Here is a 72,089-nt window from a genome sequence, read left to right as displayed (position 1 = left end):
AGAAAGAATGTGTTGGCCCTACATCTTGGCTAATTCCCAGTAAACAAAATAATGAGACAACTAACAAGCTGCTGCTGATCGAGGTGAAAACAAAAACTTCCTGAATAATATTTTCTGAAAAAATACATTTAGTTACTGGCAATGAAAGAGCCATCAGCCATAAGGACATCCAGAAAACAAAAACACTGGGTCCCAGTGGTTTCAGCTTTGGGCCTAAGAAGTGGTTTTAATTTAGAACACTGGGTGGGGCACCCTTTGATGTCATGTTATTGGTGAAACACTCCTTTCAGACTCTTAGGGTTATGGTGCCTTATTGAGAGTGGGGCCATGTTGTGGAGGTGTACACCCTTTTCAATGTGGTTGCTTGTCAGTCTGGGATATTGCTAAAAGCGCCATAAAACTAAAACCACCCACTCCTGTTTCAGCCGCTGTACCCCTCCTCACGTGCTACCTCTCCACACGTGCTACCTCTCCACGCTAGCGTATTTACTTTCACTTTACACCATGTCTTCAGGGGATTTTTTTGTGTAGTTTGAGGTTAAAGGTACTCTCTAGAAGTCATGAAGTAGACTGTGTATAGATGCCAGATGCATGCTAGCTTTGATAGATTTAGATGAGAGGGTGTCTTCAGGGTGGTTTGTGTAGCTACATGTTAAAGGTTTTCTCTGGAAGTCATCAAGTAGATTGTGTATAGAGGCCAGACACATGCAAGGTGGGATAGATTCAGATTACAGGGTGTCTTCAAGGTGGTAAGTGTAGCTTCAGGTTAATTTTATTCTCTATTGTCTGAAAATGGTCAAATTAACAAACAGATTAAGATCATTGTTTTGGTGGAACTGTGGTCCAAATAGCTTCAGGTTTAGATATTGCACATGAAATGGTCCAGTCAACAAGAACCGGTAAGTGCTAGGTTGGAGTTGTGTACTACTGGGTGTCTGTAGAGTGTCTTTAGGGTGGTTTATACAGCTACGTGTTAGTCGCTATCTCTAGGAATTGTCAGGTGGTTGTCAGATAAACATTGTTGTGTGTTACTGTCAAGAAATGTGGTTGAATGTGGCTGTTTCTACACAGAATGAGAAGATTCGTGTCGCAGTGTGTATTCAGTATCATAGCTTCAGGTGAAGAATTAGCTGAAGAAATCGTGAAGTAGCTTAAATAATTATCTGAAAATGTTCATGTGGTCAAATATGTCTGTTTGAAGGCCCCCCCTCAAGGGTTGCAATATGGTGATAACGCAAAAAGGCGACATTGCAATATAGAGACGTGATATGGCGATACAGTGACACTGTGATGTGGCGATAGTGCTCCATTTCTGTCTGTGAAATGTGGAGAAGCAGATAAGTTGATTCAGTTTTACAATCTAGTATGTGAGATAAGCCCTTTTGTAAATCCTTCCATTCTACTGAAATGGGCAAGGCATGTGAACTCTGTAGACTATAAGATTTCATCAGAATAGCTTTGAAATAACTTGGCGTCTGATCCATCTGCCGGATGCGATGTGAAGGGTTTGGGTTTTTTGTAAGATTGGTGGTTGTTTATCAAGAAATGGAAATATAATCATAAAGGAAATATAGTAAAACACTATCTTCTTGTATCTACAAATAAGAGTGAGTGAGCAAGTTTAGTTTTACGCCGCACTTAGCAATAATCCAGCTATATGGCGGTGGTCTGTGAATAATAGAGTCTGGATCAGACAATCCAGTGATCAACAACATGAGCATCGATCTGGGCAATTGGGAACTGATGACGTGTCAATCAACTCGGCAAGTCTGACCACCCCATCCCGTTAGTCGCCTCTTACGACATGCATAGTCGCCTTTAATGGCAAGCATGGGTTGCTGAAGGCTTATTCTACCCTGGGACCTTCACAAGTCTACAAATAAGAAAATAATAACTCCATACACAAAATTATTTTCAGTAGGTATAGTAAATCAGTCTCAGAATTTTTGACAATTATTGTTGGCAATTTGGAAGGATATACGCTTTAAGGGTGTGTATAGATACGTTTGTACCTTCCTGAGTTGAGTTAAAGTAGTGTATCAAATTCTGTACTTTGCGGTTTAACTATTATTATCATGACCATCAGCGAAGCCAAATCGTCGCGTGAGTACCAGTGTGTCCTAAGTCCCCCAAACCTTGTTTCGAGATAAACGACCCTAAAGATTTGTATGTCTGTGGTTTGACTATTATTATACCTAATTGTTTGAAACTTTGTATAGAGATGCAGTATCTTATGTAGAACCAGAAAAATTATCACATATCACTGACATTGTTGACAAAAGCCTTAAAATACCAAAATATTGATTGGAGATAGAACAATTATCTAAATTCAACGGAACTTATATTTAGTTCCAAAGTGTTCTATGTGCCTCTAAAGGCATTGAAGGCCAGGGAAAACACACAGGAAATTATGCAAACCAGTTAATGAGATGTTTATGTGTGTTTAAATGACACTATGAACGACACAAAGACCAAAACGAATTAATGACCATTATTTGAAAACATGACCATTTCAAAAGGCACAACCAAAATTTGCTTCTAATAATCTGATAAGCAAATTTCTTAAAGAGAAACTAACATGCAACAACTTTTACTTTGGATCACATAATTCGAGGCGTTATTCATCTTGTCATTCACATAATAGCCCTCAATAAAACGTGTGCATAGTGGATTTGACATATATCTAGTCAAGAGCTGTCAATAACAAATGTATAAATGTGAACTAACTTTATCTTAACATTATCTTGGAACAATAAACTTAATCAGATTAGCTTTATGACCAAGGAAAACATCATTTTTACTCTTTTTGTAAGTGTATTGGAACTTATCTAAAACAAAAAATTGAATCTTTGACTGTAACATCAGTAACATCTCATAATCTGAACAAACATTCTCTGCCGTAGTGTCAGCATTTCACTGTGATTATGAGATTAAGATGCTCATGAACACTCTGTAGGTGTCATGAACTTTAACATTGACCTTATGTCTGAGCACCATCATCGGAATCATTTTGCACATCTTCTGCAGCAGTTACCAGAGCTAAAACGTGATAGACGTCAAATACTTCAGACAAGATTTAGCCTGTATCCAACAATCAACGAATTCTTCCACGATAAAGTATGCAAAGTCAGCTTCAGTAAATGTGTCGTCCAGGCTTAGATAAAAAGGCAAACACTGTAGAGAAGAGAAGTAGGCAATGTTTAATAATGTAATGCAATCATCTAGAGTGAACTTTACTCCAAATGCCTCCAGGTTATAGTATTTCTTGTTAAACTGAATATTGTCATCAAGCTCCTGGGCGTGTCCTGTGTGTAATTCACATTGAGGTGTTTCAGGTTTATGTATGATTTTATAATGATGAAATCCGCATCACATAAATGGGTACAGTGTTCAGTATTTAACATTTCCAGATTTGGTAGACTCACAAGAAAGCCAGGAGTTGAAATCTACATGTGATTTATGTTCAGCCATCGTAATGCTTAGCAGACCTGTTAGAAATATGTAATCTGTAACTGATAGTGGGCAGTCAACTTTAGTGAATTGAATTTGTAAAAACCTGATGTAAAGTGACCTTGAAAAGAGAAGTTGCATCTCAGTATATGTCAGCTTGAGACCATGAAATTCAGTATCTTTCCAAATCCGTGAGCAGTTCTGGATTAGTTCATTAAGGTATTTGCACACTCTACACACATTCAAAAGTAAATCTTGTATTTGTATAAAACTTCAAATTTGAATGATGATCTCTTCTGATAGTTTTATGAGCATTACTTCAGAACTGCAAAAGATATGAATGTATATTTTTTTTAAATCCGAAAACGATGTTCTATGTCCTTGGTACACAGTAACATAAACACTTCATTTATTTAGAACCAGAGTCTTCCATTTCCATTTCAAAAGTTAACAGGATATTTATGAAAGTCCTATATTGATAATAATAATTATGAAAAGTTAAAAAGCATCCTTAATGTTAACTATCACTTATGCAGAATTTTCGTTACTTAGTATTTAATGTTTTAAGAAAATAGTGTCAAAATGTTACGGAAACATTTCATTGTGTCTAGATAAGGTCTTAGGTCCAGAGTGTCCTATCTCCATGTCACGTGATAAAATGGAGCCTTCCAATTAGTTAATGACATAGAACACTCTGGAACTGAATAGCCGTTTTATTTCTGGAGATAGAACCTATGCTATTTGTTGTGAAAATACTTTCTACGGCACATGCGGCCATGAAGATTTATTTGGAGATAGAATACACCCCAATAATTATCCTAGACACCCTAACTTAATTTTCACCAAAAGTGGAGATAGAACACTCTGGTTCTCAGGCGACGAAATGTAGGTCAGCTGTATATGGCAGGTTGGCCATGGAAGCTTAATCTTGAAGCCTGAAAGTGAGAATATACATAATAGAATTCTGTTTATCAACGGGACTAGACCCAGTCATACAACTTCAGGTCAAGAGGACTGATAATCCCCTTCAAGATACAATCTGACCATTTCGGCACTGTCATGTTGAGCAATAGAATTTTACTGTAAAGGTACGTCTTCAAGGTAGGGGGTGTTAAATATTTTGGTGATGAAACATCTAGTTAATAGAACATATGATTAATGTACAAGGGTTTCAATATATCTCTGCCGATATTTATAGATTATGAAAGTCTTGGTCTTGTAGTTGTTTGAACATAATGCCTCTTGAAAACGATTTGGGAAGAAACAGTTGAAAACATGTGGGCATGGTAATGTTAACAAAAGGATTAATGAAGCACCATCCACGTTTTATTTAAATGTGTACGGAAACACTACACGTTGAAACAACATAATTCTGCTTGTTAAAATGGTAACAGAAATATTTTACTCTGACAAAAACAGCCACGAAAATGAATTTGAAAGTTTGGAAACAATTTACGAACAATTTGAGGGGAATACACAAAATGTAAATGTTAATGCTCGAAAATATTGTCACCAGGACTATGCCACCAATCTAATTGTCATGCCGTTTTCAAAATATTTAAATTGTTGTGATTGTATGAACCACTACTGATGACTGCATCTGTACTTGCTTTTCCGTTTTCCAAAAGTCTGCGTCTTGTCGTGTCAAGTTAATGTTAAGTGGTAATGTTATCTTTTACATCAGTTCAGAATACACATATCCTGTTTGAACGAAAAGTATAAAAACTGCACCCCAGTTTCAGATGGGGCTTAAATAACACTCATGTGTATTCAGTTACAAACCCCCACCCCCACCCCCACCTCCACATAGATATAATCATCTCTATCTGTAGTTGTGCCTTTTGTTATTTGGCATTTTTATTTTTTCGGTTTTTCCATGGAACATTTTGGTGTTAGTCTAATAGTGGGGTAGGCTATGTTTCCAGAGCAGACCTCAAAAACCGTTCAATACTGTTTTGCAAAACTTGGCAGATATATCAATCAGAACCTAAAATGGTGTCTTTTGCTGTGTACAGGTTTCTGTGATTTCTTATTTTCTTAGTTTCCATGGAAACGTTTCAGACTTTGTCTCAAAAGTGAGGGGTGTGTTTCGTTTCTAGAGCAGAACTCAAAAACTTCTTATGTCTTTCAGCAACACTTGGTAGATATGTAGGGCAGATCCCAAAGTCGTGCCTTTGGGTGTATGCATTTTTTGTGATTTATTACTTTTTGGGTTTCCATGAAGAAGAAAGCGTCATAAATTATGTATTTTTTATAAGATGGTACATGGCTTAACACCAGAGTACTTAACAAGATAAGCTCCACGAATGTGGGCCACAAAACTTTTGCCTTCGCAGTGCCAGAGATACTCAAGATAGTCAAAACAAAAAGCACTAGACTTGTATAATGCTATAAATGTCTCCTTTTATCAGTCATGCAAGGCTCAAATAATCTGAAGGAATCTGTAAATCGCAAGAATCATTGTCTAAATTTATTTTATATCTTACTAATCACACTTGCATTTCCAGAGCTATAAATACTTTAATTTGGCATAGGCCTTAGACTTTTCACAAACCATCATGTCGAAACTGAAACTAGGACGTAGCATTTTAAATTTACACCAGTTCAAAAGACATATAAACACTTCATATTTTTGTCATATTCAGGCGACGCAACTGACAGATGGACAGACGCACGCACGGTAGGAGATCTTCATCCCACTTCAGGTGATAGTGCAGATTTACCCAGGTGTGACATCCTTTCCCAGGTAACACATTCTCTCTCGATGAATGAGAGGGACCATCACCCCAACCCAACCGAATGAGAGGTTTTCCCTACGCCAGGTTACCATGTAGATTTTACCATGTAACACACCCTCCCCCAAACGATAGGGACCCCTCTCCAACTGACACACCCTTCCCCAACATGACAGGCACCCCTCCTCCTGCTGACACACCCTCCCCCAGATGACAGGGACCCCTTTCCCAGCTGACGCATAATTCTTCCCAATGACAGGGACCCCAGCAGATGACAGTGCCCCCTGCCCAAGATGAGACACCCTCCCCTCAGATGACTCCCTCCCCAGGTTACCATGTAGATATAACCAGATGACTCATTCTGCCTCCAGATGACAAGGACCCCTTCCCCATTTACCAGCCCCTCCCACAGATGAGATTGGTCCCTCCCCTATGTGACACACCCTCCCTGCAGATGACAAGGACTCCCTCCTCAGCTGACACATTCTCCCCATAGATCAAAGGGACCCCCTACCCCAGGTGACCGCCACCCAGATAACAAGAACCCTCTCCCCAGCTGACGCATTCTTCCCCAAGATGACAGGGACTCCCATCCCCAGGTGAAATATCCTTCTTCTGAGATAACAGGGACATCCTGCCCCTGGTCACCATGTGGATTCACCCAGGTGATACATTCTCGTAGATGACAGTGACCCCACTCTCAGTTAAACATGTAGATTCACCCAGATGTCACATTCTCTCAGGTGACACATCCTCACCCAGATTACAGATCCTCCCCCAGGTGACCATGTAGATCGACCTAGGTGACACATCCTCCCCCAGATTACAGATCCTTCCCAGGTGACCATGTAGATTGACCTAGGTGACACATCCTCCCCTAAAAGACAGATCCTGCCCCAGGTGACCATCATGTCGAAAATTACTTTTTAGTAATTCTCAAGTATTTTCAAGTAGTAGGCATCCATTTTTGAACAGGCAACATGGAGGTCATGTGACTTCTACACTCATCTCCAGACAGTGGCTATGGCTGTAATAGCATATGAATATATAGGCATGACTTCACTTTTGCTAACACTGTTGTAGAGTTCGGACTCCTCGATGAATTATCATATACAAACCAGTTTGGTTGATTGAGTAACGTATGCCTATTGTGTTTCAAGTAATTCTTATGCGTTTTTTGTACTCCCAGATTTGTAATTAATTGAGTAAATGTGATTTTTAATGAGTAAAATATGCAAATACGCACCTTATCTGGAGCTATGATATAGTTTTCATTAACACTCCATAGACATAGCATTTATCTGCCAAATGTAGTTGATCAGTTTCCTTTGTTCTGCTTGAAAATGCAACAGGGGGGTTATTTGTATCTGGACAGTAGACAAGGGGGAGGTAATTTAGAACATTTGGTTGAAGAGTATGCTCCCTTTGGTGTGCCTTTTTCTTATACAGCATTGTGAATTGTCTGTGCCTAGCTGGATACAAGGCCAGGGAAACTGAGTGACAGCATATATGATTATTGCAGGGAAACCATTATTTTAAAAAGAGTCTTAGGGTTGGGCTGCCATTGCCGACTGTTAGGGTTAGTGCATGATCTTATGGACGGGGCATCCATTCTAGAGTCATGTCCAGTCTAGAGTTCATGATGGTATGGGTGGGTCACCCCTTTTAGAGTGTTAGGCGTAGAGCATGATGGTATGGGTGGGTCACCTCTTTTAGAGTGTTAGGCATAGAGCATGATGGTATGGGGGGTCACCCCTTTTAGAATGTTAGGCGTAGAGCTTCATGGTATGGGTGGGGCAGCCATTTCTGAGTCTTAGGGTAAGGGTGCCATAATATGGTGGAAGCCCCCTTTCAGAGTCTTTGGGCCAGGACGCGATAGTATGGGTGAGGCACCCTTTCACGCTCATAGGGTTAGGATCTCATGGTATGGGTGTGGCACCCCTTTAATGCCTTTTGCTTAGGGTTCCTTGCCATGGGAAGGACACTACTTTCCAAGCCTTAGGGTTTACCTAGCATGGTTAGAGCACCATGGTATGGGTGGGACACCCCTTTTAGGGTTAGGGTACCATGCTATTTGTGGGCACTCTTATAGGTCATAGGGTGAGGGTGCCATGCTGTGGAAGGGGCACTCCTTTAAAGGTCTTATAGTTAGGTCCCATGCTATGGCAGGAACACCCCTTTAAAGGTGCTAAGGTTATGGTGTCATGTTGTCAGTGGGGCAGCCCTTTAATGTCAGTGGGTCATATGGGCGCCATGTTATTGATGGAACACCCCTTTCAGAGTCTTTGGATCTGGGTGCTTTGATATGGCTGGGGCATCCTTTTAATGCCCCAGGGAAAGGGTGCCCTGTTGGTGGGGAATTCCTTTCTTTCCTAGGTGTCATGGTATCGATGGACGACCTCTTTATAGGTCTTAACGGTTAAGGCACCATTGTGTAGAAGGGACACCACTTTCAGTATCTTGGGGTTAGTGTGCCTTGCTATGGGAAGGACACCCCTTTGAGAATCTTAGGGTTAGGGCACCATGGTATGGGTGGGGCACTCCCTTGATTGCCTGGGGTTAGAGTGACTTGCTATTGGAGTAACATACTTGTCACATTCTTTGTGGGTTTAGGAGCCAGTTTATGGGTGGAGGTCGACACCCCTTTCAGTATTGAAGCAGGGTTTCATTCCCTACATGGGTTGTGTGTGAAGCTCAGCTCATATTTAGTGTTCTGCCATGATATTGCTGGGATGTTGCTAAAAGCGGGATAAACTCCCTCTCCTGTACCTGTCGCTGAACACGGCCGCACATGCTGTCCCTTTACAAAATCCCCCGAGTGTGACATCTGTCAGCAGGCATATTGTCCCAGTGTTCGGAAATGTAGAAAGAAACTTCTGTATTGGCAGTCATAGCCACAATAAATTCATGTTAATAGTTTTCTCATCAAAGAACACCGATTTCATTTGAAATACCATAAGATGAGGCATTGTCTTGATTAGTGGCTTTGATGACAACACGCACAGTGACTGAGTATTATAGTCCATGGCATGAAATTTTGTGAAAAAAACTGACGTTATCTCATCAGAGTAATTTATTTTATAAGGATCTAAATCATCAGTGCCATTACTCCAGTTTTGTGTATAATTGTAAATTGAGTTGCAGGTGCAACCTGTTGTTTAGTGCCACAAGTTTATTTCCTACCTGAGGTTGCACGGTGTGTAAGACAGTCCAAGTACATGTACATGTGTATATTCAAGTAGAAATGATCATGAACGTTTTGGATTTTCCATGAGTTATCCAGACAATTTACAGCAAATGAATGTATCTGTGTATCCTGGGTCTCATTGTACATTCAAGTTGTACTGACGCTACACTTTGGAGTAAATTATTGCTGTTAGCAGATATGTTAGCAGATATGTAAGGATCAACAACTGAGATTTATTGTGATTTTATTATCCACCGGAACAACGAAGTGGTGGGTTAAGCGACAAGGTATTTATTTGTATCCAACAGTAGACAAGGGGGAGGTAATTTAAAACATTTGGTGGTAGAGTATCCTCCCTTTGGTGTGCTTTTGTCTGATTCAGGATTGTGAATCACCTGTGTTTAGCTAAATACAAGGCCAGGGAAACTGAGTGACAGCCTGTATAATTATTGCAGGGAAAGCGTTATGTAGAAAAAAGACATAAAATAGTTTTATGACAAGCAGGGGGATATAGTCGATGTCTCATCTGTCTGTCCATCTGCTTGTCATTCCGTCAGCATTTTGTTTTTCCGGAGTGTTCAATATTTATAGACCAAAATTTTATAGATATAATAAACTTAATCTATTGTTCTGCCGTTTGCTATTTACAGCTGTTTGGCATTTTATTTTATTTCTTTTTGTTTTTCTATGAAGTGTTTTGGTGTTTGGGGTGGGCCTTGAGCTCAAAAAACTTAGAACATTTTTCTGCAAAACTTCGTAGATATATCAGAGAGAACCTAAAGTGGTGCCTTTCGCTATTTATAGGTTTTTGTGACTTATTATTTTGTCGATTTCCATGGAAACATTTTGGACATAGTCTGAAAAGTGAGAGGTGTGTTTCGTTTCTGGAGCAGAACTCAAACACACCTTCATATATGTCAGTAAAACTTGGTAGATATATATATGGCAGACCCTAAAGTGGTGCCTTTTGGTATTTACAGGTTTTTGTGATTTGTTATTTTCTCAGGTTCCATGAACATGTTGCGGACTTCGTTTCTGGAGCACAGCTCGAAAAGATCTTGGCAGATATATGAGACAGATCTTGAAATAGTAACTTTTGCTGATTACAGATATGCCATTATATATTTTTCATGAATTCCATGGAAACAATTCAGACTTGGTCTAAAAACACAATAAGTAACTGTCAGATGATTTGTCTTTTCAAATATGTAGGGGCCAGGGGGATATATCAGTTTTTGATATTCATTTTCTGGTGTTCTACACCAGGTGTGCGTGTACTGTACACTGTTGGTCTGTATTGGTCAGTGTTGGATATGAACCACCCTTCTACAGTACACTGTCAGTCTTAATGGGATCTAAAGTACACTGGTCAGTGCAGGACACCAATCACCCCTGTACTGTACACTGTCAGTCTAAATTGTTTGTAGAGTACACTGGTCAGTGCTGGACACCAGCCACCCCTCTACTGTACACTGTCAGTCTGTAAATAAGGTAGAGTACACTGGCCAATGCTGTACACCAGCTGTGTCAGTACTGTACTGTCGGTCTGTATTGGTCAGTGTTAGATTCTACAGTACACTGTCAGTCTTAATTGTTTGTAGTGTACATTCGTCAGTGTATGATACCAACCACCTCTGTGCACTGTCAGTCTTCAACTGAGGTAGTGTACTCTGGTCAGTGTTGAATACCAGCGACCCATGTACTGTACTCTCTGAGCCTTAATGGTATGTATAGTACGCTGGTCAGTGCTTAACACTAGCAACCCCTGTAATGTACACTGTTAGTCTTGAACTAAAATAGAGTACACTGGTGAATGTAGTACACCAGCCACACCTGAACTGTACACTGGTCTGTAACTAGATTACATTGGTCAGTGTTGGATACGAACCACCCTTCTACAGTACACTGTCAGTGATAAACACATGTAGAGTACACTGGTCTGTGAGTGCTGGACACCATCCTCCCCTGTACTGGACACTGTCAGTCTTAAAGCCGTCAGTCTTAAAGGGATGTAGAGTACAGTGAGGTCAATGTTGGACACAAGTCATCCCTGTACTGGACTCTGTTGGTCTTAAAGTGTATTTCCGACTGGTTAGTTTTGGACACCAGCCATCACTGTACTTTACACTGTCAGGCTTAATGGTTTGTAGTGTCCATTGGTCAGTGTTTGATACCAACCTCTGTACTGTACACTGTCAGTCTTCAGCTGAGGTAGAGTACTCAGATCAGTGTTGGATACCAACCATCCGTTTACTGTTCACTGTCACCTTTACAGGGATGTAGAGGACACAGGTCATTGTTGTACACCAGCTATCCCTGTACTGTACTCTGTCGTCTTACAGGGGTGTACTGTGGATTGGTCAGTGTTGGACAGCTGCCAACCCTGTGGCTGTATGCATATCTCAGGCATAAATTCAACTTGGGGTGTAAATGTGAACTGCACCGTAATGCGCATCCATATTGTTAGAAAAGTTACACCTTACTTTACGTCCCAGAATTACACCACCTACCTAGGTAAAGTAAGCCAGGCGTAGTTTATTGACACCGCAGACTGCAGTTGAACAGAAACAGGATATTCAGAAACAGAATGAAAATTTTGGAATTGTTTGACCGTCTGTTTGTCTGTCTGTCCGTCCATCTGCTCATCGGTAATCATTTTGTTTCCCAGAGCATAACTCAGAAATATTTTTAGACCAAACTTGATAGATATAATAATGTTAACCTATAGTTGTGCCTTTTGCTATTTACAGAGTTTTGGCATTTTCATTTTGTTTTGTTTTTTTTTCTATGGAACGTTTTGGTGTTAGTCTAATGGTGGGGTGGGCTTCAATATTTCCGTGCCAAACTTGGTAGATATATCAATCAGAACCTCAAGTGGTGCCTTTTGCTATCAACCGGTGTTTGTGATTTTTTGTTTTCTTGGTTTCCATGGAAATGCTTTGGACATAGTCTGAATATATGTCAGTATAACTTGGTAGATATATGTGGCAGACAGCAAAGTGGTGCCTTTTGGGATTTACAGGTTTTTCTATTTATTATTTTCTTGGGCTCCATGGAAACGTTTTGGACTTAGTTTCAAAATGGAGGGAGGGCTTTGTTTGCAGAGCACAACTCAAAAACCATTTCATATCATTCAACAGATCTTGGCAGATATATGACACAGATCTGGAAGTGGTGCCTTTTGCTGTTTACAGATATAGGGCATTTATATTTTCCATGATTTCCATGGAAACGATTCAAACTTAGTCTAAAAAGACCTCAAGTAACTATCAGATGATTTGTCCTTTCAAATATGTGGGAACTGGGGCGATATGTCATCTTCTGATGACTCTTGTTATGTATAGGGATGATAACTGATATTGCCCAGCTGCATGGATATATACTAGTCTCGAACACCTTGTTAAAGCACTCATTCAAAAATGGCGTAATGATGGACTGTGAACACTTCAACAATTCTGCAACAATTTTGTCCCAACTAGCTGATTTTCCATTTTGAAGTGTGTCAACGTTGCACAGATTTCCTGATCTGTAATGAGTGAATCTAATGCAAGTGCTTCTCGATCTAAATCTTTTTCAGTTGTTACACTTATTGCATCATCTTGCATGTCAGTGCTTGTACAAAAATTATTAAAGAACGAATCATTTCTAAAAACCCCTTTGAAACGAGCAAGCTATGATTTTTAGTAGTTGTATTGCCAATGATTGGTCTATTCTTGAAGCTTAATATTTGTTTCCAAAATGCTGTTGGTGAACTGCTTGATTTGCAAAGTCTTTCTAAATTACGTTTACACAAGTCCTCTACACAGAGTTTTGTATGTATTTCTTTCCTTACAATAGAGCCTCCTGTTTAAATCATTACGATGTTTTCTATAATTCCTAAGTGATTTTCGTGTAATCCTTCATGCGTTTTTACACTCGAAATTTAGCAGTATCATCTTCTGGGGTTTCAATATACGTTTCTTCATGCATGTAGCAGACTCTACAATCATGCATCTGAAAGTGTCAACTGTCACTTCAATGCTACTGTCAAGTTTATCTAAAAATGTCTGAATTCCATTGGTATAATTCATTTTTAGATATTCAAAAAAATGTAACAAAGAGCATCATTCCATATGATTTTCATGGAATATAAACCCTCTGATGATGTACTAAGATTCAACGTTTTCAAGTTAGGGAACTTACAGGTTAGTTCCAGTGGCAAATGATCAGATCTGATCACCTATGTTCAATTTGCCGATATACTGAAAGAAGTCAGGGGAAGAGATTAAATAGTCGTTAACACTATCTCCTTGTTGACCCATGAAGGTGAATTCACCTTGTTCATGTCCGAACACTACAGTTAATGATAAATAGTTGAAACGCATAAGAAAGGTCTATCAGTTTTGTCTGAACTTATTGATGACAGTAACATGCGACTTTCGAATATTAACTGTGATATCCTCATCATCATCTTCAAATACACCAATGTTGAAATTTCCCCAGCTAACATCACATTGCTGGCACAGTGCTGGCATCATTCTGGCCTGTACCGTTGGTACTGTTAATATACGCCAGTATAGAGCCAGTGTGGGACCAGTGCTTATTTTCCTTTAATGGTGCCCCTAACAGGCAAAACTGTACTGGGCCACATATTGTAGAAATGGTATTAAACTTACAACTGGGCCAGTGCCGGTCAAACTGTAAAGGGCCAGTTAGGCAACCATTACAGCTGTGTACTGGGCCAGAGGTCTCTGCTTGTACTGGGCCAGTTTAATGCCAGTGTGCAAAATAGTACAGGCCCAGTTCTGGAATGCCTTAAATGGGCCTGATGCTCTGACTTCAGCACAGAGCACCAGTTACATGATATTAGCTGGGTCTATCATCACTGACAAAAAGGTGTGAGTTATTACTCTCAACTGTTTAAGTGTTCATGTCACCACACAACAATGTATGCGAGTCACACAATTCTGCCACGTTAGACAGTAAAAAGGTTACATTCTGACAGAGACTGATTATAATAAGACGAACCCACTGTTGGGTATGTATGTACATAGTAAATTAATATTTCTATCAGTTAAGGATATATGCTTTGTGAAGTTATGACATAATGTGTTTTGTTGTTTTTTTTCAGCTTCACTCAGTGACTGATGGACACATACACAGATGCCAGCTTCCATACTCTGACAACTTGACAGCAGGGCTGTAAAATATATCGTAGTTAGCTAACCATCAGAAACTTTATCAACAAATGTTTCTACCAGATATATAACTTGAAAATCAAGTAAATAATTGATGAAGTAAGGGTCATGGATTATGTTTTAAGTCCATTCATGTTCCAACAGAGGAACTTAAATGTCCCATCATGACCTTCACTGACAGGCTCATCGTAGTGTATGTATGTCCTCACTACCAGTGTCAAGGCTGCAAGTTCCATGTGAAATAAAGTCCAGGCCTTGGCTGATGTCCTAAACAATGGGAGATGAAGGTTCAGTGTCGGTACGAGAAAATCTTAAGGATACACATTCCGCTTTCTCATTTGGGACATTGATGTCCTTGTACATAACAACATGGTTCTGTTTTCCTGGTTAATGTCTGACTTGAGCTCACTGACCCTTTTATCCAGATCAATACATTTCGAGTCGATTCCTTTAACTTCAGATTTCAAGTCGGATAGTCCTCATTTGATGTCATGTAGCTCGCTCATTAAAGTGTCTCTTCACTCTTCCAGTGTAACCGGTCTGGGGTTAGATTCAACGTCGTTTGAACATGTTAGTAGTTGTGATATCACCCATGGGTAGAGGTTGGCCTCCAAGCAAGCCCGGTGTGCATGTAGGGCATGTGGTGATGTCATAGACAAAATTGGGTCACATTCAAAACTCATGACATCAAACATTACAAAAAAAAGAATGTCGTTTCTTTTGGCAAATATACGTTAACATTTAAATTTCCACACAAGTTCATAACACAGAAAGATGCTGACAAATGGACCCCCTACAGTAAGATCCCGATAAATAGTCTAAAGGGAAAATCCAAGTGGGCCAAGTATTTCGAGTACTCACCGTCTGTGTCAAGTGTGACTTGCCGGGTACCCGTCAGGTGGGTGAAAGATCCAATTCTGACTCTGTACACCTTGATTGCAATCACATTCTCAGGTAGAACGTGTGATCATACACTTACTGACACACTACACCAGGGAGGTGTATGTAAAGGGTTGGTTTACCACTCACGCCATCAAGGGCACATGATACAGTTTTCATTAACACACCATAGACATACCATTCAACTGCCAACTGCAGTTGATCAGTTTCCTTTGTTATGGTGTACTAGGCAAAAGGGGATTTATTTGTATGTATATCCAAACAGTAGACAAGGGGGAGGTAATTTAGAACATTTGGTTGAAGAGTATGCTCCCTTGGGTGTGCTTTTTGTCTGATACTGCATTGTGAATTGTTGGTGCCTAGCTGGATACAAGGCCATGGAAACTGAGTGTCAGCATATATGATCGTTGCAGGGAAACCATTATTTTAAAAAAGGCATATAAATAAACTGAAATATTTTCTGTATTAATTAAATAGTTCATGATAATGAATATGTTTGTATGATTATGAATATGTTTGTTGAAGCCAAGTTTTCCAAGATGACATATAGTGCAGAGATCTCAGTTTCACTCAGATCAGTCAAGGTGTTTCTTTGTGAGTACTTCAAAGGAGTTTTGGAATGCTGTTCCTTTGAACAGGAATTTTCTTGCTCTGTCTATGAGGATAATGACCCAGCGACAAGTGAAGTGTTTCAGTAGCTGTCTAGCTGAGCTCTGAGGGTGTCTCAGGTAATGACCCTGCAACAGGTTGAGTGTTTCAGTGGTTGTCCAGCTGTGTTCTGACTAACGGGATTGGGTGGTCAGCCTCGCTGACTTGTTTGACTCTTGCTATTGGTTCCCAGTTGCGCAGATTGATGCTCGTGCTGTGATCACTTGATTGTCTGGTCCAGACTCGATTATTTAGACTGTCGCCATATACCTATAATATTGTTGAATGCGCCATAAAACTTCACTCTCTCACTCACTTACTCACCCACTGAAGGTGTCAGAGGTACGAGAGGTTTCATCCTGCGGAAATAATTGTACCGACAGCCAGTAAGATAGAGATGTTGTTTAAGATCTAAGATGTCATTGTTTGAAACCAAATTTAGTGACAGAGCTAAGAAAGTCTCACATGAGCATTCTGACATGAATATTCTTGCAGCACTTTTGTCAGTGTGGCTGACCACAAACACTAGCTGACCAAGCAGAATTATTCTGGATTAATTTCTTCGTTCCAGTTTCAGGGTATAAGTCAATATGAATAGTTAAACGTTTGGATTGCAATCCTCTGACTCAAATACTACAGGAACAAATCTAAAGTCTCGCAGTCACTGTCTAGTTTAGTTATATTAGTTGAGACACTTACTTGTTGGCATGGCATGACATGACATGACAACCGGGGAACTACTTGTGTACTCTCCTGTGTTTCTCCATACAAGGTTCTATCTTTGTCTTTTGCATAGGCTCCAGTCATTCATCAATAGTATTGTTTATCTTCCTCAGTTTAGAACACAGGGTTAGGGTAGCATGCTATGGGTGGAACACCCCTTTAAAGTTGTCTGGGTCGCATGCTATGGGTGGAACACCCCTTTGAAGGTGTCAGGGTAGCATGCTATGGGTGGGATACCCCTTTAAAGGTGTCAGGATAGTATCTTATGGTAGTCACACCTCTTTAAACATCTGGGGGTTAGGGTGGCATGAAATGGGTGGGATACCCCTTTAGAGGTGTCAGGGTTAGGGTAGCATGCTATGGGTGGAACACCCCTTTAGAGGTGTCAGGGTTAGGGTAGCATGCTATGGGTCGAACACCCCTTTAGAGGTGTCAGGGTTAGGGTAGCATGCTATGGGTGGAACACCCCTTTGAAGGTGTCAGGGTAGCATGCTATGGGTGGGACACCCCTTTAAACATCTGGGGGTTAGGGTAGCATGCTATGGGTGGGATACCCCTTTAAAGGTGGGTTAGGGTAGCATGCTATGGGTGGGACACCCCTTTAAAGGTGTCAGGGTTAGGATAGCATGCTATGGGTGGGACACCCCTTTAGAGGTGTCAGGGTTAGGGTTGCATGCTGTGGGTGGGACACCCCTTTAAAGGTGTCAGGATAGTATGCTATGGTAGTAACACCTCTTTAAACATCTGGGGGTTAGGGTGGCATGCTATGGGTGGGACACCCCTTTAAAGGTGTCAGGGTTAGGATAGCATGCTATGGGTGGAACACCCCTTTAAAGGTGTCAGGATAGTATGCTATGGAAGTAACACCTCTTTAAACATCTGGGGTTAGGGTGGCATGCTATGGGTGGGACACCCCTTTAAACATCTGATGGTTAGGGTGCAATGCCATGGGTGGGATAACCCTTGAAAGGTCATAGGGTTAGGGTGCCATGCTATTGATAGAGCACCCCTTTCAGAGTGTTAAGGTTAAGGCGCCTTGGTATGGGTGGGACACCCTTACAGAGACTTAGGGTTAGGGTCTGATGGTATGTGTTGGACACCCCTTTCAGTGTCTTAGGGTTAGAGCACCATGGGATGGGTGGGACACCCTTACAGAGTCTTAGGGTGAGGGTGTCATGGTATGGGTGGAGCACCCCTTTAAGAGTCTTAGGGTTAGGGTCTGATGGTATGTGTTGGACACCCCTTTCAGTGTCTTAGGGTTAGAGCACCATGGGATGGGTGGGACACCCTTACAGTGTCTTAGGGTGAGGGTGCCATGGTATGGGTGGGCCACCTCCTTGATGCCAAAGGGTTAGTGTGCCTTGCTATTGGAGTGACATGCTTTTCACATTCTTTTTGGAGTTAGGAGCCATGTTATGGGTGGAGGTGGACATCCCTTTCTATATTGAAGAAGACCTGGGTTTAATTCCCTACATGGGTACATTATGAAGCTCATGACTTGTGTAGCATTGATGAAATATCTGGGTTTGAACCCTTGATACATCATGAGCTTATTTAATATCTCATTACTGTCTCAATTGTATTTTTGGGAATGTCAGTATGTTGTGGTTGAGGTCATTTTAATATATGTTATAAAATGCAAATAAAGAATATATAAAGAAAATGGGTCACAAAAAAGGTTTTAGGTGGCAGTATTCTTTAAAGTATTCAGTTCATTTGTGGTGAAGGAGTTCATCAGTTATCTTGATGGAAAAGGTAGCATTTCAAGAGAAATGCATTTATTTGGAGATCACTGTATATAGTGAAGGCTGTCAGTCAAGGATCATAGTTCAAGGGGTTGTCATGTCAGGTCAAGTCGGGTCATGACACTGGAAATTGTTTATCACATGGTCAGCTATGCTCATTTCTGATTGGTTGATGAGCCAGTAGTAGGTTCTGCATGTTGCACCTCAACAATTAACTTTCACTTCACATTGGGACACAGAGATAGACAGGTGAGCCATGTTTTTGTCTTAGCATGACATGTCCTAAGTGCTTGTTGGTGCGAGTAGAGCAGGTATCATAATTCAATTCATAGTTGAATATTATTGCATCTTTAGCTGTAATTGTATTTCAACTTTTTGTAGTTAATAAGTTGATATTTGATTTTGTAAATGTTGAATAAGCTTAGCATTAGCGTTATAAACGTAGTTACTGTTTCAGTGAAATAATGTTACTTTATTGTACAGTTTTCTGCACTTTACTGGTCCCAAGGGTGATTTGTGACTGAATGAATTGTTGTGCTGTTTGTGTACTGCAGATGGTAGCGCGTATACCATGTGGACATGGAAGGCAAGGTCGTCGCCATATGCTCGCTAGGCCGTGTACCATGTAGACGCGAGTGCATGCTTGTGTATCAGTTTCGGTACATCATACTAGGCTGTGTTACTTTTCTTTTATTCTTTGTATGTATTGTGAGACTATATATCATGGAATATTTTATATGGACATTTGTATCTGAAGGCATTTGTATCTGAAGGCATTTGTATCTTAAGGCATTTGTATCTTAAGAAATGAAATGAAGTGCATTGTAACCTAAATCTGCATCATCTGCATGAATCTGTAATGACTGTTCTAAGTTGATCTTCAACTTAAATGTGATATGTTGAAATGTAAGAATTCCTTAAATGTTCCAGGGCATTGAATACTAGCGGCTTACGCTGGATCACCAGAACCAGAACAAAAGGCTTGAACCCCATACAGCCTCCATCGTCATTTCCCAGCGAATAGAGCTATTACGCTAATGTTCCTGCCATGATATTGCTGGGATATTGCTAAAAGCGAGATAAAACTAAAACCTCCCTCTCCTGTCCCTGCCACTGTACCCGTCCACACGTGCTGTCCCTTCACAAAATCCCCGAGTGTCAGCAACCATATTCTCCCAGTGGTCAGAAACTTTAATTTCTGTATATGTGAGAATAGCCACAATAAATACATGTCAGTGGTTTGCTCTCCAAACAACAGATTTCAGTTGAAATACAAAATGATGAGGCACTGGCTTGATTAATGACTCTGATGACTACACAGACATTAACTGAGTATTGTTGTGGTGTGCCCTCATATCGCTTACAGCTTATGTCGCCTACACCCTTATTAAAACAAATTTACACACCTAGTGACCATTATGTAAATGAGGTCTTGCCCATATAGTAATGGACTCAACCATTTGGTTATAACAATGTCAACCTTTTTGCATGAGCATGTTTGCTGCACTGGTGATATGTCTGTCTGGACTCCATGTTTCAGATGGCTGAGAAGTCTGAAGTTTTCTTCGTTCTCAAGCAGGGGGTGGCTGTGAACACTGGATGACACCAAGTGGGTAGTACTGGAATGTCCATTGCATCCACTGACAACACACTTCCAATGGGTAGTACTGGAACGTCCATTGCATCCACTGACAACACACTTCCAATGGGTAGCAACTTGAAGTTTAACATTCAGTCTGTATCGGTAGCCTGCATACAAAACCTGCTGACCACCTCTCTGAGATGCCACAAACGAGACTGTCTGACTATTTGCCGTTTTGATACCCATAGTATGAGACACTTGTGCTTTTGTACTTCAAGGCAATTGTTTTGAGAATATCCAATCACTGTTTGCAATTTAAATCTTATTTATCTTACCAGTAAACTTGTTCATGAATTCTTTTGAAGTCTTTACTCGAGACACATTGAGGTGATACCAATTTAAAACAACACGAAGCAGGACTATAATCCCCAACAGTCCTTAAACAAACACACTTGGATGATCTTCCTTCTCTAAATGTGGGCTCTGCCCTTACTCCTATACTCTCCTAAACAAACACATTTTTTCGAGGGTCATATCTCAAGATATTTGAATAGGACCATTTGAATAATCTCTCTTCTGTAAATGTAGGGTATACCATTCTCCTAATAGGGGTGAAAGTATATTACATTATGTTTATTGTAGGCGAGATAAGGTGTAGGCGTAGGCGAGATAAGGTGTAGGCGAGATAAGGTGCAGGCGAAGTAAGGACAGACCGTTGTAGTTCATGGTAAACTGAAGTTATCTTATCAGAGTAATTTTTTACAATGATGTTCTAAATAATCAGGCGCAACCTGTTCATCTCTGGTGCCACAAGTGAATTTATTACCTGAGACTGCACCATGTGCAAGAAGGTCTTAAGACATTCAATTGAGGCCTAATATGCATGTGTATATTCAAGTAGTAAAGATCATGAACATTTTGATTTTTTCATGAGGTGTACAAAAACGAAAACATCCAGTTATCTGGATGCTTTACACTAAAACAAATGTTTCTGGGTATCCAGGGTCTCATTGTATGTTCAAGTTGTCAGCATACCTGTTGTCGGAAGTCATTTCTGTCAGCAGATATTTTAGGATCAGTCACTGTTGAGATTTCCTGTGATCCTGTTATCCACCCCAACGAACTGGTGCCTCATGCTGTTTACAGATTTTTGTCATTTTCATTTTTTTGGTTTACATGGAAACTGATTTGTACATAGTCTGAAAAGGGAGGGATGGGCTCCATATTCGGAGCACAACTTGAAAACTTCTTAATACCATTCTGCAAAATATGTGAGGTAGACTTCAAAGTAGTGCCTTTTGCTATTTACAGAGTTTGGGCATCATATTTGTCCCGGTTTCCGTGGAAAAGCACAACTCGAAATTATTTGATATCTTTCAACAGATCTTGGCAGATATGAGGCAGATCTTGATATGGTGCCTGAACTGTTTACAGAGATATGACATATATATTTTTCATGACTTCCATGGAAATGATTCAAACTTAGTCTAAAAACACATGAAGTAACTATCAGATCATTTGCTGTTTCCGATATGTTGGGCCGGAGGGATATGTCATCTTCTACTGATTCTTCTTTGTTTTGCAAATATTTTATTGTTTTTTATTGAAAAATATAGTTACAAGTGTCAGAGGATTTAAAATGGACATTTTAATGCTTGTATGTCCCCCAAGCAGGATTTCTTCTGAAAAAGAATTTCCCAATTTGTCATTATATGGTTTTCATTAACACATCATAGACTACCGTTTAGCAGCCAAATGTAGTTGATCAGTTTCCTTCATATTTTTTGATAATGCAACAGGGGATGTATTTGTATCTGAGTAGTAGACAAGGGGGAGGTAATTTAGAACATTTGCTGGAAGAGTATGCTCCCTTTGGTGTGCTGTTTTTTGTCTGACACAGCATTGTAAATCATCTGTGCCTAAGACTGGGCCTTAGGCCTGGGTAACTGAGTGACAGTGTGTATAGTTATTGCCGGGAAACCATTATGTAAAAAGAGACGTAAATTATTTTCTGTAATAATTAAAAAAATCATGATTATGAATATGTTTGTATGTTTGTCTTCTGAGATGCAGAGAGCAGCTACCTTGGTAGACTAGGTAGCACTACAATGTCACTCAAGCCAGTAAATATGTTTCTTTGTAAATACTTCAAAGGACTGTTGGCAAAAGCACCCTGTTTACAGGAAATTACTTCATCTGTAACAGTTTGAGTGTTTGTGTAGTGGTTCAGCTGTGTTCTGAGGGTGTCTAAGGTAGTGACCCTGCAACAGGTTGAGTGTTCCAGAGGTTGTTCGGCTTTGTTCTGAGGGTGTCACAGGTACAGAGATGCCAACCACTCTGATTTGGAGGAGTTACTCTGATTTTCAAATACAAAATCTACTCTCTGATTTGTCTGTAAAAAACTGATTTTTTAGAAAATATGAGTATGTTCATAAATTTAGCGTGTTTGAAAGAATTTTACTAGTTTTACTAGCCGCTTGAATTGTTAGTATTGTCTGGCTAAGAAATCCCAGAAATTACATATTTCCAGTAGACTAAATCTATTTTTGTAGGGGAGGCTGGAGAATTACTTTGGGCAAGGCATGACTCCGTTTACATGTGATTCAGGTTTGGCTTCTCTGCAGTTACCAAAAGTGTGATCCCTGGCTTGTAATAGTACTCACAACCAGTAAGTAGAGATGCTGTTGAAGATCTGTAGTGCCATTGCTTGAAACCAAATATAGTGACTATGCTAAGAGTCTAGCATGGATTCTCTGAACATTGATATTATTTTCAGCAATGTGGTTCAAACACCAACTGACCAAGTAGAATTGTCCTGGATTGAATACTACACTCAAATACTACAGGAACAAATCTGAATTCTCACAGTCACCTCCTTCAGAGTAGGCTTAGGGTGCTTTAAAGGTCTGAGTGTTAGGGTGCCATGCAATGGATGGGGCACCCCTTTAATGCCCTAGGGTTATTGTGCCTTCCTATTGGGTGTACACCCCTTTCACATTATTTGTGGAGTTAGGAACCATGTCTACCTGGGGTATATTCTGGAATAGGCCATCGTTTACCCCCAGCCAAGATAATACGCCTACAGAAAATATGTGAATGCTGTAACTTTTTTGTACTTTTCACACAATAAAACACTATTTACAACGCAAAAATGGGCTGATACATTCTCCAGATATAGAGCATAGTAAGTCTTGGTTTTCAAGGTGTAGCTGGCAGGGTATGTCAGCCATTGCATTGACAGACCAACGGAACTGTAAATGTAAATGTCACAGACTTCCTGTTGATATTACCTGTGCATTTGTAACCCACACTCCATCTCGTGAAATTCCAGAATTAGTGACGTAGTCCTTGACAGTTTATGGTTTGGTTCACCATTAATGTTATTGTTCACATGCTGAACAACTCGGGTCTCAGATTCTGTCAGGCCTTCACAGATGCAGAGGAAGTAGCAGATGCCATTGCCTTTGGTTCTGGATGTTGTCAAGGTGCTGTCAAGTCAGTTGATCTTCTGAAATAAATGTTCATTGAAAGGATCGGGCATATTTTCACCTAGTAAAGAATATACCCCAGGGTATAAACTGAGCTAGCCTATAGTTTACCTCAGGGTATAATCTGGTAGGGGATTATTCTGGGCTGCCACAATGTTTGAAGTTCATGTCTGATGTTCCTGCTGGGATATTGCTGAAAGCAGTGTAAACATAAAACCTCCCGCTTCCGTCCCTGCAGTTGAACCCCTGACCTCTGTCAGCAGGTTTCTGGATAAGGAAGGTTCCAAGTTACACATGTGCAGTAAAATGTGCAACAGTTTCCTGTCAGTAGCAGCAGGACTAACGTATGTTCAATGTCTACTGTTGATGTATAGCAGATGTTGAAGTCTCCCTGGTGTTGCTTAATGCAGCAGAAGTCAGTTAGATCATAGCAATATGACAAGAATGTTTTTCTGTAGTAATTTTAAAAGAGAATATCATATGTTGTCATCATATTGAAATGTGGCTCTAGGATTTATGCACTGCAGTGACATTTTGCCAGAATACTAATTTTGCAGGGCCTAAAATAGGGTTGGCATGTCTCTTTAAATATTCCATTTACTGAAAATGTCATCAACGCATGTTACAACTTCTCAGTATTATCCTTTATCTGTAGCCACCCGTGTACACTACACTGTCTTAAAGGGAGGTGGGGTACACTAGTGAGTGTTGGACACCATTCACTCTAGGATTTACACTGTTGGTCTTAAAGGGAGGTAGAGTACTGCGGTCAGTTTGGTACACCCACCACCCATGTACTGTACTTCGTCTTAAAGGAAGGTACAGTACCCTGGTCAGTGTTGTACACCAGCCACTCCTGTACTGTACACAGTCTGTCTTAAAGAGAGGTTGAGTACACTGGTCAATGTTGGACAACAACCACCCCTATACTGTACTGTGAGTCTTAATGGCAGGTAGAGCTGACTAGTCAGTGATCGACGCCAGCTTCCCCGGTACGATACTTTGTCAGTCTTAGAGGAAGGTAGAGTACAGGGGTAGCTGATGTTCAATACTGACCACTGTACTCTACCTCCCTTTAGAACTGACGAGGTACAGAACTGGGGAGGCACTACTCAGCTGTACCTGCCATTAAGACAGACCGTGTACAGTACAGGGGTGGCTGGTGTTCAATACTGACCATTGTACTCTACCCCCCTTTAGAACTGACGAGGTACAGAACTGGGGAGGCTGGTGTCCATCACTGACCACCGTACTGTATCTCCCTTTAGAACTGACGAGGTACAGAACTGGGGAGGCTGGTGTCCATCACTGACCACCGTACTGTATCTCCCTATAGAACTGACGAGGTACAGAACTGGGGAGGCTGGTGTCCATCACTGACCACCGTACTGTATCTCCCTTTAGAACTGACAAAGTACAGAACTGGGGAGGCACTACTCAGCTGTACCTGCCATTACGACAGACCTTGTACAGTACATGGGACTCTACTGGGAGGTCTTAAAGGGAGGTAGAATACAGTGGTCAGTGTTGGACACCACCCACCCCTCTACTGTAGTCTCTCAGTCTTATGGGGAGGTAGAGTACAGTGGTCAGTGTTGGACACCACCCACCCCTCTACTGTAGTCTCTCAGTCTTATGGGGAGGTAGAGTACAGTGGTCGGTGTTGGAGACCAGCCACCCCTCTACTGTAGTCTCTCAGTCTTATGAGGAGGTAGAGTACAGTCGTCAGTGTTGGACACTAGCCTGTAGAAATTATAGTTGTTTTAAAATAATTCGTTTGTACTTATGAGGTTCCAAAGCACACAAAATATATTAGTATGTTAATTATGCTAGGATTCTAAAACAAAAATTTAAAGACATACATTGACTGCAGTTTCTTTCAATTCTACAATTATTTTCCACTGGCAGATGTGTTTATCATCATACTGAAGATGAAAATGTTAATGTGTTATGAAGAGGACCACATTTTCTGATTAATTTCCTGTCTAAACTATGTGTCATCCCTGTTGTTCAATGTAAGGATACATTCTTATACCACCAACTGCACTTGTGGGTGGCACCGCAGAAATTGAAACTCAGCCATGAATGCTTGAATATCATCCAGGTACCTGTGAAGTAAAGGTAACCAGTCCCACCATCCGAGATGGGTGAATTTTGCATAACTGGTTAAAAGTTTGACCTGCCAGTCCTGTGGAGAGGCTAGATTTTCTGCATCTTTCCTACACTACAGTCATCGAAACCCAGCCTAGAACTCTTAAATATCATCCAGGTACTCAAGTGATAAAACACCTGAAGAAATTGCTCTGTATCAGTGTTGCTTTAAATAAACCAAGTATGATGTCAGTTTGTACAATTTACACATTTCAAATTTCAGCTGATGGCTAAGTTTAATTGTATTTTCACTGTGGTTCACTTGCTTCATTTCAGCCACCTGAAGCAAGGATAACAAACAAGTATTAGGCTAACAACCAAGCTTGTATCCCAGTAAGACCCACAATATGCTGATGCATCTGGAACTCACTCAATCACTCAATCACTCACTCACTCACTCACTCACTCACAGGGTTATTACCAGCTGAGTGATAAACAATGTTAAACTGAGGCTCTTGGAGTATTCTAGTTGAAGAAAATGATTACACTCAAAACATGATTTTAATCTTGAGTTCTTTGTTTACAGTGAGAGTGTTTGAGACGTGTCCAGTCATGTGTGAATGGCATGAGTAACTTTGAGAATTTCCTGAATCTGGTCATCTTTTGGATTAATGAGGTTTTGTTTGTTTGTTTCTTGGTGACTTTCATTAAACAAGTAGTTTGAAAATACTCAACCAGTTTTGAGTCCTGATTAGATAATAGCATTTATGGTTAAAAACCTGTACATCCGTTACTTTAAGCCTGTACTTGCAGGTCGTACATCTGACACTTACAGCCTGTGCATCCAGTACTGATTTCTTGTAATTCCCATGCTTAAAGCCTGTTCATCTGGTACTAAAAAGCTGTACATCCGGTTCCCAGATTTGGTACTTTTGGTACTGACAGTCGGTACTTCCATTACTGACGGACTGTACATCAGGTACTTAAACCCGTAAATAAATCTGTTACTTATTTCAGTACATAAGGTTCTTACAGACTGTGTATCCGGTACTTAGAGTTTGTACATCTTGTACTTACACTTACAGCTTGTAAATAATAAAACTCTTAGTGACTCTCCAGTACTTAAAGCCTGAACATCCGGTACTGAATCCAGTACAGCCTGTACATCTAGTATTGAGAGCCTAGCTGTACTTCCGGTACTTAGATTCTGTGCATCTGGTATAACAGCATGTCCATCCGGTACTTACAGTCTGGTCATCCCGTACTGACAGACTGTATATCTGGCACTGAAAGCCTTTATGTCTTGTACCAACAGTCAGTATATCCTGTACTGACAGCCTGCATTATATCTGGTACTGACAGCCTGTAATCTGGTAGTATCAGTCTCTACAGCCTGTACTGGGTAAATTCTACTTCTGGCACTGAGAAGTTCTACTTCCAGTCCTAACAATAGCTATTTCCAGTTCTGACAAATTCAACTTCCGATTCTGACGAAGTCTACTTCCGGTTTTGACAAAATCTACTTCCGGTTCTGGTGAATTCTACTTCCGCTTCTGACGAATTTTACTTCCGGTTTCGGCGAAATCTACTTCCGGTTCTGGCGAATCCTACTTCCGGTTCTGGTGAATTGTACTTCCGGTTCTGTTGAGTTCAACTTCCGGTTCTGACGAATTCTACTTCCGGTTCAATTCTTCTTCCGGTTCCAACGAATTCTACTTCCGGTTCTGGTGAATTCTACTTCCGGTTCTGACGAAATCTACTTCCGGTTCTGGTGAAATTCACTTCCGGTTTAATTCTTCTTCCGGTTCCAACGAATCCTACTTCCGGTTCTGGTGAATTCTACTTCCGGTTCTGACTAAATCTACTTCCGGTTCTGGTGAAATTCACTTCCGGTTCAATTGTACTTCCGCTTCCGACGAAATCTACTTCCGGTTCTACTTCCGGTTCCGGCGAATCCTACTTCCGTATTGAAAAAAAAATCAACTTCCGGTTCTGACAGACTGTACATCCAGTCTTCCAATACTTTAGATTGTACTTTTTGGCCGCAGAGTCCTGTACATCATCTACTAACAGCCTGTACGTGCGGTTTTGTTAATGTCTACATGTTGTACTTAAGGCCTGTACATCCTGACCTGCTCGATTTATACTGTGGATGTTCAGACTCCAAACAACAATGAAATGTGTCATGACGATAATGAATAGTTTGATTGTTAAGAATTTGCCGGTCTGATGGTGATATCACCACATTAGCTGTTAAAAGAGGACCACCTTAAAACAAGCTGCTTGTGTGCACCCGAGTATGTAGGTCCGTCACACAGTTCGCTGTGCAAGTAATAGTGTAACTAATACAAGCAAAGACGTTTCCAAGCAACACAAGGTTCTTTAAGGGTCAAACATGACTTTGAAGTTTTTTCGCAATAATTCCGTTTTACATGACTACTCTGAAATTTAAGACCTATTTCTTGATAAGCCTATCATTGGACACATCAAGTGAAATGAATACACAGCTTAGATTGTCAAATAGTAACTAATCTTTTACCTAATGGAGGATATAAGGTGAAAAACATACATGTCCCTTCTATGATCACGTGGTGTGTGCATCCATACTTATATTCTGTATTTCACTTCATGAAATAGACGGTAAATGAACACATCCACAATCAGAATTGCAAAGAGACGAGAGTTTATTTTAAGGGTAAAATGTTTGCTTATATGTTCATCACAGAACATGGACGCTAGCCCAGCCCAGCCCAGCCCAGCCCATGGGTGCAATGTGCAAAGCCCATTTCTGGGTCCCCGTTGTATTGCTGTAGTTTTGCGAAAAGTCAAATAAAACCACACCCAACCCACCCACCCACCCACTCTCTCTCTCTCTCTCTCTCTCTCACTCACTCACTCACTCACTCACTCACTCATCCTAGAACGATCATAGACCAAAGAAGTAAGACATGCCACATACACCCACTGTGAAAGAATTTTGACTTGATCAGTCACCCTTTTCCATACCCAAATTAACCCTCAAAGTAGTGCTGTAATTATTATTTTCAAATGTCCATATTTCCCCCAGAAATACCCCGAATGCATCAGCTACACATGCACATCTAGTTAATTACTAGGTCACGTGACCGTCGCCGTGTAGCTGCATGGCTGCGTCCAAGTTAAATTGATTGGCGTTTAAATTTTAGTAATTACAATCTGTTGACAACAAATCAATGGTCTGGTTGTATCAGTGTTTCAAAGCGATTGTTTATTTGTGTATTTGTTTTAACAAAAGAAGTCAGCATAATTGTTAGTATTTGCAGGTACATAACACAAACACCATACACTTGACACAATGCAAGTTTTCAAGAAACACAGTAACAGTTTACCCATCTTCCAATCCGCCCATGTCTTAATTGTAATAAATGTATTAATTATTGCTTTCATCGTCACAAATATGCCCACACACCTGACCACGGTTCGTAGGTATGGATGTGCAATCGACAAGTCGACAGTGGTCAATATACTTACGTACGTGTGTCTCGCTCGCGGCATGCCAGCCTGTGGTAACATTTATCCATAAATTTATGTAACGTTGTAACATGGTTGTTTCGCAAACAAGAAACGTTATTTACGGTGAGATCCAGTTCTGCATATGAGAGTATATCTTTAGTAAATCTATGACATATGTTTACAAGAAATAAACATTTCACATGCTCGAAATAAAATACAGGTTTGCTGTTGTCTAGAGTTTTAACAATATGTAACATCAATTTGTATTTTGTTTGTTTTCAGAGAGGGATGCTGACGAAAGAGAAAATATTGCCACATCTCGGGTTATGCCTCATGATTCTTCATGCTTGTTTGAACAACCGCATCTGTGTGTTTGAATAAAATAGAGTCTTAACTCTGTACAAGATTGTGCCCTTTGTGGTGGATTGTGTGATTCTGTGTTTGGTTTGTAAGACCACATGCAGCAATATTCCTTTGGCAGTCTTGGTAATTACTCACATGTTGAACAATTGGGATAGGATCAATGACATGACTCAACCAAATCAGCGAGCCTGACCACACGATCCCGTTAGTCGTCTGTTGCCCCGATCTTCACCGATAGCTACTTGGACCAGCAATGGTTTTGGTTTTGTTTGGGAAGAGCAATCTGTTCATTCTGCTACCTCGTTTTTAACTGAGTTTGTGAGTCGGCTTAAATGTTTTCATGACAGAATTGGTACAATTCACTTCAAAATGGCAGCAAATATATGTATCTATATTTCATTCATATTTCAAAATATCACTATCCAGAGCATTGTATTTAAATGTCATTTACATTAAAAAGTTTAGAGTAGCACTCGCGCTGTTTAGATGTTGTTCACATCATTTACGTATTGAAACTAAGGTATTAAAATATAGGTAGAAATCATAGGTTATGTTTCCAGTGTGATGACGGTTATGTTGAGGATGAGCACCACTTTCTCCTCGTGTTCCAAATTCAAACAGCTCCGCTTGAACCATCTACGAAAAGCCTTTTATATCACCCAAGTAAAGCCAAATTCAAGCTCCTATTTTCACATACACAATGCAAAATTTGTATTTATGCTATGTTCTCTGGATGGTCCAAGAGGTGAACCTGGAATATTTTCTTCCATGTTCGAATCGAGACTGTTGCACTGACGCCATTCAAAAACGTTCACAGTGTATTACGTACAGTACTCTATGCCGCGATGCACAGCGTGCATGTGCATGTGCATCCGTAATCAGGCAAATCGGAACCACAGTGGTTGAACATTTTGGACTCTATTGCCGTTTTGGGTACCGTATTGTTCTGTCTTGTGATTTAGGATAGGATAATATTTGGATTTTTTCATCCATACAGTGAAACATAACCGAGTACATTAAAATCATATCTTGCACGCGCGAAATAAACCCTAAAACGACTGTGATTGGTCAGTTATCCGACCATGACCCCGTTGGAATGTGGAACTACTTCTTTCATACATAATGTTTTACTACAAATTTACTACGAATGTTCAATCTCGCTACTACGAGAACAAACTAATGAAATGCTGTCAAATACAAAACGTTACAAACAAACAATTTTTCACACACCGTGTTTATTGATGGCTCGATAACGACAAGTGGAACACACGTCACTGGCGACAAACGGCTAACTAATCACAGTGCCCGCAAACATTTCATTCAGAAGTTGCAAGACATTAACGCACCTCCAACGCAAATCATGCAAGTGGCTGGACATGAACATGTACAGAGTGTGAACAACTATTCACGCTTTTCTTAAGCACAACACTGGGGAAGTGGGAAGTCTGTTGTCCTGTATCGGAAATCAGCCTGCCATGTTTCCATGCTCGCGTCGCGCATCTTCAATCGTTCCGTCATCGGCAGTTTGTCCGAAGTAAAGATAACATCGCAATGCATGTCGTACACGAACACAAGCAAAGGCTTGTCTAGTGATGTTGCTCACACTTTCTTCGGCGATGTACGGAGTACATTCCACATCAAAATTGACAAGTCTTGAAACCATTGCTGGTTTCAAATGTGTTGTCATTCCGATTTTCCCCTTGATATACCTTGACTGAATTAGCCTTCCATAGATTCTTGAACCTAAGATTGTCAAGGAAAACATTCTACACGTGCAACTCCATTTCCCTACCATATGAATCTTCAAAATCAAGTTTCACACACTTGGTTTTACCGGTCTCCTTTCACTTTAGAGTTAGTTAACTACCGCTGAGAGATGACAGGTGTTAGGCATAAAAAAATGTTGGCATGTCATGCAGGGCCATTGCAAGGCAAATTGGTCGTCATCGCAGCGTCATCAAACCAATGATGTCAATGACAGTCATAGATCTCGTTATGAAAAGTAGCCAAACAATAGTGTGTGGCGCGTAACTTTTGTGCATGTGTATATATATTGAATTGCACGTTTATATCTTCCTTTGGTCAATCGGTCCCGGTCATATTTCGGACATTTTATTATTATAGAATTAGCCATTCCAGGTAGTGTTATGGCGTTCCCCAATAAAAACACTATCACTATTTTATCCAGGAATACGTTACATTGTCCATATTCCATAACTAATCAGTTTTAAAACTAGATACAATCCAATCACTCCAGAAAGTAAGACTGCCTCGTTTTCCATCAAGAAATGTCGATTAATGCTGGAATGCCCACCGTGACATCATCGACATGCCACATCCAGTAACCGCACGATTATGATGAGGGTGATGTCCTTCCTATGTGCACTGATGGCCGTCCTACCTCGCAGGTCATGTGTTAGAGACGATAATGTTATTTAATTCCTCAAATTACGACTATACAAATCGATGGGAGTCGATACTCAAAGTGCCCTAAAAGGCCAATATATATAATTTTGCACCAATGTATGTTTTTATTTTGATAGTTGACAAATATTATCTGCAAACGGTTGAGTCGTCGATCGGACCATTAAATATATTCATGTTTAAATACAGTAATGTTTGAAACCTGTTTGTACACACAAAAAAATATGTTTAAAAGTATGTTTAAAACTGGAGCTCTCACGTTGTGCATGCTTATCCGTAAGATTCATCATTTACCCGAATTTTGACTGAATAAATAATCTTTGAGCATCCGGTAGAGAGGGTGCACACGCCTCTGTGCTTGAATATGATTTCCCGTGAATGGTTGTTTGCTAGTATTACTGCTTCATCTGTGAAACAAAACAGGAATTAGACGGGATATTTTTTATGGTGTAGCTGTGCGGTTATGCCCCACACCGCTCTACATGTTATAGCGGGATATACTCTGGAAAACATTTCAAGAAACTACTCATTGACCTGTCTTTGTGCTATGCACGTAAATGCATTTTGAAATAGGTTAGACCCTAAATAAATATAATATAGTTGCTTTTGTGTTCACCAGTTACAACATCAAACATGTTTGGAATCTTTCTGCATTTCTTACTGTCATCTTCATTCTATCAATATAGGTTTACAAAAAATATCCCGCCACAGAGTACTTCAGAACCACCAAGTGCAGGGGAGAACGGTTGCTAGTTTAACAGACGCCGAAACGTCGTCAAAAGTGGACAGTGTATCTATCTTTACAGGTTGAGTGAAATTTGTGCACATAACACGCCACTGTTTGCCGTCCCCGGACCAAGGCCTTCTAGTTGTATGTGAAAACAACAAGTTCTATGCACAGTCAATTTCTTTATTGGAATTAGTGTATATATAAAAAAAAAATAGAGAGACACTAAAGCGTTTAGCGTGTCCTAATTTTCATTGTATATATATTGATACATATAAGTTCATATGAAATCACTCAATGATTGAACGATTCCCGAAAGCCTGAATTAAACAAACCTAATAATGAAAGAGTATATATGTACTATAACATTTATGCAGCGTATCACATCATGTTGCATTGCCCATGTCAGGATACAGCTAGTTAGTGAGGGTTGGGCGATACCAGGCGATCAGATCAGTAATGTGTGACACATTACCCAAACTACCCCCACCCTTCCCTCCTGCGTATATCTTATCATTCATACTTCAGGTTATGTTTTGTGATTCTTTGTACACGTGTATGTGCAGAAATGTTACAATGATACGTAAAACCTTGGAGGTGAACATCCACAAAACAAGTGATGTCGCACTGGCCTGTATGGGTAGCTTAGTGGTTAAAACGTTCGGTTTTCACGCCAAATGCCCGGTTTTCATTGTCAACATGGTTAAAGCCATTCCTGGCGTTCCCCACCGACATATTGCTGGAATAATGCTAACGTTCCTTCACAAAAATTCCCCCATTTTTCAAATCATTCCCCGCCTCACAACCACTTTGCAATGTCGTCTCTGCGGCAGATATTTTACCAGTGGTCAGAAATGTTTGATGAAACTAATTCTTCATTTGAAGGCAGAGCCAAAATAAGTTATAATAGGCCACCTGTTTAGCCATTCACCTCCAATTTATGAATATTGTTCACTCTTTGTGAAGTTGACTGACGTGCATGGAAACCCTCAAGACATGTTGCTGAAAGTATTGCTTTATAGAGATATTAAACCACGGAGAAAATGCTTCTACACCTTGATATAAACACGGTGATGAGTGTAGCATACGTAAAAGTAAACCCGTGGACAGTACCACTTACTTTGGGGGATCAGACTTGAAGGCACGTCGGCAGCATGAGTTTCCGTGAACGGCTGGTGTTTAGATATTTGTAGGCCGCTTCAGTTAGTTAGCACTGCCTCTGTTGAGCCAGTGGAGGAAATGTACTAGAAGACACTATCAACCAGCTTCGAACCTGCCGAACACTCACGTTATTTTCATCAGAAAATGTACACACTTAACGCTCTCTTGGTAGATATGTGTATGTAGTATTCCGTTTTTCAATCTCACCATCACCACCCAACATAACTAATTCGATGTTGTACAGCTATAACAGGTAACGGTAGTGAGTCAATGTTAAGTTTTCACAGTCTTCACATGTGGCTTGCGTCAATAAAATCTGTCTGCGTTAATAAGCGTTATGTTTTAGCATTACGCCACGCCACGCCACGCCACGCCACGCCACGCCACGCCACGCCACGCCACGCCACGCGGTTAAGTCCAACACTGTACACATTTCGAGTGAGTGAGTGAGTGAGTGAGTGAGTGAGTGAGTGAGTGAGCGAGCGAGCGAGCGAGCGAGCAAGCGGGCGGGCGGGTGGGTTTGTTGCTTGGTTGGTAGGTAGGTAGGTAGGTTGGTGGGTGGGTGGGTGGGTTGGTTGGTTGGTTGGTTGGTTGGTTGGTTGGTTGGTAGGTAGGTAGGTAGGTAGGTAGGTAGGTAGGTAGGTAGGTAGGTAGGTAGGTAGGTAGGTAGGTAGGTTGGTTGGTTGGTTGGTTGGTTGGTTGGTTGGTTGGTTGGTTGGTGGGTGGGTGGGTGGGTGGGTGGGTGGGTTGGGTGGGTTGGGTTGGGTGGTTGGGTTGGTTGGTTGGTTGGTTGGTGGGTGGGTGGGTGGGTGGGTGGGTGGTAGGTAGGTAGGTAGGTAGGTAGGTAGGTAGGTAGGTAGGTAGGTAGGTAGGTAGGTAGGTAGGTAGGTAGGTAGGTTGGTGGGTGGGTGGGTGAGTGGTTGGTTGGTTGGGTTGGGTGGGTTGGGTGGGTTGGTTGGTTGGTTGGTTGGTTGGTTGGTTGGTTGGTTGGGTGGGTTGGTTGAGTGTTACGCCGCACTCTGCAACATTCCATCATCTATATGGCGGCGGTCTGTAAATTATCGAGTCAGGTCCAGACAATCCAGTGATCAACAACATTAACATCGACGTACACAATTTGGTAACCGATACATGTGTTAACCAAGTCTGCAAGCCTAACCACCCGAACCCGTTAGTCGCCTCTGACGACAGGCATAGTTGCCTCTTATGGCAAGCATGGGTTGCTGAAGGCCTATTCTAACACATTTAGATAGCACCCGCCACACGGTCAGCCAGCCTGCCATGTGATAAGAGTGTTTTCTCCCCTCTACCATTCATACAATGTAGAACGACAGTATTTGAATTTTGCACTGTGCACGTTTTGCACTGTTCGTTGTTTCACACCGCATTCAGCACCTATCCACCTATACGACTACGGTCTGGAAATATTTGAGTTTGTACCCAGCAATTCGGTGATCAATAACATGGACGTCCGTGCGTGCGTGCGTGCGTGGATATCGGTGACATGAGAGCAACAGTATATAATTCACTTCCCTATTAAAAACTGGTGGTCGAGTGGACACTGTACTTAGTTTTGACAGAATGTGAGCGGTTTAGAGTTCAATGATGAGCTCATCATCATCATTTTGTAAATGATATTTTCGCAAATCGGTCCAAGTTTCCTATTTTTCTTTACCCCTTATACTCAAGATTAAGATCATCGAAGGAAGGAAGGAAGGAAGGAAGGAAGGAAGGAAATATCAAGCCGGGATGCAGCCATATCACATGCGCATCTTACATTTATCATCAGCAGTAATCAACACCTGCAACATATGAACATAGGTTCATTTTGAAATACAAAGGTATTGAGGAGAAAAATAAAAATTTATGTTGTAAAGTGGCCTTGATATACTTCAGCGAGAATAGCTAATTCAAATTGAGTAACCCTTATATACCATTAACAGCTAACTCTCGTTACACACCGTTAGGAGAAAACGCTTTCCTACTGACTCATCCTTCAAACATAGGAAATATAATTTCATGAGACCACACAAGGCTATTTTCCACACATTTATGGTCCGCTTCAATCAGTTTGTGAGACCATCAAGCAAGGTGTCTGTGAGGCCCTGAATCTCAACGGACGGACATCACTTAAGTCACTACTACTACTACTACTACTACTACTACTACTACATTTGTGCTCGGAAACATCTACGTCTGTGTTACACAACAGGAGTCATGTATGACTGTGATATACTATGTCCTATATCCTTGGTCTGAGCAACGTTTCGCAAACAGCCTACTTCATCCCCAAACACCTACCTACCAGCAAAGCGAGTGATTCCCTCGTTTTCTGAAAAAAGAACACACTAAACTTCAAATATTCAATCCCTCCACAACCGTCAGCATAACATTTGCACTGCACAACGTCCCTTCAGTCACAGCAGAGGTTTACACTGCTTTCACCCAGTTCTGCAATTTACTTCTGTAATAGTAATTCTTTAAAACATGCGACGGGTATGTGCTTGCAGTGGCGTCAGATTGACAGAATGAACAATTTCGCGAAACATTCACAACAAAATCAAAAACACTATTCATACTATAATAGTTTGACTAATTTTACTAATGGGCACATTGGCATTTCTTAATCACATCAAGGAAACGTCCTTCGTATATTTAAGGTTCAATGATCATCTTGGATGTGTCTTAATTGTGGTGTATGAAAAGAATGCATTACGGTGTCGTAGCGCACATTAATTTACATCTTGCTTCCCCTTGATTTCCTGCATAGGAATACCAGATGACCCCAAACAGTGTACATTGTTCAGAACATGGACTTCAGGTGTATTGCTTCTTGAACAGAGGAGCGCTGGACGCTGGAAGCAATTAAAAAATGGACAAACTCGTGGTTCTTGAATGATTAAAAAAAGCTGGTCCAAATTGCATTAAGGAATGTTATTGTCGGAATCACAACAAGAACCCCAACAATATTTTCAATACGTTTTGGGTCGTATGCATAATTAAAGAACACTGACCCGGAAGCTGCCTTCTTCACCACCGATTCCATCGTGTGATTGCGCTTTCCTGTATCATATTAGGGTCGGAAAATTCCACAGCCCGAAGTCGTGGTCCAAATTCTTGGCCTGAGCGCCAAATCGGCATCCCCGACTGGAACCATCCACATCGGTGCCGGAAGACATCGCAATCCCTGCCATTCTGGGTTTCTAGAAGGCACTTACGGACACCTTGCACCACCTGCTATCAATAACGTCGCAAACAATGCCGACCGACCAATCGCCTTCGGCCACATCCTCACCCACTCACACTCCCTCTCACACGCATCGGAATCACTTCGCCACAACCATCTTCTTTACGATGCAACCAACCAAACATCAGATATCTACCACGCATCCAACACACCTAGACCAAGTAACGCCAAGGTTACAAAAACCCGCAGAAGACTTCAAAGAAAGGCAAGCTAACAAACCTGACCACACTGCCTTCACTTCATTCGTCTCCCATATATGGTCACGTAGTACTATCGCCTCCACTCACCCACACACGACTACCACCTTCGCGTTTCTCAGATACACTTTACCAGTGTTCAGCCCTTCGACCATTCATTGTGCAGAAATTCTCTTTATTTTCTCTACATACACCCATATTTTACAATCTGTTCTCCTTTTCTTTCATCATAGCTCCAATTCATTTCTTTGCATTTCCCACTTTTCACATTAACACACAGCTGGAGTAGGCACTGTCACCTGCATTCACAGGCACCCGGTAACCCGGAAGCAGCATGCCGCAAGCACCAATCACAGGCCACATCCCAATGTTTACCTTCGTCAGCTGATCATGGCGGCCTACACTGCACACCAAGGCATGGACGGCTTGTAGTCACTTGGCTACGCCTTAGCTGGTCAGCGACGACTGTCACGTGAATCTGGAGGTAGGTAAGTACATTAGTGTCTTTCGCGCCACATTTTAGTATTCACAACGCCCGTATGAATGACGTCTTTCTAACACTGCCATGTTTTGCAAGGCCAGCAGCTGTAAGTGTATCTCGTTCGTGCAAGACAGTGTCACCCGTTTTCGTGTCTCTATGCCAAGTGGTTTTCGTGGAGAGGATGCAGGCAGGGAACTTCTTGTGCTCTGCTGTGTATAATACATGAACCACCGTGCCTTTCAACGTATAACTCAACAACTCAAACAGAGCACAAATATCAGATATGTTCCCTCATTCCAAAACGTTTCACTTACTTTTTGGTTCAGTGCCCAAAAGTATTGTACGAGCGTTTGGTTTGGTTTGGTTTGGTTTGGTTTGGTTTCAGTGTTTGCTTCATGTATTTTAGGAGTCTACGCATTGCGCCAGCTAATATTCCCGGGGTAGTTCGTGGCACAGAGCACACAAGGTCAATTGTCCCTTATGAATATTACTCACTTATGTCGTGTTTATGAATTCGCATCTAATACAGTACACTCTGTTCAGCATTTTTCATGCAGCGCATACCAATGAACAGTTTCATTCAGGACAGTACAGAGCTGGGTTTCTTAAAATCCGAAATGTTCAGTAATGGTAGCCCATACTCAATAGAATTCCTTGCATTTATTGTCGGAGATTGCAGCTTCTACTCGTAATATAGCTGTTTTATCAAGTCTACCAAGGGATGAGTAGAAAATTACCCCAAAATTGTCCTTCTCCATTTGTACTTCACCTACAATATTTCATTCATGTATACAGTTAAAACACACTACAGTTTCTGATCGATGCTCCGTTCATTGACGCAGCTGTGTCTCTTTGTTCCATTCTGCCCTAGACCTGTCCTGTTGCTGAACCTATGGCTGAACCTGTGCCTCAACCTGTGCCTCAACCTGTGCCTCAACCTGTGCCTCAACCTGTGCCTCAACCTTTGCTAAACTTGACAGCCAGTAATGTACTTTGTGATGTAATGTATTCTGTGTTCCCAGCACACACATGGTAACCTTGGTAACAGTTCTGTAATTATTTCACCATTGTACGAACTCATCATCAAGAAAATGTGCACAATCAATGCTTTGGGCTACCATGGTTTCCGACCATTAGTATCTCTACAGCAATGTGGGATCATCTTTGTTTATTTGGATGGTAGTAAGTGGTGGTCATTGTGTTGGATGTTGTTGCAGACCCTGACTGATGTTGCTGCCACTGACACAACCTCAGCACACACCTCTACACAGCCCCCAGCGAGGGAAGATTGTGCAGTGCAGGTACGTTTGTATCTCCTAGGTCTGTCACTGTGCTCAATAGTGTTAGATATGTGTTATGTACAGTGTTTACTGCATTGTGCATCCCCTCTCCTCCTCTATTTTGCAAGGGATGCATTTTGCTGCCAAGCTCAGCATATGTTCACAGGATGACCCAGGCTGCTAGCTGTGGGATATGGTGGTGATTACCTCTGCTTTCTGCTTTCCTGGGTTGCGTGCAGATGATGTCTTAAAGATGTTGGAGGTGTCGAACCATGGCTGATGAATCTGTGAGTGGTGTGTGTGGATTATAGGTCGTCACTTCTGGTTTTTGTAGAGGGATATTGGTGAGGAGAGCGATGGCATCATCTCCAAGGGTAGATTACCGTCAACTGTATCCTTAGCCCTTGGATCCCCCTTTCCATCCAACAACCCTTTCCATCCAACAACCCTTTCCGATCCTTAGGGTTAGTTAGGTTAGGGCTTTCTTTCCTGATTTCTGCTCTGTTTGAATGCTATCTTGACATGTGTCCTAACACCTGCATTTAGATGTTTGTGTTGTTAACAAAGGTTCTTGAAAGTCAAGATTTGTTGAAATGTGCCCATTATTTGCCGCAAGGTTTTTTTTCTACATACATATGTATGAAGGAATGTATACCACATCTATATGTGACGAATAAGACTGGTCTGGTAAATATTTCCCGTGTGAACACTTCACTCAGTAATTACAAATTTGCTAATTTTCACCCTGATCCTTGCTGGAAATAGCCAAATATTCTTCGAATGTCTTCATTTACTGTGGCCTATGACTAGTTAAGAGTCATGCAGATAAGAAGGGTGTTTCTCCAACCAACTCTCTCCTGAAATGTATATTTGTCATGTTAACAACTGTAACTTGACGTTGCTGCCAGGATACTCTGTAACTCTGTCTGTGGCCTATGACTAGTTAAGAGTCATGCAGATAAGAAGGGTGTTTCTCCAACCAACTCTCTCCTGAAATGTATATTTGTCATGTTAACAACTGTAACTTGACGTTGCTGCCAGGATACTCTGTAACTCTGTCTGTGGCAAATATCAGTTCCATAATGAGTAAATACACCTAGACGGTATATACATCATTAATGGTTTTGGTAGTCAGGAAGTGTGAGTTAGTTGTCTCCCTTACACTACTGTTTTCTTCCAGTATTTATAGGTGTCATATTTACCATGCATTACCAAATTTCATTGATTTACCCCATTTCAAGTATTTACGGTTTACAAAGACACTACAGTTTGATTTAAGCACTGATATGTTTCATTAGTAATTTACGACGTTGTATGTTGAGTGACTGATTTGATTTGATTTGATTTGATTTGATTTGATTTGATCCTCCAATGTCTTTGTGTAACTGTTGAATGTTCCTGACAATTCCTATCCATTCTTGCTTACATTATTTTGCTGAATTAATCAACCAAGTCTGTGCCAAAGTCAGCAACCTACGCAATGCAATTATACCCTGGTGTTGTGAAAACTGTAAAACCATTATGAAGGTTGTTACCCTTCCAACTAAACATGTCTATTTGGCCCAGCAGAAATATTACTTGTCTGTATTTGAGACTAGGCCTTTAAACGTTTAACTTGTGCAATTGTTTCTATTTTCAGTTGCTATAATTAGCAATGATTACTAAAGATGCTCACAGTATTTTGTAAAGTCAAGTTAAGAAATTTGTCCTGTGCAATTCCAATTGTTTTTAATTTCAATATGTCTAGAAAACATTTAAAGCTTGTGTAAGAAGCTGCCTTTGTATAGATATTTGAGCAGTTGCAGGTTGGAAGAGGCATGGATGATGCCAATTCTACTGCATTTGAAGCCGGGAAGCGGTGAAGGAGCAGAGGCATGGATGAGACATGGACCTCCAGATAAAGTTCACCCAGGCCCACGACCTCTTTGATCCCAACTGTTGAATATTCACCATTATGTCTCCAATGAAAGAATATTTGTCCACGTCATCATGTGCGAGAATCAGTCATTTTTAGCAAAATACATATTCAAGGCCTCAGTTGTGAGACAGAAGTACCCCAAATACCTGATGCAAGGGCGATAACTCCATTCTATTTCACAGACCATCTTGTCCACCTACAACTGTTAGAGTTCAGTTGTTGGACTTGTAACAGCTACAAAATCTTGTGCTCATTGATCACTATGTCAAAATATAATTTGCCATGACTCAATATGCTCTTTGTCCATAATTTTGTGTCAATACTGTTATACATCAGGCTCCTTTTCATCAAATCTTGCATCCAAGTGTTATTCATTGTTATAACTTTTCTAATGCAAGGGAGTTAACTCTATCAACTTTTGTATTCTTATTATCCAGTTGTTCAATGTATCTGCTTGTATAATTATGCCATTCACATTCTTACGCACAAGCCACCAAACCAAAATGCTACATATAGTTTGTACTCTGGCCTAAGGCCACTTCTGCCAAAATAAATTGAACTTGAACTTGAGCTTGAACTTGTACAAATAGTGTATGTGATGTAGACAAATCTGAGAAAGTTATGGAGGATGCTACTTTGTCAGAATCTTTAGCACTGTATATTCTTGAGTCCACACACACGAGACCGGTAATGTTAACTGCCAAGGGAGACAACTCATCATTTTACCACCGCTTCATCTACTTTCGGTTCTGAATCATTTTCATTGTGCATGATGGATATTGTGACTCGAACTTGAATGCGTCTGCAGTTGAAGACGAACTACACGTTGTTACTTCATGTCACAGCTGCATGACAAGTTGACAAACAAGTTTTTTCCAAGTGTTTTTGCAAGTTTAGCTCATGCAAAAGTTACAATTTTTAGGACTGCACACAATGCACACAAATGCACACAAATCACACAGCTGTCGGTGTACAGTTAAGGGAGACAACTCACCATTGTACGAACGCTTCGTTTACTTTTGGTGATGGAGAAACTTAACCATTATAAATGAAGACGATATACTTTGTGACTTCCAGTGTGTGTGAGAGAGAGAGAGTGTGTGTGTGAGAGAGAGAGAGTGTGTGTGTGAGAGAGTGTGTGTGTGAGAGTGTGTGTGTGTGTGAGTGAGTGAGAGAGAGAGAGTGTGTGTGGGGGGGTGGGTGGGGTGGGGGGGGATTCAGTTTCTGCAATATCCAAGGCTCATCACTACGCTTCACACACTGTGTCAGTATTGTGAATCGGACCCGGGTGTTGGGGTGACTAGCGCATGCTTTAACCACTAAAACACTCACTACGTTAATTTGGATTTCCCACATTGAGACTGACACCATGGCAATGACATAATTGTTGTGACGATCACCGTTGAAACGACATATACTGAGACTAGGCGACATCATAACACCGTCATCGTAATCATATTGTTGAAATGATAAAACTGATACTACTCCAAGCCATGGCATTCTCAAATAAGGCTCCTGCAACATTAACGATGACGGTTACGCCTTGCTATTAAATCCTTCAATAACAACATGTCATCTACTTGCAAGACCAAAGCACCCCGGCAAGGATAATCTATAGTAAATCCCTATAACATACAAAATGAGGTAATGTGGAATGGCCTAAGCATAATAAAACAGAACTAAAGAAGAAAGTAACAAACATATGTTCCACTGTAGTATTTGTACCTATCTGTCCAGAATAATCACACGCAAAGTGGTACAGGGTTCTAGTAACACTGGTCTAAACATAAACCGATATTTTCTCCACAGGCGCTGTAATCATATTGTTCGTGTATCATATGACATCAGGAGAATGGTTCAAGTGACAAGACTACCCTCGTGAGACATGCTATTTGATCTCCAGCATCACCCAAGTACTCTGTCACAAGACACATGACCCTTTCTTATCCCTGTCAACATTCTGGAACGGAACTCGTGATGGTCAACAAAGTGTTGTGTTTTGACGAGTCGTCTCTAACATTCTTGCAGCGTTGAGGAACCGTTAATTTTTATGTCCTTTGGATGCCTGGAATGTTTTAGATTGATGCCCTTCAGGTTTCGCAGAAAAAAACATCTAGTTTTGACATGCTGGATATATTGCATTCCAGCACCACCTTAAAAGCAATTAAGATCAATATGTGGGAAGTCCATTTCTGGCGTAATGCTGCTAGGACATTGCTAAAAGCGGAGAAAACATCTCACCCACTCATTCACTCTTTTCAGATACTGAAAAAATTATCTTATCTCAAAGCAGAATGCCTTTTAATCTCTCTCACATTACTTCGAAACAAAATACATATAATTGATAAAATAATGCGCATACAGTTTGAATATCAAAGAAAGATTTACCTTTCCGGCAATACGACCAAAAGGATGCACGTCAGTTTCGAAGCATGCAGACTGAAGCTTGACAACAGTGTGAGACGTTGCAGTAAGCAATAAACAAGACGTCATCCACGAAGCTATATGTTTCATTTTTCATTGGTAAACTTCTAGAATGTGATCAAACAATTAAGATGGGTGTCACACTTCTCCCGCATTCCTGCCATAATATTTTCACATTTTACGCTAACATCCAATCCTTCTTTCATCACAACTATCAAAATAATGTCATTTTAACTTTCTGAGTTAGTGGTTAGTCCCTCTTCAAACACAACTAATGACTACTAAATTACGCATGTGTAGTATCATCGATACTACTATGGATAGTTTACTAACTGATTTTCCTCTTCAAACACAACTAATGACTACTAAATTACGCATGTGCAGTATCATCGCTACTACTATGGATAGTTTACTAACTGACTTTCCTCTTCAAACACAACTAATGACTACTAAATTACGCATGTGTAGTATCATCGATGCTACTATGGATAGTTTACTAACTGACTTTCCTCTTCAAACACAACTAATGACTACTAAATTACGCATGTGCAGTATCATCGATACTACTATGGATAGTTTACTAACTGACTTTCCTCTTCAAACACAACTAATGACTACTAAATTACACATGTGTAGTATCATCGATACTACTATGGATAGTTTACTAACTGACTTCCCTCTTCAAACACAACTAATGACTACTAAATTACGCATGTGTAGTATCATCGATACTACTATGGATAGTTTACTAACTGACTTTCCTCTTCAAACACAACTAATGACTACTAAATTACACATGTGCAGTATCATCGATACTACTATGGATAGTTTACTAACTGACTTTCCTCTTCAAACACAACTAATGACTACTAAATTACGCATGTGCAGTATCATCGATACTAGTATGGATAGTTTACTAACTGACTTTCCTCTTCAAACACAACTAATGACTACTAAATTACGCATGTGTAGTATCATCGATACTACTATGGATAGTTTACTAACTGACTTTCCTCTTCAAACACAACTAATGACTACTAAATTACGCATGTGTAGTATCATTGATACTACTATGGATAGTTTACTAACTGACTTTCGTTGCATAAGAGCTATCTTACACTGTTCACCTCTCTAACCAATATGGCTGCAAACACAGCATGCGACTTGGAGTTTCAAACTGTGAATAACAACGCTAGAAAATCTATAGTGTAGAGACATTTGGGTTTTTTGAAGTTAAGAAAAACACACCATTCGGATAAGACACGCGTTGCTTGAAGAAATGACTTGAATGGAAATAATTCATTTAGAAATAAAACCGTTGTAATACAGTAGAAGCTGCCCAAACCGGCATCTGTCCAATCCGTCAAGTTAGCAACAGTGGCGTAAAATCTCAGTCCTTTCCTTGGCCGGTTACTTTATTATCAGCTCTACAATCCGGCACAGTGTGGAAGTCGGCTTATTTCTTTAGTCCCAGTGAGTGTCGGTTTAGACAGCTTCAACTGTGGCCGTTTCCCCCTCGATAGTCACTCTTATGATGTGCAAACTACCAAACACCACACAAATAACAAGAACACGTTTGTGGCAAACTTAGTGTACATGATACATTCGCCCAAATACTCCAGTTGTGCCTCTCACAAACTGTGTCACTCCTCCATTCAGAGAACAACGCATCATGGCGCCAAGACTCATTTTCACCATCTGCTCCTGTGCTCTGTTGATAGCTGGTAATATACTTTTTTATTGCATTATGTGTTACAGTGAATGTGTAAACTGAATGGTATTTTTAGGAAATTTCGTGCATTTTCAAATATAGAATAATTCCATATCCGAAATATTCGAGATTCAATAACGACTAGAGACATATTATCAAGACCTTTGTGTTTATATACCTTTTTTTGTATCCAACAAAGGTGCAGTGAGTAAGAGAGTTTAGCATTACGCCACACTCAGCAATTTTCCAGCTATATGGTGGCCGTCTGTAAATAATCCAGTCCGGCCCAGACAATCCAGTGATCAACAGCATGAGCATACTCAACAAGCATGTGTTGCAAGAGGTGATCAATTCTGTCAGTTCGCCTTTTATGGCACGCATGGGTTGTTGAAGGCATATTCTACCCCTGACCTTCACGAGTAGGCATAGAGGTGTAGGTCGGCTAGTTCACATGGCTTACATTCCTTATTCACTAAGTGAGTGAGTGAGTACTGCCTTACTCCACTTTTAGCAATGTTTCAGCAATATCCCGTCCTAGTGGTTAAAGCGTTCGCTCGTCACGCCGGAGACCCGGGTTCGATTCCTCACATGGGCACAATGTGAGAGGCCCATTTTCTGGTGTCCCCCGCCGTGATATCGCTGGAACATTGCTAAAAGTGGCGTAAAACCAAACTCACTCACTCATTTTGGGAGTGACAACCATTACTGGCATGCGTGTATATGCACACAATGTCAAGCTGGTGACACCATAATAATGAATCACAATCTGAGTACATAGCATAAAAAATCAATTGTTGCACAGTGTTGTCTGAACTGTTGTCAAACGTTTACACTGTATGGGTGAAATAACTTTGAAGTTCTAATACATGATTTTGAAACGGCTGCCAGAAGGCCAAAAATAAACTGGGTGGCAAAAGAAAGTATAGGTCGGAAAAAGTTGATTTACTGGGAAACTGTTGGCTGGAAGTATGCATTCAGACAGTTGTCCCCAAGCACAGGGCTGCAAAATCGCATCTCCCAAAAACATCATGACAGGTGTTGCCACGCTGCACCAGAAAATGGGAAAACACGTGCAAAGACTGCAGAGGGAGATGCACGTGACGAATTGGCGTATAAATAAGGTGAAACCATGGGTTGACAACACAACTGACAACAGCACACAATCGATATGCCTGGACTGACAAGAGAGGAGCACGAGAGGGCGATTGGTATGCACCAGATGGGAGCAACATAGGTCCAGATTGTACGAAGGTACGGATGCGCGGTATCCAGGCTGCTGTAACGTTACCGACAGACAGGAAGGAATGCAGACAGACCCGGAACTGGAAGACCACGTGTCACAACACCCCAGGAAAATCGCCAAAGTCGGACAATTCATTTACGCAACAGGTTCGTCACAGCGACGGCTGCAACAGCGTTGGGACATCGCATCAGCCAACGCACAGTACTCAGGCGACTTTGTGCTGCAGGAATCCGAGCCTACCGTCCCTTCAAAGGAATGTTCCTGACAGCACAACATCGACGCCGAAGGTTACAATGGTTACGAGGCAAGTTCGAATCTGGCAAGTGCGAGAATGGCACAGAGCACAATGTACTGTTTTCTGACGAGAGTCGTTTCAAGTTGTTCCAGAACGACGGCAGAGTTTATCGCCGAGGACCAACCATGCATCCAAGAGGTCCATCCGTTCGGAGGGGGAGGTTTTATACTCTGGGGAGGGATCTGTGGGGAACAGAAGACTGACCTGGTCATTGTACAAGGGAACCTGGATGCTGTTCAGTACAGACAGCAAGTTCTGCGCCCAGTTGTGCTTCCATTCTTGCGGAACCAGCCACAGGGGATAGTGTTTCAACATGACAATGCCAGACCCCACACAGCCAGATTGGCACAGGACTTCCTCAAATGCCAAAAAGGTTGATGTTCTCCCTTGTCCATAGAGCATCTGTGGGACCATCTGAGCACATGGTTAAGGAATTGTCAACAACCTCCAGTGACGCGAGATGAGATGGAACGTGCCCTTGGAGAAGAGTGGCAGAGAATCCTGACGTCATCAATGAGACGACGCGTCATGGCATGTATTGATGTGCGTGGGGGTCATACACGATATTGAGACATGTTCTGTTTGTTGTGTAAACTTGGAAAATGATTGACAATCATGTGTGGCTCTTAAGACATCGGTGAAAAATGAGTTGTTCAACTAACGCCCACATGTTATGTGTTGCCTCTGTTCCAATCATTTTGTGGCCCAGTAATGATCATTGACCATTCTTTCACGATATACACACGCTTCATCAATTTGATTTGTTGTTTTGTTTACCACTCATCAAACTCCACCTACACTTTCTTTTGCCGTTTAGCTTATATAACATTCATTTAGTATAATATTTTCAGGGAGTCGATTGCCATCTTTACCATTATTATTGTTTTAATGTTCAATACAGATAATAACCGGAGTATTCGCTCATGAAAAACACAAACTTATGTACTTGTTCCATACATGGAATAGTATGCTTATTCATTCATTTATTCATTCAGTGTTTGGTAAACTCATTGCAGTGGTGTATGCTACTCTGGAGGCGTATGGTAACCATGACACCGAACTTGCTGAGGATGCGATCAGAGAAAAGAGAGGGGTAAGATGGAGACATCGCCATAGACACAGGATTCACCGACAGGGAGATAGTGATGGTGATAGAGATGAAGACGACAACGTTAATAGAGGTAGGGGAAGAGGAGGAGGTGGACGTAGACAAAGACCTGGACGAGGCCGACGACCTGGTGGTGGTAGACGTGGAGGGAGAGGTCAACGTAGGATAGCTAGCGCCACGGATCTATCCGACATGCCTCAAAGAGCACAGCGACTAATCACTGCTCTGGTTGGTGCACAGAACAGTTTCACAGCTAATCTTCACCGTCAAGTTGGACAACCTGTTACAGATGTTGTGTACTCTCCTTTCAGCCTACACCAAGCGTTAACAATGACCTTCATGGGAGCTGTTGGTAATACCGCGTTTCAAATGAAGAGATCACTCGCTTTACAGGGACTTGGACGGCGTACGCGTCGAGCAGCAAAGAAGCTTAATGAAGTCATTCGAAATTCTGGTAACGCTACTCTGAAGACGGCGAATGGTGTGTATGTGAAAAGAGGATTGAATGTTGTGGGCGATTTCTCAGACAGCCTGCATGTATTCTACCAGGCTAACATCTCCTCATTTGACTGGGAACACCCAGATGGACCAGAAGGTCCAATTAATGAATGGGTTTCTGAGCAGACGAACAATCTTATTCCGGACCTAGTGGCCCCGGGAACCATAGATTCCTTGACAGCTATGATTCTAGTCAATGCCATCTACTTTAAAGCAAAGTGGAAGACGCCATTTACAGCATCATTAACTACTCAGCAGATGTTCAGAAAGTCGCCTACTGAGCAGGTGCTCGTTCAGATGATGCAAGTAGAAGGAATGTTCAAGTTAGGCACCGTTCCTGGTCTACCTGCCAGACTATTGGAGTTGCCATATGAAGGTGGCCGCTTCAGCATGCTTGTCATGCTTCCCAATGAAATCCAAGACCTACCCGCACTTGAGAACGGGCTGACGGTAGACCTTCTAGCCAGTAGACTGGACACTGTCGTGGCTTCGGACTTGAAGGTATATTTACCTCGTTTCAAACTGGAGACAGCTATATCAGCAAAGGAATCTTTACAAAATATGGGGATGACCGATCCATTCATGGAAGGAATGGCAGATTTTAGCGGCATCGTGAGCTCAGGTGGGCTTTACATCTCTGCTGTAATCCACAAAGCTGTTGTCGATGTCAACGAAGTCGGAAGTGAAGCTGCCGGGGCCTCAGCAGTTATCATTTGTAAGTATTTTGTTTCTAAAACTGACATGTATAGTCAAAAGTAAAAAGAAACTAGTAGTTGTTGTGATCTCAGACAAGGCACGGCAAGCTATCAGCAAGGCACCGCATGTACAATACAACTAAGGGAAACTGGGAGAATCTCTGGAAAGACATGATATGGTTATAAACAGATATTAATAGTTCAAGAATAGCGTGTTCTGATGATCCCGAATGACCAAACAAGAATGATGGCAATCTAAACCATGTATAAAAGAAGTATGTATTTGATGTTAAGTCGTTAAATGTGGGACAGATGAGGCACATCTTTGGTGTGACGCCCAGTGTTACACTCAGGACTATCAGATATATAGCTGGTAAAAGTATTTCCATGTAGATCGCTACACCCAAGCAAGTCGGGGTCGGATTATGTGGCAAAATCATGAACCACAGAAAAGATTTAAGTACATTTCACTGGTGTTGTATTCTTTTTGGATGTATTTTTAATCCCCTAGGATATTGGCATTTGACGATATCTGTATATCTCGATGGCAATAACTCATATAAAAATGCGCTTCTTAATCATTGTATTCGTATTATGAATTATTACAATTGAAAGGGTATCGAAGGACCTTGATTCCATAAATATTCATTTACTGAGTATGTCCTGCCTCTAATCGCTATTGGAGGTATGCTTTCTATTCTATTTAGTATTATCTGAACATGTTTAGATAATTATCAGCCCACCCATGTGGGAACAATAAGGTACTGCACAGTCGTGCTTGAGTGGCAGGTTACAATTCCTATAATAAGTATGATTACAAAACATACTATTGTGTTTAAAATACATCTATGCAGAGGATGAATCATCAAAATTCATGTCTCGCAAAAAGATGAAACTGAAAACAGTCCTCAGCTGACTTCGTTCATGTGAAGCGTATGCTTGCTCTTATTTAGATACCTAGCATTTGATATGATGATAATGTGTCTTTTCTTCATAATAAAAACATAGTTGTTCACATTGGAAAACATGCAATATTTTGTCAGTGAAACATTGTGCCAAAACTCTTTCACTGTTTGCTTTCTAATTCAGCTTTCGAATCACTTCGAATAACGCCCGAGATTCGCTGTGATCACCCCTTCCTCTTCATCATCAGAGACAACGTCTCCAAAGCCAACCTCTTCATTGGCAAGTTCTCCGGTGGAGCCTAATTATGGTTTATTCGTCTGATAATGGTTTGACTCAACTTTGGAGTCAACCATCAGATGTTGCCTGGTCACACATAATTACAAACAAGGAAGTGCAGTTGAATATAGATATAGCAAGTCTCTCACATGTCGACTATTCACATCCGTGTATCAGTTAGAAAAGTGAACGAACATTGATTCCAGCTCTTAATAATTCACATGCTTATACTTTCTGGAACGTTTCTCGTCAGCAATAAGAAGTAAGTTTTAATGAATATCAAAAACCTCTTGTCCATCGTAATGTGCACCAGTTATTGATTGTAAGAGAGTCACATTAATGGAGTAAAAATATATTTGCTTAATATCAAATCGTAGAAAAGAAGCGCTGGTCGTGCGTGTTTATAAGAAAGATCTATAATAAACTGTTTCCTAACTCTGTGATTGTCAAGTTACAATCTGAATTGCTTTGCATGCTATTCCTGGTCTCATTTGTATTGTCACATCGCAAAGTTACAGCCATATCAGTTAGTGTGACTTCGACTTCAGTTTCCAGTGTTTCTGTAAAGCGTGATGGCCACATGTTCAAAAGACAAAAATGTGTGTGACATAAAAGCATACATGTCAGATATTTGCACATGTAACCTTTTCCGAACATATTCGTCAAAGAGATGAGCGTGTTTCCCTCAGCGTTATATGACCACTGAGTTTCAATCAGCTTCCCAGAGACATGCATGTGATCCACAGGGTTCCACGACACGGAAGCAACGAGACTCTAACGAGAGGGTCATCATCTTATTACTCCTACCACACACAGAAATAACATCAGCAGTCTGACACCTTCTGTTTAGACAGTTTCTATAAAAGGCCCAATTTTCCTCCTCCCATTTGAATGAGAATATACAGTCCGATGTGTCGACTATAGATAGCTGGGGTGCTGTGGACTGTTGTATGAAATTTGTCATTCAAAACTGCGTTCCATAGGAGATATCGCTTGTGTGAGATCAGACGATATATCCTAGGAGATATTGCTTTGACAGTAGATTTTGCACAATGCCCTGACAATGCTATGACGTCATGAACTTGATGTCACAATGCTATGACATCGAGTTCAGAGACTAATGAAGAATGATTTTGGATGATAAATAGAATCTCACCCTCCTGTTCACTGATATCAGTTGTATCAACACTCGTTGAGAAAGGTACTGTATCAACTCGTGTTGATATATTTGATATCAGTAGACACTTGGGTGAGATTTTCTATATATTCACCCACCGTCGCGTGGTTTGCCAGCTGACTAGCAACGCACCAACTGTTTGGGACTGATTACAAGCAGCCACGTCACACGTTGACGTACATCATTCTATTATAGGAATACTCGCAAGTTTGTTAAGGCACACTAAGTAACTGCAGAAAGCTGGACTAAAACGCATGAAAATCTTAAATCAAATTTGTAATCACTCTGCTCTATCACCTAGATATGTCACTATTTGTGAATGATATCTCGTTTGATTTCGGCTCTATGCTGATAGAAAACTTTCTTCCATTCTTCAGACGTTAGCCAAGAGGCCTAATAGAAACATTAGGTAACGCGAATGTAGTGTTGTAAATATCTGAAATATCTGGAGATTTCTAAATGTCTGTTTTTCATATTTTTCACATTTTTTTAATGTGATGTTGCCCTAAAAGTGTGCAAAATAAGCTGACATCTCTACAGGAGATCCGGTCTCTCAAACCGGACATCTCTCACGTAAACGTGCAATATATCCTATCTGGTCTATGAAAACGTACAATATCGATCGTGTGGATATCAAAGACGGGGAACCTAACCTGTACTTCTTGGAAAATGGGCCACGTAGAGGATTCATTCACAAAGAAGTACAAATCATACCACTGGGATAAAAAATTTATACCTTTATCTTTAAGAAACGTTTAATTTCGCTGATGTAGTCTTTTGTCTTCTAAAAAATAAGCTGAAATCGTATTTTTTTCGCGCCATGGGCTTTACATAATCGGTAATGACATTTAACTCCTATACCACACACAGAACACTTACAGTTTGTATAACGTTTACGGTGAACAAAACAATAACCCTCAATTTTGCTTCCTTTATAAACAAATTTCAGTTTTCCCCATAAGTACCCATTGACAAATATAGGGTCATCATTTTTGGGGTATAATATTTTGTGTAGTTAGTCTAATTGTTCAACAATTAGCACTGTCACTGCTATCCCAAGTGCCAGGAAGACCAACTCACGATCTTTCTACCCCTCTGAAGGAGTGTAATACTGAGAAATCGTTGGTTCATTACCTAATGGTTCTAGTTGTTTACCTGTTAACACGTAGTATTCTTTCATAGCTTCATCTACGTCCTTAAAACTTCTAACGGAATTATTTTCGCACTAGAGTTGTTTATTGATAACATCTAGTCTCTCCATGCGTCTCTTAGCGTGTTCACCCTGAGCGGCCTGTAGTTTCTCTACAGCTATATTGTGTCATTTTCATTCCGCTTCTGCTTCTACCTCGGCCACGTTTGACCCTCCTAATTTAGAAAATAGAAAATTTCTCTCTGAAAATGATAGGGCATTCACAAGAGCCCCACCAGCCATCATTCCTACCATGGCCATAATAAATATATTACTTTGAAATATATTCAGGTGTAATACCTTGCTTTACCAGACAGTCCTTGGTGGCCATTGCAAAACCAGTGTTCACTGTAAGCATAAAAATATCCTGCAGGTCGAAGTCGAGTTTTATAGTCGGTTGTTTTATAATTATTTTAGTCAACCGAGCATATCCTATTGCTAATGCGGAAACAACTAATGCGTGGTATGCATTCTTAAGTAATGGTTTTCTTTCAGACATAATGTGTATTAATGGAAATATCATTTTAATTACAACATAATATGAGTGTCGATCTCTTTTGTGGGTGTTTGTGGTGGTTGTAGTTGGTGTTGTTTTGGTAACCCACAATTCATAATTATGTTTATTGTGTCTGACTAAGGCATTTTTTTCTACCAGCTTCAAATCTTTTTGGGTTCTTCTCCTTGGTGACTTGCGCCACTGGTTCTTGATGCAGTCTGCTGCACGCAGGACCCGACTTCGGTGTTTCCTCCTCAGGAATCTATGTTATCTCTTCCTGGGCAGCATCCATTTTGCATAATATTATCATTATATTTTGTTTTATCAAATTTACAATGCTTTTCCGTGATGACTGCTGCCGACATTGGGGCTAGATACATACCGTATTTGTGATACAAAGCACAACTGATGTAGCTCAAGGCATTATCGATAAACCAGTCCTTCTCTAAGTCCACCCACAAATAGAGTCGACGTTCCGGTGGGTGTGGTAAATGTGCGACGCTATGCCTGTGTAAATCTGGGTAACAGTAAAACTTATAACTTTTGTCATCTCAGCCCTGAGTTGTGTCTCATACCTAACGTATAATTTACTTATTTTTTCATCTGACATTTTCTAAATTTATCAGCAATTATGTTTTCTCCTAAATATTGTTTTGCCTTACCAGCCACAACTAGTGTTATCAGTCTGTCTCGCTGCTTGTTGTCATTTTGTTCCTCTGCAACTAACATCTGTTCTAGTAATTCATCACACTCCATGACGTAACATAGTAATCTTGTTTTTATTTTTATAAGGTAATATCCAACGTACACTAAATACATAGAGATAAAGGTTTGTTTACACATGTCTAGAACTTCAAACACTGACATTTATGATACAATTTACTAAAATTTACTAAAACATTACTAAAAATTACTAAAATATTACTAAAAGTTACTAAAAATTACTTGGTAATCCACTGGTTGGTCAGTTTTCAACACGAGCTTAGCACCTTTAGTTTCAGCGAGCTATTTCTTCACACGTTCCCGTTCTGTTTTACTCATCACATCGTTCTCTCTCAAACACTCCTCCAACGAATCACTGTCCTTGCAGTGAAATAATGCCTCCCATTACGTCTGCTCCCTCAAATCTTTCAAAACCGAGTTGAATTTTTGTGTCAGTACCCAAATACTATGATTTGCATGTCTGCCTAAAAATGCCAGGTATGATAGTATGTCTCTCTTTTTTGTTATCTCTCTATTAGCGTTGCAGTCATCCAGTATGAACAACGTCGTTTTTCCTTTAAATTGGTTGTGAAAAATTTGTAAACACTCTTGTAAACGTGTACCTGGGTCAACTTTGTGCACCTCCGGGTCCGTCATTACCCAAGATCTATCCTTGTAAGTCTTATTCATGTATATAGTAGGGCATAAGATAACTATTTTGTCAAATATGAATTTACAGTACCCCTCCAATAAATCCAGTACGAAAACGGTCTTACCACAACCCGTCTGCCCGCGCAATGTGGAGTGCATGGTATATTAATAGATAGCTTGCACGAATCTCCCAATGTCTATATAAAGTTGTGCGTCCATAGTTACATACAAATATAATTTTAATTTACCAGATGTTTGAGCCTGCTTCCTTATTTGAATGGTTATACCCTCACTTCCATTTTCGTGTGACGACCACTACCGTAAAGATTGTTATCATACGTCGATCTCAAATCCAGCCAGAATGCATACTTTGTGGTTGAGTAATCACCGATAATAACGGAGTATAGATCCAGGTCACTGACCACGTTGTTGACAATTGAGTTTCGTTTGATCGCTGGTAGTTACTTTATTTCATCCCACTTTTCTCATTCCATGACTAAATAACTGATTAGGCACTCCCTCTATGATCACTTCTACTTTGGTTATCTCTGGGTTGAACTCCAACGATATGTTGTTTATGTTGTGCCTACCATCATTACCGCTTGGTGTATGCACGACTTTGCTGTAATCATTGAACGTGAGTTCGTATTCCAACCTGCCACCCAATGCGGCTTGGTAAAACGGTGCATGCCCTATTAATAACTCAAAGTCTAGTGGGATACAAAACCTGTTCCCATACGCTGGGTAGATTGGTTGTTCACCAACCTATAGTTTGGGTAACTCATCTGCCGTGAAAACGTACCCGATATGTAACCTACTCGATGATTTGTTACCGAGTCCCTGGTACGCCCCGTTGTCACATTCATTCTTACTGAGTAACTGAGCCCCTAGAATAGTCCACACGTACGTTCTAAATGCCAGTCGGTCTTAGGGTCAATTCCAAATCCATTACAAATCCTTTTGTATCATGTGGGTTGTTCGTTATATTCCACGCCTTGTCCTGTGGCAGTGGAGCGCTGATCTCTTTGAGGATATGCCTAATCTGGTAGCATACATGAAACGTGAAAACTTACTCAAGGCATCACGCCTAGAGTCTGTCAACATCAAACTGCACCCAGTCGTAGCGCACCATGTCACAAAATTGAGTTGGTTCTGCCAAAACTGCATTGGATTGTTGAACCATACCTGGACAGATTGCTCATCAGTGACTGTTAGCTTATACTTTCCAAACACTTCCACAAACTGGGTTTTGAAATAAGCACCATCCACATTAACTAAGATTTTCATGTGTGTGAAGTCGGAGGCATTTATATTGTCATTTTTGGGGTCATGTACTTCGGGTTTATACATATTAATATTTTATAATAAAAAAATATAATAATATGTACATTACGCTTCCAGACAGAAAGAGCGGTGAGGTCGTTCAACTTACACACGCTACTGATAACGCGCCTGGTCAATTCGAAATAGCACTATGCCTTTATAAGCTGCTACCCACAATGGACAAATATTAATAAAAATAATAATAAGATGTTTGTCAGTGGAGCCAGACACCTAATCTGTCGGTCAGACTTGACGAAGAGGCAGACAGCAGTAAAATGATTACACAACTCCTGTATTACCCTGAGTGTAAATCCGTATATGTGTCGTCAACACAACAACAAGCCTTATATATATACACAGTCACTGATTGTGGAGCATTCCAGCGAAGTACTGAAGATTTGCGATCGGCCTCTTGTTTACCAACAGTCAAAGCACACTAAAGAAGGCAACTCGAAAGCGCTACCTTAAAGGCGAGCAGTTAAAACACTATTATCGTGTTAAGAAATGTAACCCATAATAACTACCACTGAAAACTCTAAACATTGTGACCCAATAGTAACTATCACATAATCAATAACGATACAAACTACAGAAAATACACTCTCGTAACATTACACATGTAATGCTTGGGATTATGTACCTTGTGTATAACATTGTGACCCAGTAGTAACTATCACATAATCAATAACGATACAAATTACAGAAAATACACTCTCGTAACATTACACATGTAATGTTTGGGATTATGTACCATATGTATAACATTGTGACCCAGTAGTAACTATCACATAATCAATAACGATACAAATTACAGAAAATACACTCTCGTAACATTACACATGTAATGTTTGGGATTATGTACCTTGTGCATAACATTGTGACCCAGTAGTAACTATCACATAATCAATAACGATACAAATTACAGAAAATACACTCTCGTAACATTACACATGTAATGTTTGGGATTATGTACCATATGTATAACATTGTGACCCAGTAGTAACTATCACATAATCAATAACGATACAAATTACAGAAAATACACTCTCGTAACATTACACATGTAATGTTTGGGATTATGTACCATGTGTATAACATTGTGACCCAGTAGTAACTATCACATAATCAATAACGATACAAATTACAGAAAATACACTCTCGTAACATTACACATGTAATGTTTGGGATTATGTACCATGTGTATAACATTGTGACCCAGTAGTAACTATCACATAATCAATAACGATACAAATTACAGAAAATACACTCTCGTAACATTACACATGTAATGTTTGGGATTATGTACCTTGTGTATAACATTGTGACCCAGTAGTAACTATCATATAATCAATAACGACACAAATTACAGAAAATACACTCTCGTAACATTACACATGTAATGTTTGGGATCATGTACCATATGTATAACATTGTGACCCAGTAGTAACTATCACATAATCAATAACGACACAAACTACAGAAAATACACTCTCGTAACATTACACATGTAATGTTTGGGACTATGTACCATGTGTATAACATTGTGTACTCATCGTAGTTACACGTTAAAATGACATCAAAGAAAACCTGTATATTTTCTTCTATACAAAACAGTTCGTATCTTTGAACTGAAGTTTGCCATTGTAAATGAATCGGTTAAGTCGGTTAATCGGTTACTGTAGGAGTTCATAACGTTTTCATTAAGAGGGTAGATTAGCAGATGTTTGGGTAGTACTTATGTAACTCGTTATTGTACACTTCAGTTGTTACTGTTATTGCTATACACACTATTGTTACTATTTTTGAACTGCAGTTTGCCATTGTAAATTGGTCAGATTACATGAACCTGTTCATGGAGTTTTTTATTAATAGCGGGAATGTTCGGTTTGATGTCCTGCTGTACAAACTGAGAGTGTACCGAGTGTACCTATTGCTTTACTCAGTTTGTCGGAATATTCCAAAATCATGAGAGAAGGCACTAGAAATGGCTGCACTTAGAGCTGTTATCTGAGGTAATCAAGCGCATGCGCCAAAATATATTTCAAAACTTTGGCCTTGCTAAAAGTCTTAAACCCGCCGCCATTTTCGTTTTTCACAAACGCCAAGCTACTGACACCGACTAAAGAACTACAACTACAAAACTTGCATACTGGTTCCTCTCTAGTGGTTCAACCATACATATAATAGCATTCGTAAGTACTTTTCATCAGGATAAGTCTCAAACTGTGCATCCCACTGGGCTTGATGGATATCTACGTAATCATTACACAAATGAATCTTCACTTTTTCTGCGTCTCGGAACTATAGTTCAGCATGTTATTTCTCCTGACGATATGTCTCCTTGAAGACAAAGGGTACTTCTTCCACACTCCCCTGTGGGGCTCCCCTTTAGCTCCAAGCCCTTGTACGCAAGTACATTTACACACATATAGTGCACTCAAATACATAATAAATACTACAAAGGGTTAAAGCGTAGCATGCCTGTCACTAAAGACTTCTGTCTCCTGTGGGAGGCATTTGAGCAGTTGTTGAGATGAAGTTTTATCGATAGGCAACTTCTTTATTGCAATGCGTACGACGTTTCGGGGAAGGTACTAACACTGCTATCAAGCAAGCCATCAACTACATTGAACTTGGTTTTCCTTTAAAGGCATCTTGTTCTGGATTTGAACGGGATAAACACAAATAGTTCAACCAGTGGATGTACATGTAATTCACACTTTGTAAAAAACAGCATTTCAGTGGAAGCTGCCAAAACCGTCATCTGTCCAATCCGGCAAGTTGTCAACATTGGCATAAAATCTCAGTCCCATCCGTGGCTTGTACATTTATCATCAGCTCTACGATCCAGCACACTGTCTTAACCGGGTTAATTCTTCTGTACCATTGACTGCCGGTTTAGACAGCTTCCACTGTATAATCAGCATAAAAATGACTTGTCTTAGTAGCTAATTTTCATCCGTATGTAAGAGAGGTCCTAGTATGTTGATCTACCGTCAGCTGTTGGCAATATGTAACCTGTTTTATGTTGTATTTTCTCCTGTAATTAAAATCTAGTTCTACACTAGTTTTATACATACTAGAGTTACATACTAGTTTTATATTCATAAAAGACATAGTTGGTTTTACTGTCCTTCGTTGATGTTTTGTTTTGAAAACTCAGTAACGAGTAGATTAGAATTTACCTTTCATGATTCTGGCATTATTACTTGATTTTAGTCACAACATAACTGAAATATTGCCGGTGTGACTTTAAATCTTAACTCACTCACTATGTAAGGAAGACCTATGGTATAAAAAATATATCAAACAGAACAGCAACACTCAACTTATGCAAATGCAAAAAACAACAAACAAAACAACAGAAAAAACAACAACAGAAGCATATACAGCTCAAGTATGTATGATAAGGTAAATATACTCAACGACATAAGACAATAATACAAGGATATTTACTAGTTTGAAAATATTTAATTTCTTTACATATTGAACAGAAGTGACAAGCACACCGAAGGATTATCTTAATGCCGAACCAATACAAATGTATTGATTACGTTCACTAGTTGGCCATAAATGAATCATCATTAGTAAAACTGCCATAGACTTACAAGTTGATTAACTGTTGCAAGAATGACTTTCATAAACTGAGTAGAAGCCATTTTATTTTGATACTTTGTAAACACCTTGGAAATTAATTCATGTACGTAATTCTCTCTTTTCTTTCTCTCTTTTCATTTTTCTTTCCTTCTGATTTATGTCGTTTAGATAGCTGCAGTTTTCTTAAAAATCATCAGAAAATTGAATGGAAATTGAATGTGCATATAGCTGAGATGATTTTTCAGCTGGTACATAAGTATTGAAAACAATTCGAAAATTATATTTCTGAAAATATAAAGTGACATATCAAACGTAGCGCATAAAAATAATCAAGTCACACTGAATTTGATCAAATAAAATAAAATTCATTTACGTTTGGTTACCAGTTATGTGTTACTTTGGATTTCAATAATTACATCTTAAATCTTAGATCGGCAAGATTTTGCAACAAAACAATGAGCAAAGTTGACAATTTGTTCATCCAATTATCCACTTTAACACACGTGACATGACTCAAGTTGTCCTCGAAAATTGACTCGTCGTGTTGCCAGTGTTCATCTGTCAAGCGATGAGTATTGACTTATTGTTGCATCGGCATCTGGTTGTGCGTCCTTGCTTGTAAATGTTCACCTCATCAAGAAAAAGAATTTGTATAATATTGCAATGTTTGGAGTGAGTGCGTTTGTTGTTTATTTTATATTTTTTAATTTTTTTGCAATATGGTAGAAATATCACGGCGAGAAAAGGTCTTCACACATTGTAACCAGGTGGGGAATCAAACCCGGGTTTTAAGCCTGACGAGCGAACGCTTTAACCACAAGGCTATCCTACTGACCCGATTGTTTGAAACTCAAGTGTATTTACAGTACATGGTCAACCACAACGAGCAGCGTCTGATTTATGGTTTTAATTAAACATCCGGAAATGGAATTTAGAGACGTTTAACATGGTCGGATCAGGCTTTGCAGTCTCGGGAAAACTGGACAATAATTGTAGGATCAGATACTATTCTGTAGTAGGATGCGGCAACAGTTAGTAGAGTTTGGGTGCTGAGGTCACATCTTCCGTCAGAGGCACGCCTGTCAGCTGATCGACAGACGAAGGCGGTGTGGGTGGTGCAGCGGTCCATGCACTGTTGTTCAGTCACCCCTGTGTAGGTAGCCATGTTGTTATCACCTATATAGTAGCCACGTATTGTAGTGTAATGAGGACAGTACTCTGTGCAAGCTGCAAACAAATCAGTCATGTTGAATATTTCTGTAAAGGATATAGAAGATGCTCAGAATTAGTATTTACTTTAAATGAAGTTGGCTTTCCATCCCCCCACCCCCAACAATTGTTGTTTTCCATAGATGCCTGTCAATGGTGTTTGGTAATTGTACACAGACATGAACATATTTTCAGATAAGAGCCACCATGAGGTGCTCGCTTTATTACAGGAAATAATTTTGAATACACACAATCACAGCAAACCAACTTCAGAGGACTCTTTTCGATGTTTCAAGACAAGTGCCCATGCCCGTACATACCGGGTCGTGAAAGAGATGGAGATGGTAAATGCACCAGGTAAGAACAGTTTACGGAGCTGATACAAAAGGGATTTCCAAATATAACTGAACCCATTCGGCTTTTTACAAATTAGAAGAAATTTCATCTCATGCATACTTGAAACACATGACTTCTGTTGAGGTGAGAATGCCAGTCCGGGATCACACATGCACTCGGAGTTGACACAGACGGAGTTTCCCAAGGAACAGTCCGTGCTGTGCTGACAGGAAGATCCAATAAAACCTGAAAAAAAAGCCAAATATCATGGTAAAGAATGAATTGAATGTATCTAAAAACATGAACCAGTATCTCTTGCTTCGCTTAAGATATAGAAGATATAGAAGTTAAAATGAATAAACCTCACAAACTATCGGAAGGCTTTATAAAAGTTAAACAAAAATAGTAACGTGTAAGGTTAAATTCAAAATAGGAGTCAAGATTGCATAGCTCCCATCATCATACTATATACTTCTTGGGAGAAGGCATCATAGCCTTTAGTTTAGTATGTTACTGTTATTGCTTTGTTATCCCTGATCTAATCTATTAATAATGACTTAAATCTGCCATCCTTTGAATTATTTATGCTAACCGGAATAACTCCTTGCTTCCACAAACCTGATCTTTTTACCGTGACAGATCAAACATTGTACCTGATGTCACATCATTGCTGTAGCGTTAAACAGTGTCATGCATTATTTTCAGTGACCGGACGGTGTAAGGAAAGTCCTGCTGTTTTCAGCAACACATGAATATCACATGGTGCCTACACGTAAGAAAGCGATGAGCTGTCATTTAATGTTGCCTACCAGTGAGAAAGAGTTGAGCCTTGATTATATGTTGCATACCAGTAAGAAAGTGTTGAGCCTCCATTATATGTTGCCTACCAATGAGAAAGAGTTGAGCCTTGATTATATGTTGCCTACCAGTAAGAAAGTGTTGAGCCTCCATTATATGTTGCCTACCAATGAGAAAGTGTTGACCCTCCATTATATGTTGCCTACCAGTGAGAAAGTGTTGAGCCTCCATTATATGTTGCCTACCAATGAGAAAGTGTTGACCCTCCATTATATGTTGCCTACCAGTGAGAAAGTGTTGAGCCTCCATTATATGTTGCCTACCAGTGAGAAAGTGTTGAGCCTTGATTATATGTTGCCTACCAATGAGAAAGTATTGAGCCTCCATTATATGTTGCCTACCAGTAAGAAAGTGTTGAGCCTTGATTATATGTTGCCTACCAGTAAGAAAGTGTTGAGCCTTGATTACATGTTGCCTACCAATGAGAAAGTATTGAGCCTCCATTATATGTTGCCTACCAATGAGAAAGTATTGAGCCTCCATTATATGTTGCCTACCAATGAGAAAGTATTGAGCCTCCATTATATGTTGCCTACCAGTAAGAAAGTGTTGAGCCTTGATTATATGTTGCCTACCAGTAAGAAAGTGTTGAGCCTTGATTACATGTTGCCTACCAATGAGAAAGTGTTGAGCCTCCATTATATGTTGCCTACCAGTGAGAAAGCGTTGAGCCTCCATTATATGTTGCCTACCAATGAGAAAGAGTTGAGCCTCCATTATATGTTGCCTACCAGTAAGAAAGTGTTGAGCCTCCATTATATGTTGCCTACCAGTAAGAAAGAGTTGAGCCTCCATTATATGTTGCCTACCAGTGAGAAAGTGTTGAGCCTTGATTATATGTTGCCTACCAGTAAGAAAGAGTTGAGCCTCCATTATATGTTGCCTACCAGTAAGAAAGTGTTGAGCCTCCATTATATGTTGCCTACCAGTGAGAAAGTGTTGAGCCTCAATTATATGTTGCCTACCAGTGAGAAAGAGTTGAGCCTCCATTATATGTTGCCTACCAGTAAGAAAGTGTTGAGCCTCCATTATATGTTGCCTACCAGTGAGAAAGTATTGAGCCTCCATTATATGTTGCCTACCAATGAGAAAGAGTTGAGCCTTGATTATATGTTGCCTACCAGTGAGAAAGTATTGAGCCTCCATTATATGTTGCCTACCAATGAGAAAGAGTTGAGCCTTGATTATATGTTGCCTGCCAGTGAGAAAGAGTTGAGCCTCCATTATATGTTGCCTACCAATGGGAAAGAGTTGAGCCTACCATTATATGTTGCCTACCAGTGAGAAAGAGTTGAGCCTTGATTATATGTTGCCTACCAGTAAGAAAGTGTTGAGCCTCCATTATATGTTGCCTACCAGTAAGAAAGAGTTGAGCCTTGATTATATGTTGCCTGCCAGTGAGAAAGTGTTGAGCCTCCATTATATGTTGCCTACCAGTGAGAAAGAGTTGAGCCTTGATTATATGTTGCCTACCAGTGAGAAAGTGTTGAGCCTCCATTATATGTTGCCTACCAGTGAGAAAGTTTTGAGCCTTGATTATATGTTGCCTACCAGTAAGAAAGAGTTGAGCCTTGATTATATGTTGCCTACCAGTAAGAAAGTGTTGAGTCTACCATTATATGTTGCCTACCAGTGAGAAAGTGTGGAGCCTCCATTATATGTTGCCTACCAGTGAGAAAGTATTGAGCCTCCATTATATGTTGCCTACCAGTAAGAAAGAGTTGAGCCTTGATTATATGTTGCCTGCCAGTAAGAAAGAGTTGAGCCTTGATTATATGTTGCCTACCAATGAGAAAGTGTTGAGCCTCCATTATATGTTGCCTACCGGTGAGAAAGAGTTGAGCCTTGATTATATGTTGCCTACCAGTGAGAAAGTGTTGAGCCTCCATTATATGTTGCCTACCAGTGAGAAAGTATTGAGCCTCCATTATATGTTGCCTACCAGTAAGAAAGAGTTGAGCCTTGATTATATGTTGCCTGCCAGTGAGAAAGTGTTGAGCCTCCATTATATGTTGCCTACCGGTGAGAAAGAGTTGAGCCTTGATTATATGTTGCCTACCAATGAGAAAGTATTGAGCCTCCATTATATGTTGCCTACCAGTAAGAAAGAGTTGAGCCTCCATTATATGTTGCCTACCAGTAAGAAAGTGTTGAGCCTCCATTATATGTTGCCTACCAGTAAGAAAGAGTTGAGCCTCCATTATATGTTGCCTACCAGTGAGAAAGTGTTGAGCCTTGATTATATGTTGCCTACCAGTAAGAAAGAGTTGAGCCTCCATTATATGTTGCCTACCAGTAAGAAAGTGTTGAGCCTCCATTATATGTTGCCTACCAGTGAGAAAGTGTTGAGCCTCCATTATATGTTGCCTACCAGTGAGAAAGAGTTGAGCCTCCATTATATGTTGCCTACCAGTAAGAAAGTGTTGAGCCTCCATTATATGTTGCCTACCAGTGAGAAAGTATTGAGCCTCCATTATATGTTGCCTACCAATGAGAAAGAGTTGAGCCTTGATTATATGTTGCCTACCAGTGAGAAAGTATTGAGCCTCCATTATATGTTGCCTACCAATGAGAAAGAGTTGAGCCTTGATTATATGTTGCCTGCCAGTGAGAAAGAGTTGAGCCTCCATTATATGTTGCCTACCAATGGGAAAGAGTTGAGCCTACCATTATATGTTGCCTACCAGTGAGAAAGAGTTGAGCCTTGATTATATGTTGCCTACCAGTAAGAAAGTGTTGAGCCTCCATTATATGTTGCCTACCAGTAAGAAAGAGTTGAGCCTTGATTATATGTTGCCTGCCAGTGAGAAAGTGTTGAGCCTCCATTATATGTTGCCTACCGGTGAGAAAGAGTTGAGCCTTGATTATATGTTGCCTACCAGTGAGAAAGTGTTGAGCCTCCATTATATGTTGCCTACCAGTGAGAAAGTTTTGAGCCTTGATTATATGTTGCCTACCAGTAAGAAAGAGTTGAGCCTTGATTATATGTTGCCTACCAGTAAGAAAGTGTTGAGTCTACCATTATATGTTGCCTACCAGTGAGAAAGTGTGGAGCCTCCATTATATGTTGCCTACCAGTGAGAAAGTATTGAGCCTCCATTATATGTTGCCTACCAGAAAGAAAGAGTTGAGCCTTGATTATATGTTGCCTGCCAGTAAGAAAGAGTTGAGCCTTGATTATATGTTGCCTACCAATGAGAAAGTGTTGAGCCTCCATTATATTTGTCCTACCGGTGAGAAAGAGTTGAGCCTCCATTATATGTTGCCTACCAGTGAGAAAGTGTTGAGCCTCCATTATATGTTGCCTACCAGTGAGAAAGTATTGAGCCTCCATTATATGTTGCCTACCAGTGAGAAAGAGTTGAGCCTTGATTATATGTTGCCTACCAGTAAGAAAGAGTTGAGCCTTGATTATATGTTGCCTACCAGTAAGAAAGAGTTGAGCCTTGATTATATGTTGCCTGCCAGTGAGAAAGTGTTGAGCCTCCATTATATGTTGCCTACCAGTGAGAAAGTATTGAGCCTCCATTATATGTTGCCTACCAGTGAGAAAGAGTTGAGCCTTGATTATATGTTGCCTACCAGTAAGAAAGAGTTGAGCCTTGATTATATGTTGCCTGCCAGTGAGAAAGTATTGAGCCTCCATTATATGTTGCCTACCAGTGAGAAAGAGTTGAGCCTTGATTATATGTTGCCTACCAGTGAGAAAGAGTTGAGCCTTGATTATATGTTGCCTACCAGTAAGAAAGAGTTGAGCCTTGATTATATGTTGCCTGCCAGTGAGAAAGTGTTGAGCCTCCATTATATGTTGCCTACCGGTGAGAAAGAGTTGAGCCTTGATTATATGTTGCCTACCAGTGAGAAAGTGTTGAGCCTCCATTATATGTTGCCTACCGGTGAGAAAGTGTTGAGCCTCCATTATATGTTGCCTACCGGTGAGAAAGTGTTGAGCCTTGATTATATGTTGCCTGCCAGTAAGAAAGTGTTGAGCCTCCATTATATGTTGCCTACCAATGAGAAAGTGTTGAGCCTTGATTATATGTTGCCTACCAATGAGAAAGTGTTGAGCCTTGATTATATGTTGCCTACCAGTGAGAAAGTGTTGAGCCTCCATTATATGTTGCCTACCAATGAGAAAGTGTTGAGCCTCCATTATATGTTGCCTACCAATGAGAAAGTGTTGAGCCTTGATTATATGTTGCCTACCAGTGAGAAAGTGTTGAGCCTCCATTATATGTTGCCTACCAATGAGAAAGTGTTGAGCCTTGATTATATGTTGCCTGCCAGTAAGAAAGTGTTGAGCCTCCATTATATGTTGCCTACCGGTGAGAAAGTGTTGAGCCTCCATTATATGTTGCCTACCGGTGAGAAAGTGTTGAGCCTTGATTATATGTTGCCTGCCAATGAGAAAGTGTTGAGCCTCCATTATATGTTGCCTACCGGTGAGAAAGTGTTGAGCCTCCATTATATGTTGCCTACCGGTGAGAAAGTGTTGAGCCTTGATTATATGTTGCCTACCAGTAAGAAAGTGTTGAGCCTCCATTATATGTTGCCTACCAATGAGAAAGTGTTGAGCCTTGATTATATGTTGCCTGCCAGTAAGAAAGTGTTGAGCCTCCATTATATGTTGCCTACCAATGAGAAAGTGTTGAGCCTTGATTATATGTTGCCTACCAGTGAGAAAGTGTTGAGCCTCCATTATATGTTGCCTACCAGTAAGAAAGAGTTGAGCCTTGATTATATGTTGCCTGCCAGTGAGAAAGTGTTGAGCCTCCATTATATGTTGCCTACCAGTGAGAAAGTATTGAGCCTCCATTATATGTTGCCTACCAGTGAGAAAGAGTTGAGCCTTGATTATATGTTGCCTACCAGTAAGAAAGAGTTGAGCCTTGATTATATGTTGCCTGCCAGTGAGAAAGTATTGAGCCTCCATTATATGTTGCCTACCAGTGAGAAAGAGTTGAGCCTTGATTATATGTTGCCTACCAGTGAGAAAGAGTTGAGCCTTGATTATATGTTGCCTACCAGTAAGAAAGAGTTGAGCCTTGATTATATGTTGCCTGCCAGTGAGAAAGTGTTGAGCCTCCATTATATGTTGCCTACCGGTGAGAAAGAGTTGAGCCTTGATTATATGTTGCCTACCAGTGAGAAAGTGTTGAGCCTCCATTATATGTTGCCTACCGGTGAGAAAGTGTTGAGCCTCCATTATATGTTGCCTACCGGTGAGAAAGTGTTGAGCCTTGATTATATGTTGCCTGCCAGTAAGAAAGTGTTGAGCCTCCATTATATGTTGCCTACCAATGAGAAAGTGTTGAGCCTTGATTATATGTTGCCTGCCAGTAAGAAAGTGTTGAGCCTCCATTATATGTTGCCTACCAATGAGAAAGTGTTGAGCCTTGATTATATGTTGCCTACCAGTGAGAAAGTGTTGAGCCTCCATTATATGTTGCCTACCAATGAGAAAGTGTTGAGCCTCCATTATATGTTGCCTACCAATGAGAAAGTGTTGAGCCTTGATTATATGTTGCCTACCAGTGAGAAAGTGTTGAGCCTCCATTATATGTTGCCTACCAATGAGAAAGTGTTGAGCCTTGATTATATGTTGCCTGCCAGTAAGAAAGTGTTGAGCCTCCATTATATGTTGCCTACCGGTGAGAAAGTGTTGAGCCTCCATTATATGTTGCCTACCGGTGAGAAAGTGTTGAGCCTTGATTATATGTTGCCTGCCAATGAGAAAGTGTTGAGCCTCCATTATATGTTGCCTACCGGTGAGAAAGTGTTGAGCCTCCATTATATGTTGCCTACCGGTGAGAAAGTGTTGAGCCTTGATTATATGTTGCCTGCCAGTAAGAAAGTGTTGAGCCTCCATTATATGTTGCCTACCAATGAGAAAGTGTTGAGCCTTGATTATATGTTGCCTGCCAGTAAGAAAGTGTTGAGCCTCCATTATATGTTGCCTACCAATGAGAAAGTGTTGAGCCTTGATTATATGTTGCCTACCAGTGAGAAAGTGTTGAGCCTCCATTATATGTTGCCTACCAATGAGAAAGAGTTGAGCCTTGATTATATGTTGCCTACCAATGAGAAAGTGTTGAGCCTCCATTATATGTTGCCTACCAATGAGAAAGTGTTGAGCCTTGATTATATGTTGCCTACCAGTGAGAAAGTGTTGAGCCTCCATTATATGTTGCCTACCAATGAGAAAGTGTTGAGCCTTGATTATATGTTGCCTACCAATGAGAAAGTGTTGAGCCTCCATTATATGTTGCCTACCAATGAGAAAGTGTTGAGCCTTGATTATATGTTGCCTACCAATGAGAAAGTGTTGAGCCTCCATTATATGTTGCCTACCAATGAGAAAGTGTTGAGCCTTGATTATATGTTGCCTACCAATGAGAAAGTGTTGAGCCTTGATTATATGTTGCCTACCAGTGAGAAAGTGTTGAGCCTTGATTATATGTTGCCTACCAGTGAGAAAGAGTTGAGCCTCCATTATATGTTGCCTACCAGTGAGAAAGTTTTGAGCCTTGATTATATGTTGCCTACCAGTAAGAAAGAGTTGAGCCTTGATTATATGTTGCCTACCAGTGAGAAAGTGTTGAGCCTCCATTATATGTTGCCTACCAGTGAGAAAGTTTTGAGCCTTGATTATATGTTGCCTACCAGTGAGAAAGAGTTGAGCCTTGATTATGTGTTGCCTACCAGTGAGAAAGTGTTGAGCCTCCATTATATGTTGCCTACCAGTGAGAAAGTGTTGAGCCTTGATTATATGTTGCCTACCAGTGAGAAAGTGTTGAGCCTTGATTATATGTTGCCTACCAGTGAGAAAGTGTTGAGCCTCCATTATATGTTGCCTACCAGTGAGAAAGTGTTGAGCCTTGATTATATGTTGCCTACCAGTGAGAAAGTGTTGAGCCTCCATTATATGTTGCCTACCAGTGAGAAAGTGTTGAGCCTCCATTATATGTTGCCTACCAGTGAGAAAGTTTTGAGCCTTGATTATATGTTGCCTACCAGTGAGAAAGTGTTGAGCCTTGATTATATGTTGCCTACCAATGAGAAAGTGTTGAGCCTCCATTATATGTTGCCTACCAGTGAGAAAGTTTTGAGCCTTGATTATATGTTGCCTACCAGTGAGAAAGTTTTGAGCCTTGATTATATGTTGCCTACCAGTGAGAAAGTGTTGAGCCTCCATTATATGTTGCCTACCAGTGAGAAAGTGTTGAGCCTTGATTATATGTTGCCTACCAGTCAGAAAGTGTTGAGCCTCCATTATATGTTGCCTACCAATGAGAAAGTGTTGAGCCTCCATTATATGTTGCCTACCAGTGAGAAAGTGTTGAGCCTCCACTATATGTTGCCTACCAGTGAGAAAGTTTTGAGCCTTGATTATATGTTGCCTACCAGTGAGAAAGTGTTGAGCCTCCATTATATGTTGCCTACCAGTGAGAAAGTTTTGAGCCTTGATTATATGTTGCCTACCAGTGAGAAAGTGTTGAGCCTTGATTATATGTTGCCTACCAGTGAGAAAGTGTTGAGCCTCCATTATATGTTGCCTACCAATGAGAAAGTGTTGAGCCTCCATTATATGTTGCCTACCAGTAAGAAAGTGTTGAGCCTCCATTATATGTTGCCTACCAGTGAGAAAGTGTTGAGCCTCCATTATATGTTGCCTACCGGTGAGAAAGAGTTGAGCCTTGATTATATGTTGCCTACCAGTGAGAAAGTGTTGAGCCTCCATTATATGTTGCCTACCAATGAGAAAGTGTTGAGCCTCCATTATATGTTGCCTACCAGTGAGAAAGTGTTGAGCCTCCATTATATGTTGCCTACCGGTGAGAAAGTGTTGAGCCTCCATTATATGTTGCCTACCGGTGAGAAAGTGTTGAGCCTCCATTATATGTTGCCTACCAGTAAGAAAGTGTTGAGCCTCCATTATATGTTGCATACCAGTAAGAAAGTGTTGAGCCTCCATTATATGTTGCCTGCCAATGAGAAAGTGTTGAGCCTTGATTATATGTTGCCTACCAGTGAGAAAGTGTTGAGCCTCCATTATATGTTGCCTACCGGTGAGAAAGTGTTGAGCCTCCATTATATGTTGCCTACCGGTGAGAAAGTGTTGAGCCTTGATTATATGTTGCCTGCCAGTGAGAAAGTGTTGAGCCTCCATTATATGTTGCCTACCAGTGAGAAAGTGTTGAGCCTTGATTATATGTTGCCTACCAGTGAGAAAGTGTTGAGCCTCCATTATATGTTGCCTACCAATGAGAAAGTGTTGAGCCTCCATTATATGTTGCCTACCAGTGAGAAAGTTTTGAGCCTTGATTATATGTTGCCTACCAGTAAGAAAGTTTTGAGCCTCCATTATATGTTGCCTACCAGTGAGAAAGTGTGGAGCCTCCATTATATGTTGCCTACCAGTGAGAAAGTGTTGAGCCTCCATTATATGTTGTCTACCAGTGAGAAAGTATTGAGCCTCCATTATATGTTGCCTACCAGTGAGAAAGTTTTGAGCCTTGATTATATGTTGCCTACCAGTAAGAAAGTTTTGAGCCTTGATTATATGTTGCCTACCAGTGAGAAAGTGTTGAGCCTCCATTATATGTTGCCTACCAGTAAGAAAGAGTTGAGCCTTGATTATATGTTGCCTACCAGTAAGAAAGAGTTGAGCCTCCATTATATGTTGCCTACCGGTGAGAAAGAGTTGAGCCTCCATTATATGTTGCCTACCAGTGAGAAAGAGTTGAGCCTTGATTATATGTTGCCTACCAGTAAGAAAGTGTTGAGCCTCCATTATATGTTGCCTACCAGTGAGAAAGCGTTTGAACTGTCATAATATGTTGCCTACCAGTAAGAAAGTGTTGAGCCTCCATTATATGTTGCCTACCAGTGAGAAAGCGTTTGAACTGTCATAATATGTTGCCTACCAGTAAGAAAGTGTTGAGCCTCCATTATATGTTGCCTACCAGTGAGAAAGTGTTTGAACTGTCATAATATGTTGCCTACCAGTAAGAAAGTGTTGAGCCTCCATTATATGTTGCCTACCAGTGAGAAAGCGTTTGAACTGTCATAATATGTTGCCTACCAGTAAGAAAGTGTTTTAGCTGTCATTATATGTCAAGAAGGCGTTTGAGTTGCTCATATCAGGGATTTTTCATTGGTGTATTTGAGGGGGACTACTTCTTTTTCGGGAATTCCCAACTGGCTCAAAAATATAAATTTCACTGAATAGTGGTAACCCTAATGCAGCTACCGACAGTATGCCATCAACGATTCAAACATCACGAAAATGATATTTGTAAACGTCCACGTGCCACTTGAAAAGTTAAAACAAGCAAACGTGTACCATAGTGACGCTGACATTGTGAAATGGTCATATATGTAAAATTATAAAGATTATTCAGGCCAGGTATCCTAAACATCTTAATCACAACAAACGTATACCAGAATGATAAACAACATTCCTACACACGGTTTGTACGTATTAACATTACTTACCTTTCTCCTTTACAAACAACATATATCCCGGGGCTGATTCACTTGCAGAGTTCTCGTTAAAGGCGACGGCGTAAGCTCTGCACACTGATCCTTCTGAATGCACTTGAAAGCTAACACAGGTTTTCTCTTGGAGACAGAAGATGGAACATTCATTTCTGTTCACCGATGATTTTGTCCACAACAACCACCTTGAAAACATCCGATTGTCAAAAGTCGTAACATGCGTGTACTGGACAATGACTGTCTGGCACTGTGGAATGGCTTGAATTTTACCTTGCGAAAATCGCAGGAAAAGAATCAGGATGAAGACGCCAGTTCTGTCCATGATGTGTAGATCACGTTCATTACTGCAAAGTTTTCATCGTGTCCATATAGTCTGCAAATGGATCACCGATCCGTTCATATGATCTACTACCTGTCACTCTGCAGGCACGAAGAATCTTGCAGGGTTGTCATTTGATTTTACATGTATATACGCAGGCGCGACCAAATACACGTTGAAGTCGTTTGCTTTGCTTCGTTGGTTTGTATTCGTTATGCATCGACGCATTTGTTTGAAGTTTAAGTCTCTAAAGACTCGGGACCAGACAGTTATCGACATGCAGCAAGTATTCATCTTGAATTGTCATCTTGTAAAACATCCAATCTGCACAAAAGTCCCCTAGCAATAAATCCCACATATACACCTTAAGGATTGTGAATTACATGGATGTCTCTTTATGTGCATGTCTTACACCTGTAGTGGATGAAGTCTCTCTCTCTCTCTCTCTCTCTCTCTCTCTCTCTCTCTCTCTCTCTCTCTCTCTCTCTCTTTGTCTGTTTGTCTGTCTGTCTGTCTGTCTCTGTCTCTCTCTCTCTCGCTCTCTCTCTCCCACCACACC

The 72,089-nt window shown here is 40.5% G+C and overlaps 2 protein-coding genes and 1 long non-coding RNA gene across 5 annotated transcripts; 2 read left to right on the top strand and 1 right to left on the bottom strand.

Annotated features, from left to right (window-relative positions):
• The first annotated feature begins 37,671 nt into the window (after positions 1-37,671).
• On the top strand, positions 37,672-41,586 carry LOC137282341 (uncharacterized). 3 transcript variants are annotated; one of them, XR_010956801.1, is made up of 4 exons: positions 37,711-37,825; positions 38,690-38,801; positions 39,036-39,119; positions 39,265-41,584. It is a non-coding gene; the product is annotated as an uncharacterized lncRNA (long non-coding RNA). The 3 variants fall into 3 exon arrangements; XR_010956803.1 differs by having other exon boundaries at positions 37,714-37,825; positions 40,898-41,584; XR_010956802.1 differs by lacking the exon at positions 38,690-38,801 and having other exon boundaries at positions 37,672-37,825; positions 40,898-41,586.
• A 3,493-nt stretch (positions 41,587-45,079) lies between these two features.
• LOC137282340 (serpin B8-like) lies at positions 45,080-50,610 on the top strand. The gene is made up of 3 exons (XM_067814086.1): positions 45,080-45,164; positions 47,706-49,010; positions 50,080-50,610. The coding sequence occupies exons 1-3, from the start codon at positions 45,113-45,115 to the stop codon at positions 50,196-50,198; spliced, it is 1,476 nt and encodes a 491-aa protein (XP_067670187.1). The 5' UTR covers positions 45,080-45,112; the 3' UTR covers positions 50,199-50,610.
• Positions 50,611-60,262: 9,652 nt separating this feature from the next.
• LOC137281377 (uncharacterized) lies at positions 60,263-71,533 on the bottom strand. The gene is made up of 4 exons (XM_067812564.1): positions 71,209-71,533; positions 61,159-61,164; positions 60,973-61,098; positions 60,263-60,534 (listed from the first exon to the last, which is right to left on the bottom strand). Exons 1-4 carry the CDS (start codon positions 71,531-71,533, stop codon positions 60,263-60,265), a joined length of 729 nt encoding a protein of 242 aa, XP_067668665.1.
• Positions 71,534-72,089: the final 556 nt, after the last annotated feature.

This window comes from Haliotis asinina, chromosome 4 (assembly GCF_037392515.1).
Source record: "Haliotis asinina isolate JCU_RB_2024 chromosome 4, JCU_Hal_asi_v2, whole genome shotgun sequence".
Lineage (NCBI taxonomy): Eukaryota > Metazoa > Mollusca > Gastropoda > Lepetellida > Haliotidae > Haliotis > Haliotis asinina.
This window is presented reverse-complemented; position numbering and strand designations above follow the sequence as displayed.

Coding starts and splice junctions, on each gene's coding strand:
- LOC137281377 (XM_067812564.1), bottom strand. CDS start 71,533: ATGGACAGAACTGGCGTCTTCATCCTGATTCTTTTCCTGCGATTTTCG. Junction 60,535..60,972: donor ACAGAAGTCATGTGTTTCAA/GTATGCATGAGA, acceptor ATTTGTTTGCAG/CTTGCACAGAGTACTGTCCT.
- LOC137282340 (XM_067814086.1), top strand. CDS start 45,113: ATGGCGCCAAGACTCATTTTCACCATCTGCTCCTGTGCTCTGTTGATA. Junction 45,165..47,705: donor CTGTGCTCTGTTGATAGCTG/GTAATATACTTT, acceptor AACTCATTGCAG/TGGTGTATGCTACTCTGGAG. Junction 49,011..50,079: donor GGCCTCAGCAGTTATCATTT/GTAAGTATTTTG, acceptor TTTCTAATTCAG/CTTTCGAATCACTTCGAATA.